Consider the following 71210-nt stretch of genomic DNA (forward strand, 5'->3'; position numbering starts at 1 on the left):
AATCTTTTTTTTAATTTTTAACGTCGTATTTTAGGCGGCAAAGAAATAGAAATACCTCTCCGGCGTAGCCGATTCACGCAGGATACGCTCAACACTCAACTAAAAACGGCGTCGCGTACGTTATGTCAGGATATCGTGGCGCGACTCATCCCATTCGTTAAATATTGGCTAAACCAAAATGGTGTGCGCACAATCTTTTCGAATAGATCCAACATCGGCGACATACGGTGTGTTGCCTGGGCTGTATATTTACACGTCTTCGGTCGCCTTTTGCGAGGGGAAGTGATTTTTTAAATCGAAGTTGAACTGATAAAACTGATGCAGGCGCGACACGTAATTTTCGGCTCCTCTGAGACGAAGAGTTCGATCGGAGTTGCAAAAAACATTCTCTAGCACTTCCTAATCATACGCGCCTTTGCGTGGCGATTAATTATATTCGATGTTGGTAGCGCCGTACATCAGCAACCGTTTCATCAAAGCAATAAACATTAACGGTTATAAAATCATGGGTGTAATCGACAGTATCAACATTACGCCCGTCTCACACCGTGTGGATGAAAAGTGTGTGGACGTCCGTTAAAAACCACTCGACCGGGGACGGAAGCATAGAGCACTGCTCATCGTCTTTTGCGCCGGGTTGTCGGGCAAAAACCGGTACGCATAAATGGCCTCTCATATGGCGTGAAGAAAAACGGCGTCGATGACAATGATATTGACCGAACAGAGCGGAAAGCGGATTTGTGTACGATTAATGTGACGCGCATTCTTGCACGTTCTCGCTGATGTCCTGAAGTTTTGACGGGACGCGGACCGATGCATCGCTACATAATTCTAAGCAATTTGAGCTACGTCTTGGCATTGCACAAAGTATAAAATCCACCGCTTAAAGCACATATTAGATAAAAATTCGAGCTTGCTAATGCAGGCGATATTTTTTTTTCCGACTCATTTCATAGCTAGCTCCTCAATTTGGGGCACATGCTGCTATACCGCGATGACGATCAATCGATGTCACGATGTCCTTACCGGCTCCTCTCGTAGACAAGGGTTTCTTCGACGTGATTAACTCCGACTCCTTGAAATCGTACAAGTCCATCACACCCTTTCTACACGTTATGAAAGGGGGTGTGTTGCGACGAGTGCCTACACCCTTCTAACACGATTTCCTGAGCATATTTCAAATTGTGGGTGTCATAGGGGTGCAAGAGGGGTGTATGTGGGGTGTAAGCCTTGCTTACACCCCACATACACCCCACATACGGTGCAGGGTGGGTGTTGGTTAGACAAAACACCCTTTTAACACGATTTTGGGTGTTAAAATATTTACAGTGTACAAATAGTGATAACCTGTTATAAAATAAAGTGTAGAAGTTGTGTACATAATGATGGCATGCTGTTATGTCGTAAAAATAAGTATCAGACGATACTTGACGAAGCAAGATAAATAAAATCCCAGAAAAACGCGACAAAAAAAAAAAAAAAAAAAAGGAATACAACGCCTTCGCCAACGTGCGGAGGGGAGAGATGAGCGACGATTTCAAGTCGCTCCCCACTCTCTTCCGCCGACGATCTTCGGTCGCTAGGGCACGTGCCTCATAGCGAGTTCGTTTAACACGCACTGGCACCGTTCGAGTTCTCTCCCAGAATGCATCGCACTCGCGGAGTGTCGCAAGGAGAACTGGCCTCAAACAAACTTACCAAATGCATGGAGTGCAGAAAACTGACGCTTCCGCCATCTATGCTGTAGAAAGAGCACCGACCTGAAACCGAAACTTCTGCCTTTCTGTTCGACGTGATGGGTGGGAATGCGAGAGTGCAGTCGCTACCAACGTTTATCTAAAACGTTCGTCGCTGTAACCTGTAACTTTTATTTGCGATGACTTCAAGCAACTCGGGTGTCGCATAGATATTTACAGACGGCGTAAATTTCCGCAACCAGCTGACCACGAACCAGCTAGGGTTTATGTGGAGGCAGCCTAGAAAGCGACCAGCCAAGTCGGAGTCACATTGCAAAACTGTTTTAATTCTCGAGCAGAAAGAGAGAGACAGAAAAGAGAAGAAAAGAAACGAACAAACCAACAGACAGACAGAGCGCGCGCAGCACAGCGCGCGCTCTTGGCGCGTGCCGTTCGGCAGCGGTGCAGGTGTAAGGGGGCCGCTGCCACAGATGCCAGCAAAGAAGGAACAAACAAAAGAGGGAATAATTTAGATCGTACAACTAAACATAACATTTTCCCCTCCCTTCTTTTTTTTTTTTTTTTTAAGAGTGTAGGAACAAGACGATGACAAAACATTATGCACGCATTTACAACAGCAAAAATCAAGAGCATGATAAGCACAGTTTAAAAGAAGCACACAAATAGTTCACTCTACGTCGAAAACACAAAAGGAAATAGTTCACTCATTTCATCGAGTACCAAGGTCTCCATACCGCACTGGTGGTCGACGGTTCCGCCCCGAGCGCCTTAGAAGCACCTGCTTAGGACACTGAGCAGTTGAAGTTCCCATTCCTGGAGGCGTGTCCGGGGCAGGTCTGCACTCAGGCGTCCGCGATCGAGGCAGCTGCTGCATGGCCGAACTTGACTCTTGAGGTTGCCAAATATGATGCCTGTGGTACGCGTCACCTGGAGTAGCAGTGTGGCTCGCGGGCTGGCCACTTTGAACGGCAGCCGGTGTCCCCTGCTGATCACTTCCTAGACTGGGATCGGAAGCAGCTGCGAGTTTAGAGGCATTCCACACTCTACCATCTCCCAGCCGGAATGTCCACCGACCGACCCGCTTCATGATGCGTAGTGGCGGCCCGAAGGCCGGCTCCCCCTTGGCTACCTTTCCTGGTTTCTTCACTCTAACCCAGTCGCCTACCCTGAATCTGGGGCTCTTCGCCGCTCGACGCCGGTCGGTGTACTCCTTCGTGTACTGCTGCCTCTGCTGCACTCGATGTCGCAGCCGTTGCAGCTCCTCGATGGGATTTTGCAAGAACTGCGCCGACGACAGTCCGAGGATGTTAAGGCGGGTGCGAGGCTTCCGTCCATGCAGCAGGAGAGCAGGAGAAAGTCCAGTCGTGGCATGGGGCGTGCAGCGATATATCATCAGGTAGTCTACAAGGGATGACCGGATGCTGCTCGGCTCAAGGGTGGCGCACTGGAGAAAACCCTTCAGGGTGCGGTTGAAACGTTCAACCTGCCCGTTGGACTGGGGGTAGTAGACAGAAACCAGCTGATGCTTTATACCTCGCGCTTTAAGGAACGTCTCAAATTCGCCTGAAACGAACTGTGGCCCATTGTCGCTCACAACGCTGTCAGGGTACCCCTCTCTGGCAAGGGCACTGGCTGGAGAGGGGTCGGTGACGTCTTGGCACTCTTGTCTGAGGTGTTACAGATTTTGCAGGTGCAGACTGCACTACGCACTTCTGCGTTCATGCGGGGCCACCAATAGAGCTCACGAAGGCGTACTTGCGTCTTGACAATGCCGTTGTGGCCCTCGTGTGCTCTGGCGACAAGAGCGCATCGCATAGCCGTGGGGATGACGAATTGCTCTCCGCGCAGCAGGAGACCGTCGTTGACGGAGAGCGCATCCTTCAGGTCGTAGAAGATGGCCGCATCAGCGGAGAGAGCGCTCACTGGAGGCCACTTAGAGGTCACATATCCCATGACAGTGGTGAGCAGAGCGTCATTCGCTGTCTCCTCTTGCAACTGTTGCTTCGTGATGCACTCTTCGTCTAAAGCGACAAAGGAGATGATCTTGTCGTCGAACTCCATCCCCTCTTCTTCCTGTGACATCGGCAAGCGGGACAGGGCATCTGCTACTTGGTTTTCGGCACCTCGCTGGAACTCCACCGTGAAGTTGTACTTCAGGCGATGTGACCAACGGGTGATCCGTAGCGGGCGACGTCCTGCTCCTCCGGTGGACAGCAAAGACACGAGTGCTTGATGGTCCGTGCGAAGGGTAAAGTGGCGGCCCCATAAGTATATGTGCCATTTTTCGCACGCCCACAAACACGCAAGCGCTTCTTTTTCCCCGACCGAGTATCGCCGCTCTGTCGAAGTAAGCGTCCTTGAGGCGAATGCGACAGGGAAGACGCCGTCACCATGACGCTGCTGCAGCACAGTCCCAATGCCGTATGCCGACGCGTCTGTGGCCACGATGGTGGGCAACGTGGGGTCGAACATTCTTAGTGTCCTGGCAGATGACAGCAGCCTCTTGACTTGGTTGAAGCTTCTGTCCGCCTCATTGTCCCAGACGAACGGAGTGTCTTTTCGCAGGAACCTTCGAAGAGGTTCGACCTCAGACGCTAACCGAGGCACGAAGCGAGAGTAATACTCCACCATCCCCAGAAAAGAACGGAGTTGGGTGATGTCCGTGGGGATAGGGGCAGCGTTGAGTGCATCCACCTTCGTTGGTAGCGGAGCAATCCCTTGAGCGCTGACTTTATGACCCAAAAACGAAAATTCTGGCACATCGAATAGGCACTTGTTGTTGAGTTTCAGTCCAGCATCCGAGATACGCCGCAGCACCTCACGCAGACGGTGTGTGTGCTCCTCCTTGGTCCTGCCAAAAACAACAGCGTCGTCAAGGTAGACCAACACACCTTCGCAGTCGTGAAGCATTTCCGACATCATCTGCTGGAAAGGTGCTGGCGCCGATGCCAGTCCGAAACATACTCTCTTGAACCGGAAGAGACCTTCGTGTGTAATAAATGCGGTTAGGTCCCGGCTATCTTTATGTAGCGGCACTTGGTGGTAAGCAGCCGCTAAGTCAAGCTTGGAAAAATGTTTGGCACCATGTAAAGCATGCAGAAGTTCTTCTATGTGCGGAAGAGGAAAGCTATCAATAACGACAGCTTTGTTGGCTTCCCGCAGGTCCACGCACATTCGAATTGAGCCGTCTTTCTTCTGCACCACCACAATTGGTGATACCCATTCGGAGGAATTAATCCGCTCGATGACCCCAGCCGCTTCCAAGCGTCTGATTTCTTCTGATACTGACTGACGCGCTGCTAGAGGAATACGTCTCATTCGATGACGGACGGGAATGACAGAAGGTCGAATGTTTACCTTGTGGACAACGTCCTTGACACGGCCAAGACCCGGACTGAAAAGGTGCTCGAAGTTGCTCATGGAAGGCGGCAGGTTTGGCTTTGCTGGTTCAGGCACCACTGAAGCTGCAGCCTGTGGTGGAGACGATGCTGAGGCCAGCTGATTTTGCACCCTTGCCGACCACTCATTTCTCAATGCACTTGACGCTTCGTCCTGTGGGGCCGGTGTCAACCTCTCGTCCTCCTCTCTCGGCGGGTCGCCAGAACCCTCTGTATCAGTATAGAAGCACGACCGAGTGGCGCCACTTATCTGGATATCGAGGGCTACAACAGCGTCCATGCCGAGTAAAGAAGTACCACGGTCAGCAATGTAAAAAAGTACTTTCGCCGCACGCTCCCTGAACATTACCGGTGCCTCGAAGGCTCCCAGAATGGTGATGGGTTGCTGAGAAAAGTTCAGGAGCTTCACAGGTGGTGGTACAACTGTCGCCTTGCTCGAGAAATACCGGACGAACATGGCACTATCCACGATGGAGACGGCTGACCCCGTGTCAAGAAAAAACTGCAGCGTCGAGTCAAATACCTGGATGTTTAAGTACAGCTTGGTTTGAGAAGGTCCGGAAATGTGGGACACCTCCCACTGCTCGTCGTCGTCATCGTAGTAGTCGTCGACGATCTGCTCAACTTGATCACGCGGGCGGCGCAGCAGGGATCGGCGAACACTTCTACAAGCACGTGAAAAATGTCCCCGACGATCGCAGTTGTCGCAGTGCTGACCTCTCGCTGGGCAGACGTCATAGCCCCTGCAGTGTTCCTGACCGTAACCGCAGTTGGGACATGTTCTTCTGTAGCCGTAGTTCCGCCTTGGAGATGGTTGCCGCCGCGGTGATTCGAAACGCACCGAACGCCGAAACGCCGATCGTCCAGGGCTCTGTTGACGACTGCCACGGTCGAAAGCACCATCGCCGCTACGGCCGCAGGTTACGCAGCTCTGCTGGCTAGGCGAGCGCGAAGCGCGTGCGTTCACTGACCGGGCTGAAGCAGCTGAAGAACGCACCGTCGGAGATCGCACAGGTGACTCACGGCGCGACCGCCACGGCTCGTGCAAAGATGACTACGGCTGTGTTCCAAAATTTACTCGATCCGACTCCGGAGTAAAAGTTTCGTACCGTGGCGTTCCAAAACTTACTCGAGCTTACTCGATGACGTCAGAACTCGCGTTCCAGAAGCGGGTTGTTTACTCCGGAGTAATTACTCACGCTACCCTCCTGGATCGGGGGGTAAAGTCGGATCAAATCGAGTAAATACGTCACGTGATCTGTTCGTCGTCTGCTTTCTGCGCCGACAGCCGCCAAAGCTCGCTTGCTCCGTTGGTTTTGGTGGCGGACGTTCGAAATGACAAAGAATTAGGTGCAGCATGTGTGGTTATTGCGATTTGCCGTTGTCAACGCAGGAATTGACTGCATTACATCCAGACCGTCCACCTTCCCCGGGAACGTGTACTTGTTATTATCTGAGTGCGAGCGTAAACAGGAGCTTCTCCGCATCCTCGTCCTCGGCGTTGGGGGATGCCGTAATCTCACGTTCAAGGCCGAAAATGTTTGAACTCGTTATATGATAATGTAATATTTTGTTTCCTCCAGAGTGTGTGTAATGAGAGGATAACGTTTGTAAAGCAGTGAAGGCTTCGAAAATTTTACTGTAATCACATTCGCGTCAGAGCGAACGTGAGTTTCATATTCTGGAGAAAGCACCCTCGGGCTGGGCCGCTACACCGTGTGGAATATATTTCTGCAAAACATAATCGGTGCAAATTACAATGCGTGGAATATATGCGTTTAGGGCACCGTGACTAGAATTGCAGCGATCGCGCTGATTAAGAAAAACACATTTTTTTATGTCTAGCTGTAAGGAGTAAGTAATTTTGATCTCAATATACAGCTCAAAACGAAGGTGAGTAAAAGGAGCTGGTGGATCCACCTCAAAATACACCGGGTGGTCATTAACATTACCGTTCTTCGGGTGCTTTCTCCATGATCAAAAGGATCGTCTGCTATTTTCTGCCATCGCTGCTGTGTTTTCTTTTTGCCGTCGCCCAAGACGAAGCCAATCTGCGTAGTATCCAGGTGATTATCCTGGCCATTCCAAAATCGAGTCGTCGATCGTTTACTCGCGATGTCACGTGGTATTACCCGCTGACGCAGGAGGCAGGTTACTCGGGTAAGATTTGGAACATAGCCATCATCGGCTGAGGTTGACTCGTTGCGCGCCCTGTGACGTGGCAGGTCACGTGCTCCTGCGATGCCGTCGACGGCGCAGCTGGCGCAGTTGCCGATGCCCATTCTCGAACTTCCCGGCGTGAGCGTTCCAAATTAAGGACAGTCTGTAAGGCCACGCTGAACGGCAGCGCGGCGTCAAGTACCAGGCGTTCTTGAATCTTTGCGGAAGCAGCACTCACCATGAACTGTCGGCGGATGACGGCCTCGGTGTCGGCACCGAAGTTCGCCGGCACGGCCAATGCTCGGAGTGCTGAGAGAAAGTCGCGCAGAGATTCTCCTTCTTGCTGTTTTCTCATGTGAAACCGGAGTTGTTGCAGGGTCTCGTTGACCGGCTGCAAAAATTCAGCCTCGAGGACCGTGAGAGTCTCTCTATACACGTCGCGAGACGCTTGCCGGGCTTGCTGACCGTCTCCCGCCGGTGACGTTGCTGGCGCCGGTCCAACGGGAGCTGGTCGAGAGTCATAGATGCGCTGGCCTTCGACTCCCAGGCAGTTGAGCAGCTTAGCTTGGCGTCGTTCGGCGGAATATTCCTGAGCGCCAGTAGCCAATATGTATCGCTCGAACATTCGTAGCCACGATTTCCACGGTATCGGTGGCGTACCGGCCTTGTCCAGGAAGTTTGGTGGTGGCCGGTCACAGTCAGCCATGCTTGCGGCTAAGATGTCGGCTCAGGAATCGAGGAGGACGTTCGAAATGGAACGCACGGTCATTGACAACCAGCAACCGAGGTTCTCTGGTGAGCCCGGAATTCGTCGGAAGCAGGAGTCGTCGCGACGCCAGGACCCCGCCGACGTGAGCTTATGCCGAACGACGCACGTTTCCTCTGGGAGTGAGAGTGCCCAGGTTCAGCACCCTCGTCGCCAAAACTGTGGAGGCAGCCTAGAAAGCGACCAGCCAAGTCGGAGTCACATTGCAAAACTGTTTTAATTCTCGAGCAGAAAGAGAGAGAGAGAAAAGAGAAGAAAAGAAACGAACAAACCAACAGACAGACAGAGCGCGCGCAGCACAGCGCGCGCTCTTGGCGCGTGCCGTTCGGCAGCGGTGCAGGTGTAAGGGGGCCGCTGCCACAGATGCCAGCAAAGAAGGAACAAACAAAAGAGGAAAGAATTTAGATCGTACAACTAAACATAACAGTTTACACTGGAGAAAACTGATTATGCTGTTCGCGCAGAAGGTTGATCCGTTTAAGCATGGTATTATGCGTGAACCACTGAAAGGGTCTGTTGGAATATCCAGCAACACGTTTCGTGGGGCTTTCGATTTCGATCGTTATACATTTTAGCCTTGGTGAGGGCGTCGAGAACTTAGGTTGGGAACGAGAGCTTCCTCAAACAAAATACGACTGAGCGAGATAGCTGAGGTAGGTAAATGTTAAACATGATGATGTTGCCCAAGCCTCGGGTAAAGTCACTGTGTTTAGCTTTCTCGGGTGCTTATTGGGCAGTCATAGGTTTCTGCTGGCGGATCTTTATCGACAAATGTTACTTTTTTCACCCGCACACGAATGGTGCATGATAAAGATCTCGGGGGCCGCTGATGCGTTTGTCCTGAGCATTTCTTTACACACTGGTATATTTCAGTGTCTGTACGGCAACAGAGCTACTAAAAACTTGCAAATAAAGCACGGGTTGTCAATTGCTTCCTTCATGAAATAGCAGACGCTCACAATCCAAGCTCGCGTTTGATTACATTGCCGGCGGGTCACGATTTCTATCGTAAAATTTACTTTTTTTTCCGCTCGTGCCTGCACGAAACGAGCTATTTTTCCGAGAGGGCGCACCTCAAACTGTCGTCTTATATGCCTCTGAGTTGCCCATATATGATGGGGACATTAGACAACAGAGCAGCACCTTTTCTCCACTCAACTCCTTTACAGCGTTCGCTCTGCTAAATTGCAGTGGAGGACTTTGTGGGAGCTTATTCTGTTATTCTTGCAAGTAAGCTTCATTAAACGAAAGTTCTTTTTTTAATTTTATTTATTTTAACGTTGGTGACTGTGATAGGGTGGGTTCATGTTATAAATTCTGAAGCACCTTGCACCAAGCATTTTTTTATCTTTTAAATTCATCGTAAAAACGGCAAAACATATGTAACGAGATACATAAATCTTGCGAAGTTTCCCGATACAAACGATACAGTGTAAATGTATTTCGCTACTGAGATACAAATATATTTTTCAAGTGTATCTCGATATAGGGAGTATTCACTAGACGCCATATTTGTGGGTGCTGTTTAGAGCGCATGCTCAAAACGAGCTCACATCAATAGGCTGCTAAGACCGGCACTCTTGATGGTGCGGAATGCACGTTGCAGAAGAACGGTGGAAGCTCGCCATCAGCACGCGCTCAGCATTCGCGCACACAGCTATGGCCGCCAGTGAATACTCCCTATTGGCGACGTGCGCGACCGAAAGCGTCGCTGTGGTCGGCCTTCCACGATTGGCCCAAAAGCTGACTATGACGTCGGAAAGGGTACACTATCGACGGAAATAAGAAGAATGAAAGAACTTTAATTTCGACGGTGTTGGCAGTGTTCCTTTGAGAGCGCAATGATTTCAGGCTTCCACCATGCTATTTACAAACACCATCGAACTTGTTGTTCGCAAGGTAATGACGTCACAAGGGGGAACCATAGGAGGGCGCCAACAAAACATCTCGCCGCTAATAGACATACATGCAGATACTCGAAAGCTACTCGAAAGTATCTCTATAAGATACTATCGCGATAGTCCCGAGCCCTGCATTGCACGAGCGCGCGTGCTTGGCAGGGACGCTGAGAGGTCGAAGCTCGCTTGTAGCATCGGCTGCCGCCTGGACTTTAGCTGAAACGCATTAAAACAAGCAACGCACTACTATGGTAGTTAGAAAGGGATGTGTGACGGGCGCCAAACGCCCGCAATGACAAACAGGGGCGCAAGGCGCGATTAAAATTTCGGAGACCGCTGACTCTCCTGCTGGCTGCAGCGCCCAAAATTTTCATTGCGGAATTCTGGCGCACGACCCGGTTAACAGGGGAAACGTGCTTAATTCATGTAGTTGACAAAAAACAAACAGTCATACGCGTTTTGATATTAACGGAACAGCGGTTGGCTTCCAACATTTCAAGAAAGAACAGCAGCTGGACTTTCTATATTGCGGAAACTTGAGTCAAAAATAGAGAAGCATTTGACCTTTCAACACACTCACTTCTGGCAGCGCGTGTGTTGTTGTGATAAAAAAAAAGTGGTTATGAAACCCTTCGCCGCCGCGAGGGGCGTTGAGGTTCGCAGGCGAGCAGAGCCGTATTTGTAGAGTTACTGGTAAGACTATGGCGAAAATAAGGGCACGTCATGGGCCGAAATCCGGTCAATGACCTTAGGCGCGATGATTGATAGTTATTGTGACCAACCACTAGCCTCAAACATTCCCGTACCGGAGGCAAGGATCTTAACAAATACCCTCCAATCACAATGTCTAGGTAAGGATGCATTCAAAGTTTTTCATTTCAGCACACTAGAATTAAAATTTGCGACTATTTTTAAGTAAAAGGGCGACGCGCTTGACGCTGACGTCGAGGCTCATTCAGAACGCAGTCATACTTTCTTTTGACTGCACTCACGGCCGCGGCCGCGGCCGCGGCCACGACCAAGTGGCCAGTAATAACTGCAGCTTCGGTTTCGTGGGAGCTTTGAACCAAACCACGAACGGGCACACCGTATTCGCGGGGTTGCCCCATGTTTCAGGAAACTTTTCTCGTCAATGTTACTTTCCCTGGCTTAGTAAACGCATTCAGCACCTTGAAACTTCCCTTTTCCACCAATCTCTTACATTTATACATCCATGTACATTTAGCCTCATCCAGGAACAAAAAATACCTGCGTCGCGCTACTCAAATCCTTCAAGGCCATCCCATCATTCTTCCTTCACAAGCTCATCACGGGAAAGGGGGGGGGGGGGGGGGGGGGAGATATGCGGCACTGGCGGCGCCGCCGCTTTTTCCGCTCCAGCCCGGCTTCCGCCGGCTCCTCCCATTGACCAGACACTCTCTATACACGGCTCTGCAAACGAGTCGTTTTCATAGCAACTCTGTGCAGCCCTTCGCTCCCGCCAGTCACACTTCCCCTTCCAGCCACCGTAGCACCTCACATTCACACAGGCATTACAGAGGCTGGAATACTGACTAGTGTTCAGAGCGCCGGCGGAGAGGAGCAACGTTTTCTGATGACAGAAGCGGTGGCGCTGCGGACAGCAGTCCTATCAGGAAGACGACCGAGCAGCGCCGCGGAAGGCGTGCGATGCGCACAGAGTCCGCGGCCGAGGAGCCAAAAAGCGCGCGTGCGCTCTTTTAAGCGCTTTCAGGCGTGTAGAATTAATGCGGGAATAATGAGGGAAAAAAGAAAGGAGGAGTCACCACAAACTGATTTACGATTAAAACTCCTGCCGCAAAGGGGAACACAACGAACGCGCTACGCTGACGACTACGACGTCGAGATTTGATTTCACGTTACGGGGAGGGTGTTTTCCAGGCATAGAACTACTGCTAGCAAAATAACGCCGAAGAAAACATGCTGGCTTTGCAATATGGTTGCGATTCTCTTTCCAAAGATAGCTCCTTCAAGTTGAAACATAGTGCATGTTGTGCAGAGGGATGTGATCAAAATTTACAAAAATATATTTATAGAAAGAAATAACATCCTGTGCAATGGAACATCGTATCTTTATTAAACAATTACACACATGACACACAGTAAGATGTCCAATAAATTGCTGGGAATACAGAACTCACATGAAACGACCAATACACATCTTGCAAATGACTAAAATGTAGGAACACGAAAATTACTAGAAAGCCCATAACATTCAAGAAATAATATGCAAATTATTAAGAAAATCTTGTTAAATCACTAGACATGCAGCAACAATAATAACAAAGGTAATGCAAATTATTCTGCATTTCTTGTAAAATTCCTAGGAATACATACTAAACGTTGAACAGATGACAAAAATATCTTGCATACCAGGCAAAATGACGAAGAATCCACAAAAAGTGCCCGACACTAAATATAAAACTTATTCATTTTGAATACCTTGCAAAATGACTAAGGTTATGGATAACTTCAGCAAGCACCTTAAAACACCACTGCGAAGTTCATATGCAAAGTGTTTCAACCAAGAGTGAAATATTTTAGACGGAGAGCGCTAGAAATAAAGAAATTATATCTTCAAAATAATGTTATCGACTGCGGCAGAAAAGAACATACCAATAGTTAACTAATTAACTGAACTGTGTTAAACAACGCTTAAAACACTGTAATAAGGGTATCGGTTCAAGTTAGAAAGTTCAAGGTGGTTGTATTTCAAGAGTTCTATTTCGTAGAATTGTCCTAACCAGCCTGTGTTTCGAGATACCCCTCTCCAAACCTTCCACACAATACAGCTAAATTGTATGCAATACGTAAAGATCGGTTGTGGCACCAATATCCCTGTGTTGTATCCTGTTTAGCCGGATTCTGCAGAAAGTTTAGAGATGAATACACCAGAACACAGGCTGGTTAGGTTACCTCTACAAAAAGAAACATTCTTGAAATTCGGCCACCTTGAATTTTTCAACATAAACACCTACCCTAACTAAAGTATGTAAAAAGTCAATTATTGCATTTTAGTTCATTAGTCCTTGTATTGGGCTCATTTACCTCCCCATGGTCGATAAAGCCATTCCAAAGGAATAATTTTTTTTAATATCCAGTGTGCTTTGCTTAAAAACATATTTTCACTGTTGGTTGGAGCACCCTGTATTTACTCCAGCCTCCTCTTCTTGAGGAGCTTCTGCCTTTCCCTTCGGGATCCTCTCTCTTTGTTGACCGACTTTTGTATAAAAGTGTAATCTAGTCAGCACATAGAACTTCAATAAATTCGCAGTGGTCAACTTAGTGTGCTCGACACAGCCAATGCGGTCAAATGAAAGGTTCTGTAAAAAAGATAAAAAATCTACGACACTGGAACAGTGCAACTCGTTGTGGCTGAAAAAAACAGTGAAAGCATTTTCCAACGCAGTCACAAAGTTTGACAAGGCTTCAGTAGGGTAAAGAAGACCACCATGGTCAAAAGCTTTTGTGAAGCACGAGTTAGGATTTTGCTCAGCCTGCAGCGGGAGCACAGTGAGTTCTGCAGCACACTCGGAGCACGGATTTTTTTTATCATTTTACGTGCAACATAACCAGCATTGAAATAGATCAGCCTACTGTCACTTCTTTCACTCACTAAGCTAGAGTGCTTCCCTATTGATGCTGTTTCTTTTGATGGGGCAGTGCTGGGAGGACACTGAGTGTCATGCCCTGTGGCTGTGATTATCGTGTCAGCACCTTTCCAGTTGCCGCCATCTAGGAGTTCATCCACAAGACTTGAAATGTGCGTCTCACCTTGCCTGGGGCCTCAGCGGACTTAAGGAGGGCAGTTAGCAGCTCTGGGGAAGAGTTCCCTGACTTTAGGGGCTTTGCCAAGTTGTAAAAACTTAGGCAGTTAACGATCAGCAAAAACTGCTCTGGCGTAGGATGGTCATTGCACCCATATGATTGTCTCACGAGAGAAAAAAAATTCTCCATTTTTTCCTGACTTAAGTTTGCAGTGAGAAGGTAGTCATACCCCAGCACAGACGTTAAATAGTCCAGAAGGGAAAGCGTACTGCTTATCGTCACACGCAGGCCCAAGGCTGTGCTTGCACTAATGAAGCCACCGTTGTGCTTGCTGGCATACATTTCCCACTCATTAAGGTAGATGAGAAAATCTGCTAAGAATGCAGCACGCGACTTCTGTGGTTTCAACGCTTTGGATGGGATTCGAGCCGTCATAACGAATATAAGCCTCTTCATCAGTCTCACAAAGTTCTCTGTTGGTGTGATGGATCTAAATCCCATCCTATTCTTGTAAAAAAACAGGCCCTTGAGACTCTCACTGAAAAGCTTGAAGGCCAGGTTAACCTTCATCCTTTCGAAAGGATTAGGATGCAAGTGTGCTTTCGTTATGGTGGGCATAACCTTAAGTCTCACGTTTGCTTTATCACATTTCCACGCCTCCTCAACATTCTCGATGCGGACATGACCATCAGGAGTCTGCACACCAGTTGACACTACAGTGTTGCGGATGCATTTGATAAGATGTGGGAAGTCGGAAAGAAAGTGTAAACTTCTCCTTCTGTCGACGGGATGATGCACCTTGCAGCAGATCTCCTTTGCGGATGCTGAAAGAAGCATATGTATGAGTTTACACTCATTACAAAAAAGTATGAAGAGATAGAGCACTACTCCTGTCAGATTAAAGCATACATACGTTTTATGTCAAAGGATTTCCACATACTTCGATTGCAGGAAGCTCCGTCGCAGGTAACGAAGTCGACGAAAAGGCCAGCCTGCTCGGCGAGGAGAGTAGCCTCTAGAAGGATCTTTGAGAGGGTGCCTGCCTTCACATTGCTCCGAGAAGCGAATGTTCCAAGGACTTCAGTCCAGTCGCCTACAGAAGCAGTGAATATGCGTGCATAATAACAATTAGGCTTGAATTAAAAATGGTATTAATCAAAATAATGTTATAGGCCGATCAATATCGTTACCGACTGGGACATCAGCCCAGGTCAGTATCGAAATAATATTTTTGAAGCGCCCTACTTAAAAAAAAATATTAATTCAAAGAAAGGATTGTATAAAACAAAAGAGGTAAATCCTACCTCCTTCAGAGCTGAAAAATAATTATACAAATGAATGGTCACCATGAAAGGGCTGGAACATCACGACCAGGCCATGGTCGCACGTCGTTGTTTTCTGGTCCCCAGGAGTAAATGAGCCGAGGTCAACGAAACCTTCCAGTGCTCCCGATGACTTGACGCTCACATGCTCCGACAACTTCATTTCGTCAAACACAATACCTCCGTGAACACTAAATTCATCCATTTCTTTTGTCTTCTGTGACAAAGCAGAAAACACGTTTGGATTGAAACCAAATCCATTTTTTAAGCCACGTATATAGGTCTGCAGGCAAGATTTGGAAGGCAACGCGAGAATGTTCTGCTTTCGGATGTGTTCATAGAGTTTTGGGCTTCTCATTCGCATGAGGATACATTCTAGGATCCAAGACTTGTCGTACTTCATCCCTTGATGTGATTTCCTTGAAGCTGCATCGAAACAGCAAGTGACAGCAGCTCGTTGTTTTGGTGGCAAGCCCGCCAACCGCTCTTGGATGATTGTTGAGGGCAGAGAATCATTTTGAGCCTGAAGCTGTTCCATCGTCTTCCTTGTTACTAGCAGCTTCTTTTTCGCCTTGAACAGAGCGTGTCTTCTTCTCGATTGCTTCTTGGTGGAGCTAGACGTCTTCTTCCTTTTCCTTGACATCTGGTTTTGGATAAGCTTTTTAAGCTACCTGCAACGTAAGCACGGCTGCTCATCCTGTGGACGGCCAGTGCAGTCCTTCGAAAAGTATTTGTTGCCAAAGGTCACATAGTTTTTCCCCACAAGTGGCTTGAGTGTTGCTCCAGGGCACATGGCTGAGTTTTCTGCACTCATTAGCTGAGCTTCAGCTTCAGCAGAGGTGTGCACCTCGATGTCGATGATCTTCACAGCGCGGAAGTACACGGAGCAGCGCGCTGTATTTTCACCTCTGAAGGAACAGAACGTAACCAACTTTGTAGTCTTCACATGAGTGTTGCTTCCTGGTTCACACCATGCGTAGTGTACCGACGACGGGTCCTCTTCGAATACAATCTTCGACCAGTAGGAGGTTGGCAAATGCAGGTTGCTGTAGAACTGGGATGTACCAGACCGCTGCGTCGCTGTTGAGCTTCTCTCTTCGTCCTGAATATGTACGGATTCGTGCTTAAACGTCTTCTCGATGTATTGTTCTTCAAAGTGTTTCGCACACACCACACACGTACTGTCGAGGGTTCTGTCCGCACGCTTCATGTTCCGGGACCATGCCTCCAAGCGCTCGGCGTCTTTCGGGGCACGGAACAGCGGCACTTTCTCTTTGCAAGACTGGTAACCGCTGTTACAGTTCGGCACAAAGCAAGATTTGGCCCTTTTAGACGGCATTGCACGCCAATCTACAGCTTAAAAGAAACAAACAAACCGGCTCCGCTCCCCGCGTTCGTCGAAGCTCGGCCGCACAGAAAAACAACCAGCGGCACGGTCAGTCAACACGGTGTTGCCGGCGGCGGTAATAGGACTCCTGGATCGAGCGCCCCTAGCGCCTTCACCCGCTTGCGTCGCCTCCGCGCCCATAGAAAATGCCTCCGCTCACAACACTAGTCAGTATTCCAGCCTCTGTACAGGCATCTTCCACCTATGATAGCTGCTCTCTACGGCACGCTGGCCCTTCATTGTAATGTTTCGGAACTCTAGCTCGTTCCCAGACAACGTTACTGATGCCACACTTATAGACGCTTTACAGCAGCTGTGCATGGGCGCCGCCATAAATGACCTTCAGTTTTTGTTCCCTCTTATTCCGTTCGCTTCACTTCATCATTACTACAGCAGGAAAGGTTATTGCCATTTTAGATGCTACTGTGTTCTTGTGCCCAGCATAGGCCCTTGTGAAGACCCGTCAACGCCCGCTTCAGTAGCTCGGCATCTCGGTATAAGACAAGAGAAGGGCGGCTATGGCGGCTCAATCTGGCGCGTGTGTAAAGCGTCTATACAGTTTCTCCCCCACTGTGCATGTGAAATGCCTACAGCACTTCGCGTGACACCTCGTCCTTGTGTCGTCCCAAAATGGGGGTAGAACTACGCCGCATTCACAATGGGGACTCAACCGCATTCGCAAAGCGGTAGCAAACGCGGTTGCTTAAATGTACGATGCAAATTCACGCGCAGTTGATGATGAAAACGAGCGGATCCGCTTCGCAGTTGCAATTCGAACGCCAGTATGATTGCAGCCTAAACGACGGTTCGCACGGACAGCCTTTACAGGGGTGTCAGTGCCGTCGTCTAGGAACGAGCTGGAGTTCCTAAAATTTATTATGAAGTGTCAGCGCGTGACGTAGTGAGCAGCTATCGTATGTGGAATATACGCGTGTGAGTGTGTGGTGCGTTCCTTGTTATTTTTATTGTTTTTATAAGTAAAAAGCGAGCTAGATTTTTTGAAAATATTAATGAAGGGCCATCCCTATTGAAAAAAAAGAACCAACAAGAAAATCAAGCTGGCCAAGCTGGTTCGAGCTGGTCTACGTGGTAATCAAGCTGGTTCGAGCTGGTCAAGCTGGTTCAAGCTGGTTCGAGCTGGCACTGCTGCTGGGCAAGCTGGTACTTGATCTGGTTCGAGGTGATACTGAAGCTGGTTCAAGCTTGTCAAGCTGGTTCGAGCTGGTCAAGCTGGTTCAAGCTGGTTCGAGCTGGCACTGCAGCTGGGCAACCTCGTACTTGAGCTGGTTCGAGTTAGTACTGAAGCTGGTTTAAGCTTGTCATCTTTTTCGAGCTGGTGCTGAAGCTGGCCCAAGCTGGCTCGAGCTCGCCAAGCTGGTCTTGCATGGAGCGCGCACGCCAAGGTCGGCTAGAGGTGGTCGAGCTGGCATTGCTGGGAGCGCGCGCGCCAAGGTTGGCTTGGGCTGGGGCGAGGCCACGTCCTGTTATTTGTCCTTTCGTTTTTGGTAGACGAGCGGGCGCTTCAGGCGCGCTGCGAGTTTCCTTTGTGTGCGAGAAAAGAGAGAAAGAGTGGTAGGAACGGAGAATTTGAAACACGCTTGGCTATCTTGGCCAGATTTTCAAAGGGACGGCAGTGTGCGCGTTGTTTGGAGACTACTTAAAAGGTGGTGCAAGTGAAGCGGAATTTGAGGAGACAGCGAGCGGCAGTCCGTTCAGCGCGGGAAGAAGTCGGACGCCCCTATAAAGGCGTCATTTTATGTCTTCGAGCATGTGTGAGTTCGAGATTAACAGTGGTGCCGAGGAGTATTGCCAATGCCATCCAAGCCACACAGAGTTCCTCGCCTCTGCCGACTATGGAAGAGGCCGCTTCGCCCCCATTACTGGCGGGGCCCACGTTCGCTTTTCTCATCCGTGTAGTATTTTATTGCTATTACCTGTTTTTGTCGTTTTCTAATATTTTTCGTGATAAGAGATAAGCAATTTAGTTTTAATAACGCTGTTTTGCGCGGAGAACCACTGTCTGCGTCGGTTACTACTGTGTCAACGCCGAGGATGTGTAGCATCTGAGCTCATGGAAGCAGGCCGCGAGCACGAAAATAATAAATTGAATGCCACTTAAGCTGGCTTTTCTGAAGAGTTTGGCTTGTTTTTCTTGTGTATCAATTTAAACTGCTCAAACTGGTGGGTAAGTTTACCGGCTTAACCAGCATGCCAAACTCGGCATGCTGGTGCAATAACGCAGCTTGAAGCTGGAACCAGATCTACCAGCATTACCAGTATGACCATATCAACCAGCATGTCAAACAGGGCATGCTGGAGCAATAACCAAGCTTAAAGCTGGGACCAGCTTAAGGTGTTTTTTTTTTCAATAGGGCGTTTTTTTTTTCAATAGTCCTCGTCTTCTGCGCTCTTTTTGTTCACCAAGCATAACGAATTACCAACTAGCTCAACTTTCAACTCTAAAACAACCTGTAGATTAACTCGTCGTCTGCTTCAGAGACGCTTAGAGGTCACTGGCTGCAGCTTTACGTGCGGTGGAGGCTTCCATAAATGGCAATAAATACATCCAAACACAAGACATTGTTGGCCCACCTACCGCGCTTGCCGCAGACGTAAACATGTTCCTTCATCTGCTGAACGCAGACGATCGGAGTGCCCTTGCAACTAATGTTGACATCGGTGTGTGTTTACAACATACTACAGAAAAAATACATTGTGCGAGGCGTTACAAATGTTTCTATGTACAGTCAATGAAAACAAATAACACGTTTTGCATGACGAAAATAATCCCCGGAGAAGAGGAGCGACAAAAAACATTCTTTTTTTTTTTTTTTTTGTCGCGCACCAGTCACTTAGTTGTTTTTGGAGATTTGTGTTTGTCCTTTGTCCCCCTTGCTCCCATTTTCCAGGGATTATTTTCGTAATTCTTCTCCAGCTCGCTTCTACCTTTGCATCAATTGCATTATCCTCATGTTTTGCATCGCGTGTCATATGATCACGGTCAAAGCGCAGACTGTATTATTCATAAATATTTTCAGCCATGTCATTCGCCGAACTCTCTCGCAGGTTGACGTGATTGGCAATGGGCAACCTGCAAGGCTGTTTGGTTTGGCGCTATCTAGCGACCGAAGCGAGAAACATTGGTTATGCCTGGGAGTGGCGGCGGCAATGTTCAAAGATATGAGCTACTACGCTGGTGGCTCCGCATAGCCTAGTGCAGTGGTTCTCACCTGGGGGTCCGCGGACCCTTTGGGGTTCGCGAAGGCATTCTAGGGGTCCGCGAGGCCCTGCCTCATCAGTCAAATCCCACAATAAAAGCTGTATTTTTTTTCAGATCGAGAAGAACTGTTACAATTTTCGGGTGAATTTTCTTGCGTGGATGTCAATGAGAGAAGTCAATTTCACGCTATCCCTTAGCTAAATCTATTTATTAAATCATCATATTTAACCTATACCTTTTCCTTTCCCTCACCACGAACGGAATCCTCCTTCATATCCGCCGATCCACAAGGGGTCCGCGAAACATCGATGATTGAGAACCGCTGGCCTAGCGTATGAAGCAAGAAAGACTGATTAGGCCAGGAACCCGTGATCGCATAACATGCCGGTAAGGCGGAAGCTACGGCTCTGGCGGGCCAATCGGAACGTGACTACGTATCACAGGAGTGCTCTTTTACTGCGAAGAATTATCAGGCATTTCGCTGCATCATGCTCCAATATGTGTGCGTTGCGCTCGTATACGTAGTGCATATCGAAGCCATCGGCACGCAATGTGGGGCCTTATCGTTCACCTTTTGCCAAATTACAACGAGGCAGGGTATAACTGCGGGCTCTCACTCTGCTGGCGCCACCAACTGATCTACTGTTGCCGGCTGGTTTTTCCAGTGCCATCTTCAGCTTTTCTTTAGCTTTGATTTATTCATACAACTACTTCGGGTTTGTACACACTGTGATTACAATATTTAAAATACCTACCATCCAGCAAATGTGCTAAACTTTTTCAATACAGCTAGAAACCAAACACATGATCGTGACTTTGTAGCTCAGCTCACTAGGAAAGTTCCGAGTTCAATAGTCTCGAAAGAAATCCTTTTAATGCGGTATGTTTTGCTTTCGTGGCGATTTTCACAGCAGAATTACAAGAAAATGCTTCTGTCTTAAAGATGTAAGACGAAAGAATCCTCCATTGAAAGAATACAAATTAGTGCCAATATGTATTAAAACGTCATAAGAGCAGAGCTACGTTTCCAGTGGAAATGAATTGACGACAAGAGGTAGTTATCGGTGTTGTACGGAACGGCGTTCCTGGAACGCGTTCCTTTTAGGAGGAACGAAGGAACGCCGCCGTTCCATTTTGCATCGGTGGAACTGGAACGAGAACTCGTTACATTTCTACGGGAACGGAAGAAGGAACGCTGTTCATTTTTTTTTTGTGCAGTGGGATAATTGATATTTTATTTTCAAGAGGGACGTTCTAAAAGTTTAAAAAAAACTATCTTTACAAAGAACAGGATCTCGTTAACGTTTTGATTACTTATCTTCGGGTTTATTGTGTGTGGCCCTCGTTTGGCAACAGTTCGGTTCAGGAGAGCTAGGGGACAGAAATTCCTTTTTCAGTGCCCGAGACCTGGCATCGAACACACCCTTCTATCCCGAACATCGGTTAGTTAAATAATACACAAAATTAACCCTTAAGACCCATTCACACTCTTACGACCTCTTAAAACTGGGTTCCTTAAAGGGATACCACAACGAAATTTCGGCGCTTATTTTATGGTCTATATGTGTTCAAAGGAGCAGTATCACATCGAACACACCAATATCTTGTTAAAAAAGTCACTAAAAGTAATTTTAAAATGAATTAAACGATTAGCAAAGAGCACCTTGTGGATGTCGCTAACGCCTCGCTTGTAGTGCCCGTCTAGGAACCTTGGCGGCTGGTGACGGAGGTTGTCTCATCTCCGGCCACTACGAGAGAAGAGGGGCAGGAGGAACTCCCCTCTTCCCGAGAATGCCTTTCGTGTGTCGCAGAAGTCGCTATTGTCCCCCTCCAAGATTACAGAAGATTGACCCGTCACTCAAAATTCGTACAAAAGCAGCCGCTTCGGTGGCTGGAACGACTAAGCCATCCTCTCGACGTCAGCCTCGCCGTAGCTTTGCTCGTGTTGAGACGACCTACGTCACGATTGCGTTGGATGTCACGTGGTCTCCGCTGGGCCTTCTCCGAGCGCTTGCCAGAGTAGGCCGTTTACAACGAAAAATACAGCCACCAGGCTCAAAATACAAACGTGCGATTGTCATTTACGGATATTGTGGATCATAATCAACCTATTCTTGAACACGACGGGAATATTTCGAATTTCGTTGAAGTATCCCTTTAAAACCTCTTACAACGAGAGGAAATACAGGCGCCATCTATTGGGTAGCAGTGTAAACTTCGTTGACCGGCATATTTTTTATTTCTCCCGCGCATTATCCTTTCTTTCTTGGCTCGAAAAACTTTTGTCAGCGTTATAAATGAGCCTTTCTTATAGGTATTACGCACATTTGACCTCGTGAATACCGCGAAACCTTCGCTCTTGTGAAATGAAGTTTCAGGGTCACCGCATAGATGGCGCCAGCGTGCAAGTGTGTTCTCTCGTCCTAAGAAAGTTTAAGAGCTTTTAACAAGTCTCGGTCTCTCTAGTTCATATTCGGTCGCAAGAGTGTGAACAAGCCTTTATTGCTTCCCCCCTTGTCCCTCGCCTTCAAACTGCACAACAAATCCAACCTTCACGAAGAAGAACCTGTTGTTTACAAGACTCACCTTCCAAAAGCAGTACCCTATTCTTCACTTGCTCGTCTTGCGGACAGCGACATAGAGAAGCAAATGTTTTTGAGGCAGAACAAGAAACTTTGTTAAATTGAAAGGTGTGAGGTTTTTGTAAAACGCTCGTGCAATATAGGGTAACGCTGCATTTAACTCGTCTGAATCGCCCACCGTAAACATGAACGTGGTTAAAAACTGAGATTTTCAATGGTGAACATATCAACAAATGAAGCCCTGTTTCCGCTTGTTTTCTTCTTCTGGTGCTCCGCCATCACAGTATTGAAATTCGAATGTTTCCTTTTAATAGAATATATTTTTTAAAAAAACTCTCCTTGAGCTAACTAAATATGGTAATTCACAAAATACAAATGTAATGTATATGTAACAATACGTTCCATATTTTTTTTATCTGTAAGTTCATTTTTCACATACGGAGCTTTTAACGGGAACGCGTTCCAAAATTAGAAAGAACGGGTAACGATATTTCGTTCTTTTTTTTTTTTGAGGAACGTGTACAACGCTGCTGGGTGCCCACTGCCGGACATAGTTGTCTTGCCGTGTTTAAATTTACTGGACTTACGTACAGCTAACTATGGATATTTATGGCGCATACAGCGCTCGAGTCAAAAGAACGTGAGCTCCGCCACGGGACACTTGCGGGCCGGATCCTAGAGTCGCGGGCCGCATGTTTGAGACCACTGGTCGGTACCCTCCAAAACAAAATCTGCGTCTTCGCATACGTGCACAACATGCCGATAGCCATTCACTGCGAATAACGGAATAATCAGTGAGCGTCAAAGTCTAAAATACGACCGGACTGGGAAAAAAAATTATCTGAGCAGAAACAATAAGCACGATGTTTCACTTTGCTCATTGTCTTATTCTTAGAGAACCCAAGCAATGCCATGAGACGTCAAGCTAAAACCCCCACCAAAGAAAAATATTTGGTAAACGTTTCGCTCCCTACGTTGAAACACAAACTTTCCCGGATTTTTTTGCCATCAATCCTGGAATTTATTCTCCTCCTCAGCAAATGCCGTCACCGGAACTTACAGATCGGCCTTCTTTCCACATTGCATAGGGCGGGAGAAGCGTTGTAGAGACTGGGCGACTGCGCGCTGAAGAGCGCGTCTCCTGCGACATCGCAGATTGTTTCTTCATGATTTTTTTTTTTTTTTTTGTATACCTTGCGTGAATGGCGGTCATACCTGACTTTGAGGATCCGGAAAAAATTTTACAAAGGCTCAGCACCAGAGCAAGGCCGCACAACTCACTTTGAGAACACAAGCATGATGGTTAAATAATGTTTGGACTGATTTCCGCTAAATGGACCGCATGCCAAGTAGAAACACGAAGAACAATTTTTTTTTCTTTTTATTCAAGTTTTTTTTTTTCTCTAGATTGTAGCACAATAATATTTTAAAAAACAAGCAATATATTTTTGCTCCATCACATATTCGGCGAAATGGGAGCGAAGCGGCTGGTGATTGACAGTGGGTTAGGTTTACAGCTGTCGCGCCGAAGACGTGGGCTCCGAGCTCGATCGGCGTTACCAATGAACCTGGACTGCGGCGTTGTTGAACTCAACGCGCGCCGGCGCAGAACGATGTTCGTCGTCCATTTCGCTGCAATGAGAAGAGTCCGGCGAAACGTGTAAAGAGTCCAGCGCGGTGATGTGATCAAAGCAGCGATTCATGGCAGAGAGGAACACCACGATCGGTTCGAAAAAGAAGAAAATAATGAAGATAACAAGTGCAAATGCGCATTTTTTTTTCTCAAAAGCTTTACCAATGCCCGCGGAAAAAAAAAGATTACGCTATTGCATTTGTTTTTTTACGGGCCTGACGCACTCGCGTTTAGCAACAATCCTCTCGCAGATGGTTTGTGTACTAGCATTGTAGCTAGCCTTTCAAGTTGATCTAGGTTTAACATTGAAGGTGGCGGACGATCGCTAACTTACACAGTGTACGCGTTCGAAATTGTAGCGAACTCCTAATTAACATTCCCTGCTTCAACCTTTTTTTTTTTTTTTCGCATATTGCTTACATTGTTTACACTTGGCATTTGTTGTTTCGAGCGGGAGCGGCTTCCGGTTCGCACGAACCGCAAATGTTCATACGCAGTGCATGCATGAGGTGGTCCTAAATTCTGCTGAACTCTGCCTTTAGTTTTCCATTGAGCTTCAAATATTTGTCGCATGTCGTATGACAGCGTGTGTAGAAGCCAATCTATAGTTTTTTAACATTTTGTCAGTTTACATGAGCACAGCAGAATACACATTTTAAGAACCACTAATAGTTCCACCTTTCTTTTTTTAACACAATATTATTTCGAAGATGAAAACACATATCCCCTTCATGCGCTGGTAAAACCCACTGCGATCACCTCAATCCCAGCTAGTGTACACGCTCCGCCAAAGAGCGAAGAGCAACCTACTAAAAAAAAAAAAAAACGAGTAATATTTTCTTTTAATTGCTGGCACAGCTGAAAGTCAGTCCGCGGTTACTTCCGTACCATCGAAAAAAGAAGCTCTTTGTAGAAGCATGTAATACTGCACAGATTAAAAAAAAAAAACACCTGGTGGTGTGTTGCTTCGTTGACGCTCACAGCTGCAGGAAACGCGGTTGAACCCAAGCTCCGAGCAACTCCTGCGGGTCGACCTCTGACAGAACAGATGGAAGGCAACGTTGTATGCGGGTAGCATTTGAATGTCAGGGTGCGAAACTTTACTCCGGAGCGAGATCGAGGATCGCGACCCCCGGAAGGTGCAGGCGCGGCCAAGACGCCGCAGGCGGCGGGACTATGCGGCGTAACTCGGAAGCTCTCGTCAATGGCGCTGCCAATCAGCGGCCAACACGGCTCTCGCTGCCAAGGCGCAGCGACGCGCCTCGTCCACGGTCGGCTCCCTGGCTCACTCCCGGCGCTTTCAGAGTCGCACGAGGTGGCAGGAAGACGATTAGGCGGACACACTCAGGAAAGTCTCTTGTCGGTGACTCTATAAAACAAAACTCGTAGATAACAAAAATTATGAAACAAAAGTTGTTGTAATTGCAGTTCACACTTTTCCACGACAGGCTAAACATCATTTATATTTTTAACTACAATACCCTTTAGTCAAACGCACTAAAGTAAATTCGCAAATGTTCAAGATGTAATTTTTATATTCAAATTTCTTTAAATTAATTACATCCCAAAAATCATTTCGAGCTGAGTGTTTTAAAAATAGAGCGCAAAACAGAAAACTTGATTAGTCTAAGAAAAGAAAATAAGTCGAATGAAATGAAGATGCAAAGCAAGCAGTATCGTCATCGTTACGACGACAAGGCAAAACTTTGGACCTTTTGCTAAATTACATAAGCACCAAGGAGCATACTACGAGTGTAGTTACATGCGATTCACGTGCTGGCGCCTGCAACAGCAACTGTTCTGAAGCAAATGCCTAAAACAAATAGCATCTTGCACGCGCGTTCGTGAACGCTTTATTTGGCCATTTACATCGAGTCTTTTATACGGGAAAGGCGAGCGCGAGTTGCGCGTGTACATACATTCCCAGCATTCTCCTTTTTGGTGCTTGGGTAATTTAGCAATATGTCTATTGATATGGTGGCCAGAAGGGAAGGTGTGCCGGGAGGCAGCGAAGGGCTGCATAGAGTTGCGATGAAAACGACTCGTCTGCAGACTTCAGCACCCTGCAGTGGCGAAGATTTTAATTGCAACACACACGCTGCCCGCAGTGCGTGTTGAACGGTTACATAGCTTCTTTATATTTTGACTCAGGTTTCTGTAACTACGTTAATCACGCACGTTTCACCCATTAAATAAGTCATACGCCTTAATTCCGCGATGAAAATTCCGCGAACAAATTTTTTGGTGTCCGCTAGGGGCGCTGCAGCCAGTAGACGAGTAAAGCGCTCGGCGAATTTTTTACACAAGTACCGCCAAGCTGGTACATGATATGACGCATTTGAGATTTAGAACGCCGATAGCTTTCTATGGAAGGCAGAGCATCTGTGGCTTTCGAGACGAAAGATGTGAACCAAACAAACCTGCTGAAAGACCGCATGACTTGGCTTTCAACATTGTTTCAAAAAGTTGTAATTCCGACAGAGCAGATGTACCCTCTGACGTCCAGACTTGAGAACCACTTGGACCCCAAGTCATATCTGGACTACCTGTTTGAGACGTATACGTTGAAAACAAGAAGTCCGACGGGTTGACTGTCGCTGATCAAGCTGTGATGCTAGAAAGGTCCATAACATTTATAAGTACACTATTAAATCAAATCAAACAAGGACGTCCCGACAGCTTCGAAGTTTTCGAGAAGACATTTATTTATTTATTTGAAAATACTGTCAGCCCTCTCTTGAGGGCTATTACAGGGAGAGTATCCATCGTTGTGATGACACATAAAAAACGCAAGCAGAAGAAATTGACAATTTAGCGGCACCATGACAGAACAGCACACGACAAAACAGCACGCGACAAAACAGCACGGTCAAAACAGCACGCGACAAAACAGCACAGCGTCAAAACGGCAAAGCGACAAAAGAGCACCTGCCAAAACAGCACGGCGGTAAAACAGCACAGCGTCAGAACAGCACAGCGTCAAAATAGAACATTGACAATACAGCTAGGGTTTGGCGTATTCGGTTTTTATTATTTTGAAACTGGGCGTACATTTTTCGGTTTTTATTACAAGCAGAAGTTTTCGGTTGATTGCTGAGAATATTTGTAGACGCATAAACTTTTCAGTTCTTTTCGGTTTATTGACGAAAACCGGTATACTGACGAAAATGCAATATTTAAAGGCGTTTGTTTAAGATGAATAGTAAGTAAACCAGGTACTGGATTTCTTATTTGTTGATGTCTGTGGCAGCCGACGCGACCTGTTCTGCAAGACGCTATGGGGCCCTATCGTGATCTGACATCATCGTCATGAGCTCGTATTTGTACGCAGGACCAACACGAGCTTTACTAACACTTCGGTCGGAGAGACAAATATCAAAAATCCAAAAAATTTCCAAGCATTGTACTCAGTGCGTTGTTCCCCCATTTTCACGACTGCGAGAGGTAGTTAATTCGCGCAGATCAAGAAACGACAATAATGCTAGCGTATTTATGCCCTCCTCTAGTAAACGGAAGCTAGGGGTGTTAAAAAATGTGCGGCATTTACGGATGCCCTTTAATTTCATTGTACAGTCCACGATTAAACTCTCTTCTTTGAAGAAAGAATGCGGCACACAAATCCCTATCAGGTGAAAAACCCAGATTTCGTCCTGAAGACCATTGCGTCGGTTTAACTTTTGTAGAAAGTTAAACCGATCTTGGACACAAGCTGAAAACTGCGAAAGGAAGTGGTCATACGTTCAGTAATGAGGCACATTTCTCCACCCACCCCTCCAAACGCCCTCGAAAATACTGACCTTTTTCAGTTAAAACCGAATTTGCAAAAAAATATATCGTCGTACTTTTACCGGTTTTATCAGTTTAAGACGAAAACGCTGAACCCTAAATAGAGCGTATGGAGTTAAAAAAAATTCACGTCTCAAAGTAGGCACTGTAAAAGAATGGAGAGTCTAGGCCAATTCCTCCAAGGTCAACTCGTCGACGGCCAATATGTCGAATCCGTTCTCATGGGAGCAAGTTGGGAGTGGGGAGTATACTCGATGCGCACATGAAGGCTCCGTGGGCAGTACCGAAGCCCCCGCTGGTGCGTATTATGGCTATTTCTCGAGCAGTTCAGCTAACGTTGACGCGCAAGTTTGCTGGTGATGTCGTCTACAATAAATGAATCAATCGCACGGCAACATGTTGTTGTTAGTTGTTAAAAGAAAAAAAAAAGAAGTGTGTGTGTCAACGGTGTGCTTAGCGTTAGCCCATGCTGTGCGGCAACAGCATTAAGGCTATGGCATGTTTCTGCTTCCCTGGTTTCCACTCGACCGAGGCCTTCGTCGGCAATAATCTGTGAATTCAACTCAAAACAACTTCTCGCCTGCAAGCTGCAGCTGCGTGTTTCCGGAAATTTTGTTCACGACGAATGAACCCCACAGAATCCGTGCTCATGGTACATCATGAACTCGCTCGACATTAAGTTGCCTCATCTTCCCGGTTCTATCAATGCATCTGTAGTCAAAGCATCTCCCGCGTTTTGGGGGGGACGTTTGACATTTAGGTGGTAATTACGAAACGACAAGTATCTTACCGGACCGCCGAAAACCGGACGGTTCATAACTTGAACTTATGGATTTCTTTTTCCCAATAACTTTTTCTCCTTCGCTGGGTCTAAAAAAAAAAAAAAAGACCTGACAACGCGGCCGACATCGAGGCGAAGATATCACCTCTAACTACCCAATCTCTTCAAAGATCAGCGCAGTTAAGTTGTAGTAACTACTGCTAACTTCGTTTGTTTTTAGCAATCACACAGCAGCACCAGTCGGGACACTGACTTAGCAATGAAATAGGCAATAAATTCCTTTATAACCTAGCGACAATAAACGAAAGGGTTAAGGAGGTTCGAAAATATTCGCGCAGAGGGAGGTGAAGCATGCGCTCGAAGTTGCTACATACGTGCTGTTTTGTCGCTGTGCTGTCTTGACGCCGTGCTGTTTTGGCATGTGCTCTTCTGTCGCTTTGCCTTTTTGACGCTGTGCTGTTTTGTCGCGTGCTATTTTGACGCCTGCTGTTTTGTCGCCGTGCTGTTTTGACGCTGTGCTGTTTTGACGCGTGCTGTTTTGACCGTGCTGTTTTGTCGCGTGCTGTTTTGTCGTGTGCTGTTCTGTCGCGTTCCCCAATTTAGCAGGCACTGCTGTTCGAACAAGCAATGTCAACAATGCACAACCTGGGCCCTCTAAACAAATAAACGAATTGAACAAATTAACCCGCATAATTATTACAAATTGCACACTTAAAGGGCATCACTTTAAGCTCTCATTATGTTAACAGCTTTGCAACGGAGTCTTTTATCGGTCCACAACATTTTGGCCGTTCTGAAGGAGCCATTGATTCCTCTGCTGGAAGCAATGGTAGTGCCACCTGAAGAGATAGAAAAAATCAAAGCCAGTGGAGCAAAATCGCGCTCATTAACTGGGAACAATTATCGTCAACACCGTCATTCTGGTGTGAAGTTCATTCCTATAAGGACACCTGGGGCGAAAACCCGTTTGCCAAGTTGGCCGCATTTTCCATGTCGATGCTGGTGCTACTCTACTCAGATGCCGAAGTGGATAGGACGCTTAGTCATCTTAACTATAGCTTAAAAATAGTAAAATTCAAACTGAGGAACAAGCTCAAGCCTGGAACAACAAACGCCAGCGTCGTCGTACGTGCAGGGGTGAAGCGACGCAAGAAAAGTTATTAGTGCGAAAGCATTAGCTGTCCCATGGAGCGAACCTACGTCATCAGCTTTGAAGCCGTGCCAGACAGCTCCTTCCCTTGTCTCTATGTCGTCTGTGACCGAAATCTGAGGCACAGGCTCCCATTGGCTGGCGCGCGTCATCAACGAACGAGGGCCCATTGGCTTTCGTGCGGCGGTACGGCGGTGCGGGCCGGCGCAACGCCTCCTAGAAAGCTTTCAAAGCCTGTGCGTCACGTGACATGACGCCACGTCCCGGAGGCCTGCACGGGCGCTAATTGCATACGAGTGCTGCGTCAGCGTTCGCGTGGGACTCGTTTCCTGTCATAGTCCCACGCGAAGGCTGACGCGTCACTCGAATCCAATCAGCGCCCGTGCAGGCCTCCGGGACGCGACTTCATGTCACGTGACGCACAGGCTTGAAAGCTGTCTAGGAGGTGTTGGCCGGAGAGAGGCGTCTAGTGCGTCGGAACTCCCCCCCCCCCCCCCCCCCCCCACACACACACACACATACACACAATACGAAAAGGAAGGCGGGCGTCCGCGCGCGATGAAGAGGAGCAGACGAACGACATTCATGCTTTCTCATTCACAACTCATAAGTGCTGAGGTGTCCACGGATTTTTTTTTTTATTACGAACTTCTAATGGCGGTTATAGGTGCAATCGGGGATTCAGCAATGTATGCTTAACCAAGTAACCTTCGTAGTCTCTCAATAAGTACCAGCGGTCCTGTGGAGATAATGTTAGACAACAGCGATGACAAAGACATCCTCGACGTGTCTTTTTCTAACCTGTAAAATTCCTTCTTTTTCTATCAGTGCGAACATTCATAAATTGTAGCCTAATCTGCGATGAGATTGACGACAACCACAGCACTTAAGCGTTTCGTATTTAGCCTTTACCCTCATTCAAACACTCTTTACGTGTTATCTCAGCTGTCACAGTTTGGGGCAGCTTTTAAGAACAAAAACGGTTTATATCATACAGAATGTCACTGTATTTCTTTAATAAAAGAGATTTTATTAGAAAATTTGGCGGATACGTTTTAAAATTTAGCGGGATATCGCGGCTTTTTTATTTCCTTTTATTAGATTTCTGACGCCCAGCGATGGCAACACTGGTGATGACGCTTCAGGAATCAAAGTAAGGCCTGTAAAGCTATACTGCGTTGACGCTACTCTCCGTTGGAGCCAATCGAGCAGTGGCAAAAGTGAATCATCACGTCGCTCGTTGCTTTTGTTTAATGAAATACCAAGCTAACGCCAAAAGGCGAGAAAGTAAAAAGAAGGGAACTCGGCTGACAACCGCTTCTCCGTTTTTTATTCTGTTTGGCATACTTGGAAGAAGACGGCTATACCCGAACCCGTCTACTTGATTCCCATATCTACTTCATAACTTCCTCCTTTATCACTATTTCTTCGAGGGTTTTGTTTTTGTGTACGTATATTGCCCTTGCCGTATCCACAAAAGTCAAGCGCGGTCGTTGCCATTTTGCGGATTTTTTCTGCTTACTCTATCAGCTGTTATTCATTACATGTGTTTTCAAATGCGAACGCATTATATAAATCCGCCTTATATCTCCCACGTATGTCGGGTTATACGCCATAGATACAACAGCATGATTCTGCTAGTTCTCTTGGCAGTATTTTCCTCCGCTCACTCTGGTGCAGTACCCAGAGACGGTAATCCAGAACCCGCTACGAACAAGGACGCCTCGAAGGTATGTGATGGATGTCCGAGCGCCAGAAGACGACTGCTATAGCTCACCCCGAGACTTTTGTACAGCGCCGCTAGAGGAATGAATGGAATGACGTGGCTTTTGAAAGTGATTTCCGCGCACAAGTGCTTCCAAAACAATGGTTTGGGAAGCACTGAACACCTGAGGACGTGACAACAGGCGATTTGGTTTATAATATTTTATCACCTTTTGAATTCCCTCGTGTGTGATTGGGAAGTTGGATTGGAGACCACTACTGCGCGAGTCATCCGCGTTTTATGCTATAATCAGATTAGCAATATTTACGTGTAAGTCTTCGGGTTGACTGGTCCCTCTAAGCTTGCGAACTCGATGTAATTTGCAAAAAGACAGGTGCTAGATCTATTTATAGAAAATGTAGACTTTTTTGTTCTACATCTTCGCATATGGCTTAATAGCAATTTGTAGTTGACGGGGGATGATCACCAGATACGTTTAGTTAATAGGTCAATTAGTGAACGGTACTCTTGAAACCGTCCTCATTAACGTTCTCTACTCTCCACATCATCTCTTTCGTCTAACAGTCTTTCTACCGAGCTTGTCAATGTCTCCAAGAATCTAAAAAAAGCTACATTTAATAGGTTTCAAAGCATGAAATGCTGTATAAAAGAACCCTAGTTTCAAAAAGTCGCCTGCCCGTCCGTTCATCTCTCAGTTAGTCCGTTCATCCACATCTACTACCGATTGAGAAAAACTTATTTCAGTATAGGTAGTACCGTATCCGTATTTTGGGTCACTTTCTTGTTGTTTTTACAGACGTACCTTAAGGCCCGTTCACACCGGCGATGCGATCTAGTCACGGGATAACTTTCATCGCAAAAGCGACCATCGCGGGTGAAAGGCGACGCGATTTGAGCAGTCGTTTGCTGACCCGACGTTTTGCGATGCGATCTGGTCGCAGAGCGGCTAAGCCAATCAACGGCGTTCGGAGCGAGAGTTGTCGAGAAACGACTCGCCAACGAAGGCGTTGGACTCGCTCATCGCGCACGCCAGTGTGAGTCTGTGTGACCAGTGCGATGCGATCTAGTCGCATCGCGCAACTGCTTACATCGCCGGTGTGAAAGCGCCTTTGAAAATACTCCGCTACATAAAATACGAATCTATCTTAGTATCTGTGTAGAAGCTAAGTACATGTCTCTCAATATTTGTTTCCTCGAATACGTTTTTGAGTATCTCTACCCAGCCCTACTCACAATATATGGTGGAAGTGCGGGGTGTTTGTTTCTCTACGGTGTGACAGGCTAAGCATCGAGGAATGGACGGTTTATTCTTCGACGTTTCGGCCGGAGTCCGGCCTTCGTTGGGCAGAGCTTTGACAGATGAACGCGGGTGGTGTTTATACAATGCTACGGCATGAACGCGGGTGGTATTTATACAATGCTACGGTCGAGTCTCGACCGTAGCATTGTATAAATACCACCCGCGTTCATCTGTAAAAGTTCTTCTTGACGAAGGCCGGACTCCGGCCGAAACGTCGAAGAATAAACCGTCCGTTGTTGCTGTTTTCACCGAGGGTTTTCTCCTCAGTTATACCCACGCCTTCGTCCCCCCGCCACCATGCCCGTTATATACACACACACACAGACACACACACACACACACACACACACATATATATGTGTGTGTGTGTATATATATATACATATGTATATATATATATATATATATGTATATTTATTAACCTTATTGAAAATTTGTGACCGCAACTATTTTTAATGCAATATGATTTCATGTGCGGTTTTGGGGTTTTGCCGATACCTGGGCAGTTGTCTTGTTCTTAGCTCTGTTTTTTTTTTTTTTTTAATTGTCAGTTAGGTTTAATATCGGGTTACTTATATGAATCTTCTCATATGCTAAGAGATACTCAATCTTAGCACTCTCAGCTCTGGGGGGTAGGCATGTCAATATTTGAGCGAGTCTCCTAAAATGTTGATTTAGCGTCGGTGTTGATTTTTTTTTTCTTTTTTCCAGTTGTTTGATAGACCCCAAACGTTTTACCTCCTGTATCGCTCCGAAAAAAGTGACACGAAACTGGGAGGTGAATCAAAGTGTTTTCAAATGAAGTATTACGAAGCACGCCGAGGGAAGAAAGAGTTCTTGACCATGCTACTTTTTAGGGATAACTCGACGGGTCAAATGTATGTACATCTCTCCTACGTCGATTCTGCAGGGAAATAGCAACGTTTGCTTTGTTAATATTGTTTTGCTTTATTTCGTCTCGTGCATTTGACTGTACTATTGAAACGCGCTTCACGAAGTTTCCCATAGATTTTTACCCATCTCACTGATATGTAAAACGCTAGATAAACACTCCTCTAAAGTTGTTCCGGCTTCCGGGTTTATTTATATAATTCAAGGGAAGTTTAATTGGATGCGCTGAGTTCAGCGGTCGTTTGCCTAGAGCTAAAAGTGTGCGTACTTTGTTTTGTACACAGTCAGGCGCCCCTTTATTGAGAGCACTTCACTTCAAAGCCCCTAACTTTTTCCACTTTAGCAGAGCGAACGTTGGAGAGGAGGAAATTTCCGATCATGGCAAGCAGAGACTATTTGGGAGCAGGCTTGTCTTTCTATTTTAAACTCGCAGTCACACTGCTTATCATCATCATCATCATCATGATGATACAAAAGTTGTCTGCAGACATGATAGAAAGATCTGCAGACAAGCCTCAAGCATCTTCGAAGAATGTTTGCTGCATACATCCGTATGCCTCGAGCATGTAAGCATTGCGGACAGTTTTTGTATGACCAGCGTACCAGGACCTTTATATATAAAAAAGATACATTCCTCAAACAATGTCTGCTGACTTTCTTTTAGTACGATGCGTCAGCAGTATAGCCGCGGCTCAAACTCGCAACATACTGAAGGAAGTATTCAGTGGCGGCCATAGTTAAGTCCGTTAATTGCTGCCGAACGCGAGCTGACGATGAGATTCCACAACACTTCCGCAACCTGCACTGCACGCACCGAGATTGCATAACATAAATGGGGGGCTATTTCTGAACACGCTCTGTGAACCCGCGTTTTAAATATGGCGCCAAGTGAATAGTGACGATATACTTGCTTTCAAAACACTATTACTTTGGAGGGGCCGTGAAAAGGGTTCCTCGAGGGACCTGAAGCGGTCGTTCCCTGTTCCGGACCGACTTCGTCGTCGTCGGAAGTAAAGCCAAGAGAGCGCGACCCAGGCAGTGCTCCGCCCAGGCAGTGCTCCGCAAGCAGATCAATAGGGACGCAATATGCGGCATGACTGGTCTCCCTCGGCATACCCCTACCTGGCACTTGTACGAGTATGCGCAAATAAACACTATTGAACAACTTGTCAATCGACGAAGAAAATTTCGCAATCTGAAACATACCATCACTCCTTTGCACGAGGAACCTCCCCGCTGCTCTCCGTACGTTGGGGCTCCACCACCACCATGGTACTACACTACAATTACTACCAACAAGCCTGCTACCGTCCGCACGCATCCGTCCGGCTCCGCGCCACCACGAGTAGAGCAGGTCGCGGCCCCGAGCTCGGATGAGTTGGCGATAGATGTCTACACCGACGGAGCAAAGTGCCGTCATGGCATCGCTACCGCAGTGCGTTGTCCATCTCAACCTTCCATTGACACATCGGCGTTCTACGCCACAGAGTTGGACGATCCGCTTATCGCAGAGTTATACGCAATTCGAGACGCCATACAAGCACTAACGCGGATGCCCGATGTCACTCGAGTACGCGTTCACACGGATTGTGCCTTTGCCATCCAACATCTCAAGTCAACGCGATCTTTGCTACATATCTGCCATGAGATTCATGCCCTAAATCGTACATCTGCTAAAGAAGTCCGGATTCTCTGGACCCCTGGGCACCAGCACGGTACTCACCAGGACAAAGCCCACCAAATCGCTCGAGCCCTGATTGAACATCCCCCCCCCCCCCCCTGATCCCGCCCCCATTCCAAATGAGCCGGAGGCCTCACTCGTCATGGGCAAGGCTCGCATAATTGTCGCTACGCGTGCACTCATTCCCGCGTGCCCACATCCCCTCCCGGCGGGCCTGCCGCGGCGGGAGGAGGTCCTCCTCACAAGGATCCAGACGGACTCCGCAGTCACCCCAGCAGCCTTGGCCTCCTGGGGCCAAGGCTGCTGGGCCTTTACCAGCCCGGCGCGCCCCTACTGCTCTGCCAGGGCGTCCGCAGTTGGACTCCAACACATTTTCTGGAATTGCCCAAATCTTCAGCACCGCCTCCTTCCCCTGACTCAGGCACGAGACCTCAACCTGGCCTCCCCTGAGGACTAATACAAATGGACCGGAGTGAACGCGCGTGCCGGAGCCTTTTTGGGCTTTATACGGGATGCACAAATATCGCACCCAATCTAAAAAATCAAGCTATGCTTGTTGCACGAAAAAAAAAAAAAAAAAAAAAAAAAAAAAAAAGATTTGCTCGCGCAGTCTGTTTCGAGCCTGCGCCATGTTCGCCACGGATCGCAGCCATATTTCGCGTTTCTCGGTCCCTGACCGTTGTACGTATTGTAAATAACTGTAATTAAACATTTCTCATGCATGTGGACACCTCCTCACTGGAATCACGGTTGTGAATCTGTTACGGGTGGAAAATCCCGGCTAGGTCACCTCGTGTGGTGGTAGCCTGACGACGCGGTGATTATCACCATACGTGTTCGTGTTGTGACTTCACGCGCACGTCACTTTGCGATGTCATTTTATAGTACTAACTGCAGGACCACATGCATAAACCCCCCGAGCACGGGAGTAACACTGTCCCCCCCCCTCCCCCCCCCCCCCCCCCCCGAAAAATCACACGATTTTTTTCACTGCAAAATTAAATTACATATGACCGAACACTCATTTTCCCCCAGAATGCAGCGTTCGGTGTCCAAACAAGATGCCAAATGCTCAAAACCAATCGTTATCTCATTTAAAAGTTATGTGAATTTCTTAGCTGTTTTATGGGAAAAGTGCGGCCTACGGAGCTCTCTAATGCATGGAGATGAAAGGGGCCAGTTACTAAAAACTGGCCCGATTTTCCCATTAATGTTTCTAAAATATATATATGTATATATATATATATATATATATATATATATATATATATATATATATATATATATATATATATATATATATATATATATAAGTCAGAGATCCGTACTTGCGGAGTTGCTATGCTAGGAGTTTATTGTATGTATTACGACAGTTCCGCCGAGAGGCTCGGCTTCGTCAGGGGATAGCATACATGTGATGTGATGGCATACAGTGGACATGTATGCCATCTCCTGACGAAGCCGAGCCTCTCGGCGAAACCCTCGTAATACATACAATAAACTCCTAGCATAGCAACTCCGCAGGTACGGATCTCTGACTTATTACATTCTCCCTGTCCATTGTTATCAAACTACTCTGCCTCACCTATATATATATATATATATATATAACGAAGTGAAAACCTCGCGGTGAGAAAGAACAAACAGCGGAAGTTTAATCGACAGTTTTGCCGAGCGACTCGGCTTTGTCAGGAGACGACTTCTGACGAAGCCGAGTCTCTCGTCGAAACTGTCGATTAGACTTCCGCTATTTGTTGTTTCTCACCGTGAGTTTTTCACTTCATTATATATACGCCTTCGGCCCCTTTGCTCCTGTGCCACCATGCCCACTATGTATATATACAACAATAGACCGATCTCACTAAGACTTCGGCGCATGCGTGACGCCGCCATAACTTCAGTTCACAGGGGGCAGACAGCGGTGCACGAGAGGGCTCGTGACGTCTCGTTCTCTGCTCGCGCAGAGTTCCAGCGAGGTTTCCGAACGTGCTGAAAGACTGAAGTTCTCTCGATTCATTGCGGCAGCGGTGGCGTAGTCAAAATGGCTGATAATAACGGTCAATTGGTGAAACAAAAAAGTAAAAGCAAAAATGTGCATAAAAATAGATAAATACAAATAACGGTTCGAAATAAATATAAATATCGGCACGACTGCAGTGTATAAGACTTGGTTGAAACATCCCAAGAAATCAACAGGCCTTGATCGGCTTTTACGGGAGATTGTGTTTTAAGATGTGCTTTAAAAAGCTGCGATTTGTAAATTTTAATCTGGTTATGGTCTTTCTAGCTCATACACTTTCTGGAGCTTCTAGAGGTCAAACTTAAAATGAATATTACAGAGATTAATCAATTTAATATACAAAATATGTAATCACAAAAGTTCACTAGTAGTCAAAGATTTATTTTCAATTGGTTAAATAAGAGATCAATTAAACAAACAAGTCCACTCTATCTTTTAAAGTTGTGTTTTCATCCTGATCGCTCCAATATAACATATTATTTCTGTCTTTGCTCCAGGGATGTCTACTCTATCGTGATCGTCCTGGAGAAATCGAACGAAAGTCTCGAATACTATGACAGATTGGTAGCACAAAACCATATCGCCACAAGTAAGCCCACAATACACATCGCAAGCTTCCATGTTGATAGTTAAATATTCCTGGATCTAACTGAGGGCAAAACAAATTAATTAATTAATTAATAATTCAATAATATAATATCAGATCTAAAAGAAATAAGAATTCAAAAACTTGGAGCACGCTTAAGCTCCGCCTATAAGAGCGGAACGCGATGGCGTCATCGGGTTCTGTACTCATCGCCTTCTTACTATAGCTTGCCATGCCCTTCCAGCCAGTAAGCAGGAAGTGCGGCAAAAATAGCCTAATCGCAGTAAAATAAAAGGATTACATGGTTTAGTCAGTAGCGTGTCTGGCTCGCAACTGAATAGCCCGGGGGGGGGGGGGGGGGGGGGGGTTCAAATCCCGCCTAAAATTTTTCAAATATTTCTTTAAGGTAAATGAATTACTTTAGAAAGTGAAATGATTTTAGACATGCGGATACCTTTAATGTGCATTATATGTCATGTTTTTAATCACTCTCATTCCACGCGTGATGTCACGTTTGACGTGAGCATTGGGGGTTGCTTGAAATTCCCGCGCGAGGTCAAAATCCAATCAGGATTTTCTTGCCACGCCACCGATATCAGCTTTTCTGCGACACGAGCTTCTTAACGTTGATGCGTTAAAACAAAGACTATTTCTGGAATGAGGGTGAGCCTGAGACGAGGCTTTTTTTAGTTTCTAAGGCCTGCATATAAAATCAAACATACTGTGATTGTAGCGTTTTCGACTGAACTTCACTTTTTATTCAAGTTAACTTCTAATGTAATTCTTGTTTAACAATAAATTTCAGGTTACGAAGCTTATGATCTGCTTTTTACTGACTATAAAACCTGTTTCACATTAAGGAGGATCAGTGACGACCGTAAGCTCTAACCTTCCTACTTTCTCAAATATTTTTATTTTAATTGCAAAAAAAAAAAAAAAAAAGCCCTGAAAAGGAGGTTTAAAATTTTCTGAGGGCTAGCAATAAAAAATAAGCGAACATAACTGAACCACACGCCCTTCTTATAATAAACCCGATGCTCTTTTATATAGTTTGCCTTTATCTTTTACATTATTTCACGCAATAGTCAAGTTTTAAGACTCGCGTACAGTTCCGGAGCATATGCAGCTTTTATTTATTTATTTGAAATACTATCGGTCCTACACAGGACCTAGACAGGAGTGGATATGCACAACACAAAAAAAAATAAAAAATACACGCACTCAAAATGCACAGATCAATAACACGTATACAACGAAACGATGAAATGACAACTCTAGGTACTGCTGTCGGAAATCTCTGAAACAAGGGAACTAAACTTTTCTCGAGTTTCAGCGGTCACGACATGTGCCGGTAGCTTCTTCTACTCTCGCGCTGGGTGCAAAAAGAACGAATACCTAAAACGGTCCTTGGAAAACTTTATCTCTTCCACATACCGAACATGCTTGTTGCGGGTTGTACGCGACATGCTCTCATTAATATACTGTTGCTTATTTACTAAAACCAGGTTATTCATTATGTTATAAAAACGGTCAAGCCGCTTCTGCTTCCTCCTCACTTGAAGGAGGGGTAGATTTCCTTTTTTATAAAGAGGTAACAGAGTCCAGCCGTCTGTAGCGAGAGAAAACAAAACGTAACGCACGCCGTTGAACTTGCTCGCAACGTCACCGACTGCTCTTACCACTGCAGCTGCCACCAATGTAGCGTATTTCGGAGGAAGACAAAAGGTGATGGCGCTCCCGTACTTCCGTTGCCAAGCGTGATGGTGATTGTACACTCCTTAGCCATGTCAACTTTGATTGTGTGTTGGTGGTTGTATGGCGCCTCGTCACGACGCCAACATGAACTAATCGCAATGCGCCTGCATTCTTGGATTTAGCAGTTACAGCTATGTAGCTTTCCGATATAATGCTTTCGGGTGTCATTATGATCCCCGATTTACATTTGCGCATTTCAAGTACCCTTGTGAAAGACAGCATATAGTCAATATAAAGGTGCAAACCAAGATGAGACACAATTTTATTATGCGACAACATAAATCTGCGCCTTAGTGATTTACGTAAAACGCGAGGTTTTCGTATTAATTATGGCCCTTAAGGGGGGTCGCATGTGATCGCATTTTTGTCCGTTATACTCGAGCGCTGTCAGTATCGGGTACTATAAAAGATACCCTGAGTCCGACGGCGCCCGGGTTTATATCGTAACATTTTACAAGTCGTATTAATTTGACCCATGTTTCTGACGGTGTACCAAGTACGTGGACGCCAACACCTTTTTTAGCAGCACCCAACTGATTGTATCTGTGTTTCGACAACGAGCCGCTAGTCTGCCTTTAGGTGCAACTTCTTGTTACCCCCGTTCCAGCGAGGGTAATTGACACAGTACAGTACAGGGTTGGGCAGTATCGCGATACAAATGTATCGCGACAGTATTTCAGAAATACATTTCGTATCTGTATTTCTGTATCGCGATACATTTTTTGCACCAGTATCTGTATTCCTGTATCGAAATACATTTTGAATGTTCCTTTGTATCGCGATACAATCAAGATGAAGTGTATTTCGTTACATTTCTTGAGAGATACTCCCCCCCCCCCCCCCCCGGCCCGCCCCGAAACAAAAAAAAAAAACAAAAAAAAAACAAGTTCGAACGCATTTTTTTTTTTTTTTTTACTTCTAAGGGCACCAGAGTCAAGGAGATGCTGGGGTATTGTTACTATGCTGACCAATTCGTTCCTTTTCATTCTGCAAACTATTTTTCTATTAGTCCTCTTCTCTTTTCTGAGAAGTGTTGCGTAGTGGGAAACTCGAACCAGGTGGCGTGCCAGGAGTGGAGTCAGAGCATCTTCTGCCGCAGGTCTTTAGGTAGGGATTTCTTGAGTCATTGTTTCCTGGCATCCAATGCCGGCTGCTAACCGTCTCTCTCGCCTTAGCGTACAGAGTACACCCTGCCGGCAAAGCTGAGTCACATTCCGTTGCAGCACGAGCCAGGCTGTGACTGACTTGAAATAGTAGGAAGACTCATGCTGTGAACTTCAACACATATCCGAATGCATTTGCCGCTGCGCCCGTAATACTGCACGGCTCAAGGGTACGTCATCAGCCCACGTGGACGTGACCGGCTGCTCTGGTGATCCGAAACCCAGAAGGAGGCCAGAAGTGGCATCGCTGTGCCATCCCAAACTACGTACTCCCGCGACTAGTCTCGAGACCGCCGTTTCTTGGACAGCTCGCACCTGTGCCGGCAATATCAGCTCGTAATCCACGAGGATTAAGAGCTGACATTGCAGTCCTCAAGTTTTGCTAGGCAAAACTTGAGGACTGCAATCCGTGCGTCGGTGGCGGAGGGTCGGTAGTAAGGACCTTCAGGACAGGGACGCTACCGTATCGTTTTTTCAACTGTAAAACAGAAGATAAGACATGTATTCCAAGATTCTTCAGGTGGTCCACTATTCTCAAAAATTCCAAATGACACTGCATGCACGCATGCACGATCTTCAGCTGGGTAGCCTACAACGAAAGTGCGCATTGTCCTTTTATACAGTAGCGTGGTAAAGTTTTATGTTCAAGGCCACACCTACAGATAAAGAATTCTAGTTCATTCCGCCGTGACATAATGTGATCAATGTTGACAGGATTCCCTCGTCAGACAGACAGGATGTCATGGAAGGGACCGCGGTCAGCAATTGTTGGAACGTTTTTTTGGGCCCATTGAAGACTCCTTGTTGTCCGAAACCACTACCTTCAAGGCAAAGTGCCAAGCCTACCGGAACGTAATTTCGGGATCGAAAACATCCACTTCAAACTTCAAGCTTCATCTCAGTTGGCGTCTCCAAAAATTTGAAAAATGTATTTCAGTATCAGTATTTCTGTATTTGTATTTCTGCCCTCCCTAAAATGTATTCCTGTATTTGTATTTCCAAATACTTTTTGTCTCTTTTTAAAATGTATTTCTGATACGTATCGCGATACATTTTTACAGATGTATCTTAGTATCAGTATTTTAGCTACTATTTCAATGTATCCCAGTATTTGTATTTCCAAATACATTTTTGAGTATTTCTGCCCAACCCTGGTACAGTACGACCGCCAATCGGGTGTTTTAAACGTAGTACCCTGTAGTACCTAGGTATACTCAACTAATCAATAGCGATTACTACATTAAAGGCCCGCTTATATCGTTTGCGTACTTTGTGTGGTGTTACGGGAGCTTGTGAATCCGCTTACGTCCAAAGTCACCGCGGAAATTCGTGCTTCATGTGAAGCCTGGAAACAGATTCAAGGAGTATCTTTGCACACGTCATCCGAAACGCGGACGTCACGGTGGTCCATAACGAACGTAAGAAAGCGTGCACGTAAGCGAACTCTCCAAAATAAATAAGCTACGCCTGTAGAGTACGGACTCTTCGTTCCCCAAATTTCTTGCGGGCACCGCCATCTTGGCCTTTCGTGCTGAGCGGGCGATGGTTACGATCCGAAGCTGTGACTTCCTGAGTTTTGAATGCGGGGCTTGGGCGATATTGTTTAGCTCTGCCAGCGGACTGCGTGTAAATTTCTGAAGGAGAAAAAAAAATGTTACTCGCGCTTCCAGATGGCACTTCAAGTAATTGGCAAGATTAGTTTTGAGCACCAAGATGCCTGACATGTCGTCACTCCGAAGCGTAGCTCATTTAGGGGCTCTAGGCGTCCCAATCGAAAATTGCGAGGCTGGTATTGGAACTCACAACATCCGAGCCTACATCTCGAGCGTTCGCTCGGCGTGCTGTGCTTGAACACACGTGGTCGCCACCGTCACTGGTGGTGGCCAGCGTAATGTTACCTTTGCTGTGACTTCCCAAAACTATTGTTCGTAACGCACTCCTGACTTCGATGGTGTGGAAACAATGCGGTATAATTAGTGGCAAAGTTCAACATTAACCGATAGTTTGAAGGGACCTCTCAGAATTCAATCAAGTCACAATTCCCCTTTTTTAGAGCAGTGTCTGATTCAGAGATATTCGGATAATTAGTGATAAAACGCAAACGTTAATTAAAAAAAATTGTTTCAGTGTACCAGGTGTGGATGATTGATAGACAGAACCCTACAGCCATAAACCCAGGATGCGAGTCTGCCTACCAAGGCTCTGTCAATGAATTTGGTTGCGCTGTACCAAAACCAAAATATGAAATCTTCGATGCAGACATATGCCAGTAGAAATTCGGTATTTTTACGTGCTTTTATGTTCAAGACCTCACGGACTGACAATAAACTTTGAATTACGGAAGAAATGAACTGTCGGCAAGCTCCGCGCATTCGTGAAGTCTCACGCTAATAAAATACAAGGTGTGCGATTCCTTTGCGTCGTAATTTGTGACCCTAAATAAAAAATAAAAAGAGACATTTAAAAGAACTTTGTTTTCTAGCTTATATTATTCTGGGAAAATAAAAGTTAAATGAAGCTAAAAGTGCACAAACATTTTTTTTTTTTTAAATTACGTAAGCTCATTGGTAAAGTACATAATCTCAGGAGAGCCATTGAACATTTTTGAACCGTGACAGCGCATTGTGCAATATATGGTTGAATAAAACCTAATGTAAGTGGCTAAACTTCCTTTGTACAAATTGTTTACATGTTGGGTAAATATGTGAAGACCATAAAAGTTCTCCCATGTTAATTTTTAAATCACTTGCTTGCAATGTGAACGTGTACACGTATCCCAAGCAGCACCAGAAAGTGAGTTTCGATCGGCCGGCGGTTGGCCAGTGTCTGGACAGCTTGGCCACTTTAAGCGCTTGGCCACCGGAGACATAAACAAGGCCGGCAAGAGTCCGGCCACAAACTAGCTGTTTTTAGCTTGTCCGCCGGAGACATAAGCACTGCCGGCAAGCGCCTGGCCAGAAGTGCTCATTTTCAGCTTGGACGCTGGAGACATAAACACGGCCGGCAAGTGTTTGGCCAGCAGTGGTGATTTTCAGCTTGGCCGCCGGGGACATAAACACGGTCGGCAAGTGTTTGGCCAGCAGTGGTGATTTTGAGCTTGGCCGCCGGGGACATAAACACGCCCGGCAAGTGTTTGGCCACAAGTGCTGATTTTCAGCTTGGCCGCCGGAGACATAAACACGGCCGGCAAGTGTTTGGCCAGTAGTGCTGATTTTCAGCTTGGCCGCCGGAAACATAAACACGGCCGGCGAGTGTTTGGCCAGCAGTGCTGATTTTCAGCTTGGCCGCCGGAGACATAAACACGGCCGGCAAGTGTTTGGCCAGCAGTGCTGATTTTCAGCTTGGCCGCCGTGGACATAAACATGGCCGGCGAGTGTTTGGCCAGAAGTGCTGATTCTCAGCTTGGCCGCCGTGGACATAAACATGGCCGACAAGTGTTCTGCCAAAAGTGCTGATTTTCAGTTTCGCCGCAGGGACACCCATAATCTAAACTTTCATCGCGTTGACGAAACTTTGGCATAACGACGGGCAGCGAGAGAAGCATCACGAGCGAGTGGTTGGCAGAATATTAGTGCGTGCATCGCGCGAACACTGTTAGCGCAAGCAAACGATCACCGTTTTATTCAGTTTTTTTTTCGTTAGACTTGAAAGGATATTGTCTTAACTAGCACTGTCGTGTGATATGTTCATTTGGAACATTATACTAGAAGTGGGAAAATATTGTGCCCGTCGTTGTTCTATGAAAATAAAATACGAAAGCAGCGCCGACGTCATCTTCGCGCTAACTATACCGCTCTGTCGCCACGCGGCACTCTTAGCGCGAATGCCACATCCGCGATTTTTCGGTTACTGCTCCACATATTTACTTCCCAACTGCACTCGAAGAAAAAAAAGTTGTAGTCGGGTGCATCAGGCGCAGATGCTCCCCTTTCCTGGAAGACGCACCCTCCGTTACCCAGCCAGTGTACCTGTATACCGACCATAAGCCCCCTTTTCTACCTTAAAAATCAATGCACTCAGCTTAGTGAACCGCCATGCTAGTCATGCACCCCGATCAGCTTGTGCTTGAGTCGGATAAGATTGGATATTTCAGACTTTGTGTTTTGGAAGAGCCTAAACAAGACGTCTCTCATATATTGATCAAACTTAAGCTAGTCTCAGTAATGTTTTAATTAGGTGCTAGGATACTGATTTCCTGAGCCAAGGAAAGCTAACAGCTTCGGTTAAAACCGCAAAGGAAACGTTCAAAATCGAGCCACACGTAAAAGAAAAAGAAATGAACATCTAGACCTAGATGTACAGAACGCTGGTTTTGTTGTTAACAACGTGGTTGTTGGCGGGTGGTGAGCAGCGCCGTGACGCTATTGACGCTATCGTGGTGATTAGAGAGTTTTCGTAGATCGTTTTCGCCGTCCCGCAAGGCCCTCCGCAATCCGCTACGATAGCGGGAACTCCACAGTCAAGGCTATCGGCGCGCAGGCGCAGTAGCAACTTCGTTGCGGAACGCTTAGCGGAGGGGGCGACGCGGTCTACGAAAACCCCCTATTGACGCCAGTGATGCTCGGCCGTACTACACAGTAAAAGTTTTTACACCTTTACGGGTGTAAAATGGGTGTTGTAGCAACTTACACCCTCGGCTACACCTTTTTAACACCCTAAAACTAGGAATACAACCTCATAATTTTACCGAAAAAGGTGCTGTTTCGTGTTACACCCTACATTTAGTGAAGAATGTGAGAAGGGTGTAGAAGAGGGTGCTAAATAAATAATGTGAAATGGTTTTGGAAAGCTTATATATGGCTCTGTACATAATGTACAGGTAAGATTTCTGCTTGAAAAGCAACAGTTGTTAGCAGTCTAGTTTCTTATAATGTCAGTTGTAATTCATGCAAATAGCTGATAATTAAGTGCCTCTTTTGCATACAATTTTTATGTTTGCAAACAAAATTTTATATATGAGTTCATATTTAATTTTCTTACAAATCATTCCATGCTCAGAAATCGGAAAGTAGGGTGAAATGCTCTATACTAGCATTTTTTTTACAAATATTGATTGATGGAAGTGTACAGTAAGAAAATCAGTTAGTCTCGAGTTTATATCTGGCAACATGAAATTAAAATATTGTGAAAATGTTTGACAAATATTCATGACATGCTGCTAGAACCTGCCTCATCACCATGTCAACCCGAGTAAAATATTCATTTGAGAATATGGTGACATGCACAAAAACTCACACAGATAAAGAGGCAAATCCCATAACAAACCAGTCCGAGACATCCCATAAAAAATGGCCTATGGTCGTCTATGGGAAATTCAATGGGAGGCCATCACCCCCTGTAGCTTTGCATGGTCGGCCTTAAAAATTTATAGATACAGCTACAGCCAGCTGTAGAAAAGTTTAGGGCCCTGTGTCTAAAGTCTCAGGGCTATGTTTCAATAACAACAAAAACAATAATAATAATAATAATAATAATAATCAATAAGTTAGTGTTTTAACAGTGTCCAGGGACATCCAATTGTTCTTCTTGCGGGCGCAATGCAATAGAACGAACAAACAGACGCTTGCGCGCTCGCAGTCGCACAGATACACGCGCGCACGCACGTACACACGCATGCACACGCGCAAACCCACGCCCGCGCGCAGACGCACACGCACGCACAACCAGAAACGCACACGCGCATGCACGCGGACGCATCCACACGCGTGCGCACAAACACACGCACGCGCATGCACACACGCACACGCAAACAATTACGACAAAGGAAACGTTGCTTGAGTTAGTTTCGGTTTCGGTTTACTCAAAAAAGAAACAACCTAAAGTTTAAATAAAACCTAAGATTTACTTACTTTTTGTAATGTTTTACATTATTATTTTAGTGAAATTCTTATTGTTACTAATATAATTTATTTTGCTTAGTATCGTTCTAAAAAAAATAACAATAAATAAAAATAAAAAGAGACTCTTGAAGACTGCGCAAGACCATCGCTATCGCAATCAGCTTCCGTTGGGCTCGTTTGAATGGTCGTTGAAGTTCCAGAAGCTTCGGAAATCTCCTCTTTTTACGTTTTAGCCGTTTTAGTAGATATTTTAAATATCTTCCTTACGAATACCGTGTTCAAGAATAACAATCGATGACTGAGAGCTGGGAGACGCTGCGTCTTGGCAACGCCCGTAAGTTCAGAATGAACTTACGGATTGATGATCGCAATGGCGGGACGCACACATGTTTTTGCGTATCTCCGTCTTTTTCTATGCCTGGTGGCATTAGTGAGCCTTCGCAGGAGTGGCCTTCCGTCGTCAACAGCGTCGACAGAGCGTGGAAATCGGGTGGCCCATTTGTGGACAATAACAGCTTCTCCAAGCACCGCTACCTGTAAAGGCGAACTGTTGTGGTGGGCAGGCGTTAGGCCTAACGGCCGGCCTTTATCCGCTGGCTCAATCCGCCGTCAACCGCATCTCATCTGGCTCCTCCTCATCGCCGGTGACGTGCCCCCCAACCCTGGTCCGCGGCCCACCTGCCCTCGCTGCTCCCGGTCGGTGTATGACAACGTGGCCGCACTTCAGTCTGACGGTTGTGACTTCTGGCTACACCGAAAATGTGAGGACGTATCCTTTGCGTCGTATCGCCGCCTCTCCTCATCATCGTCAGAGTGGCTCTGTGCTGCATGCCAACTTCCGCCCTTCGCCGACGACTTGTTCCCGTCCGAGCAGAGCCGAGTCGTGAACTCCAACACCAGCTCCTCCGAACAACCGGCAGTGCAGGCTTCCCCCGTGACCATCGCTTCCCCACCGCTTCCCTCTCCTCCGTCGGCGGCCAAGAACACCAACCTGGGAATATGGTTTTCGAACGTGCGCTCGCTGAAAAACAAACTGCTTGACTTCCGCACTCTTCTCCTATCCTACCCGGACACAGTATTTGCAGTTTGTGAAACTTGGCTTGACCGCTCAATACCTGACGGGCTTCTTGTGGATGTGGAAAGTTTTACTATCTTCAGGAAGGACCGAGCCACGAATGGAGGAGGTGTGCTGGTGGCGGTACACTCTCAGAAAAAAAGGAGCCAAATGAGCAAAAAAGGGTTCTTTTCGCTAAACAAGAACCGATTTCGGGGAAGATCCTTTAGAAGCGTGCTTTCTCAACCAAAAGCACCCCTCGCAAAGTAAAAAAAGAAATGCAGAGCTAGTTTCCGGCCTGGAGAGAGCGAAAAGGGTTCTTGTTGCAGCCAGGAAAGAGATAAAGCGATCTTTGAAAAAAGGAGGTCACTTAAGTCTTCTACCGGATAGAGGGACACAATGACCAGGCTCGAAAGGCTTTGCACGCGAGAAATTGGGTGCGCCATTCTGTGGAAACAAAGCTGCCCGTGCGAGCTGTCAAGTCCTTGAAAGCTTAGAGAGGTGGAATGTCGTAGTTATTTACCAAGTCGCGTTGTGTTATTTACCAAACCGAGATAATCTTCGCCTCGGACCACAGATGAAACAGGCTTCGATGCCTTTGACTCCCGGGCCACCTGCTTCAGCGGTTTGAACACTGGCGTTCGTTTGCAAGCCTAACTGCTCGCCGTGTTTTATTTAGTAAGAAATGTTGGTATAAAGCTACTCTTAGGTACTCATTTGTATAAACCAAACGGGTCATTGAATTAAAGTTTATTTGAAGAAATCTGTACCTCCGGAAATCGATTGTGTAGTTTAATTCCCCCCAACCCCCAAAAAATGCATACAAATTTTCAAAGGTGCAAAACTTCGATGAATGAGCAACACACACACAAAAGTGCATGTTGCGATGAATGAGTGATACGGTGATTAAGCGGCGTCGTGTTTTTTTAGTAACAAAAGCTATTTTTTAACTTGCTTTCGTGTTTAAACAATATATACGTATAACTGCGCGTATGAATGAAAAAAAAAATAGAACAGAGGAACGATTTTTGTTTTTTTTTGTTTTAGTATAGAATGCAGTTGTCCTAGCTTGTGGTCATGAGTCATGACACCACCCGTCTCCCAATGCGGCGCCTCTGATTGTTTCGCGGCACGCGTCGAGCCGCAAAAATAGAGTTGGGACCCATCCGCGAGGGGCATCAAAAATCCTGCTGCGCGGAAGGTTCAAGTGATGTGTTGCAGTCATCTTTATCTTCAAAAATAAATCAGTCTGTAAATGGTGGTTTTTCGATTTCAAGGAGCAGTTATGTCTAGAAGGATACCCCGAAATAATCCCATAGGCATATTCTATAAGGGCGTTTTGAGTGAAGCAAAACTAAACTTCGATATGCTGTGCGTTCAAATTTATGTGCAGTGTAAGAAATGAGTGCTCCGTCCGCCGTTGAACCCCGCTCGCTACTTTGAGGTCGCCCACCAAGAGTTAGGAGAATGGGATGGCATGAGGAAAAAAAAAAAAACACACAGAAACGTGGTCGTTGCTGTTCTCGTAGTTTTCGCGAGCAATATGGCATGATAGGATGCAGAACAAATGGCCTCGGACGAAATGGCCCTGGACGAAACGGCCCCGGACAAAATGGTCCCAAGTGCAATCCCGGAGAGAATGGTCCCAAGTGATTTTTAGACACTCATCTGTTAATAAGGTGCTACTCTGAAGTTCTGTTAAGTACATTCAATGCTCTTATAATGCAACTTTTGTAGAGACTATAAAAAAAAAAAGAAGCTCAATATAGACGCGACAATGTTGGAGAAACACACACACAGGGCAGGCACCTGTCTCGTGTGTGTTTTTCTTCGACTTTGTACCGTTTATTTTGCATTCTTTTTCATTATGCCGATCAACCAACTAGCCCAACAATCTATTTTACTGCTTGATACAACTCTTTCCGATCTCCCGCTCGAAGCTTTAAAATGATGCCGTACAGTTACATTTTGTGAACTTAATGTTTTACTTTAAAGGAGTTCCCTCTTCTAGCTCTGTTGAAAAGAGCTACAAGAAGACGTTTTGAGTGAAGCCAAACGTTACACACATTTACAACTAGTTTCTTTGTGTAATGAAATGTTTATTTCACAAAAAAATGTATTGCATTATACGAATATTTATCTTTTTATATGTTGGGATTGTACCAATTAAAGCTAATAAAAATAAGGAGCAAGAAAAAATACGAAAAAAATTTATTTGAACCATTTTGTCCGAGTTTTCTATTCGAACAATTTTGTCCGGGGCCATTTTTCCGGTTTTTGGGCTGGTTCTATGTTTTCGATTCCCATTTCTAGTGTAAAAGAGATAAGCGCCGCCTGCACGCCCAGCATTTGCGTGACGTGGCGCTTAACTGAGCTAATATTTGTTCAGAAATGGCAATCGACGGTTCGGAGGTGGCTCCGATTGGAAGAAAAATTCTTTGTCAGCAACATCAATTCGCTCTCTCTGATTGATTTATTATCACTTCTCCTTCGAGTTCCAAAATAGGCTCGATTATCATTCAATCTTGTTTCCAGGCCCTCTATTTTGATAAATTCCTATAAAAAAACACGTCACTGACCGGACACTGAATCACCGAATCTAGGTGCGTTGTCGTACTGCCGGCACAAAAGTCGCTCAGCCACCAAATAGGCCAACACGCGTTGCTCAACACAGTGTGTTGATTGTTTCCGTTGCCGGAAGGTGTCACGCCGAATCGAGAATTTCGCTCTTGTTTATTTTGTGTTTATTTTTGGCAAGAGAGTGAACTGCCAACAATTTTACCGGCGGCTGACGGACATGCTTGGTGACGTGATCGCCGTGTTTCCTGGCAGACAAGGACGGAAAAGCGATGACATTTGCATATTATCTTCGCCAGCGAACCATGGTTCAGGCAGCTCAACGGCACCCCAGAAGATAAGCCGTAATGTGTTCAAAAGCGACGTTTCGGGGGCTAATCTGCTCACCACTAGGCTGACAGTTCGTTGGGAACGTCATGCTCGTTTGACCAGTGAACCTTCTGCCTTGCACCATGTGATCACAACCCCAGAGAAAGGTGTCAGGTGATAAAAACCAGGCGATTGGTCCGGCAAGCACGTAGCTTCCACCGCGCTGTCAGCTTAGCGGTGAACAGGAATGGGTCGCTGAAGGTCACTAGAGCCAACAGGATCTAGTTTCGTTGCTCGAGGGAGTGCCACACTCGCTCGTACGAGTGGCGGATCGGAACAATGTTTGACCTCCTCTCCCTTTGGGTTTGAAGCTCTAGAAGAAAGTACCTTCCTCCCTTTCCTCTTAGCCATCACTTGCAACATGTCAGCGGACGTGAGCACATGGACGATTGGAGACGTCTGCTGGTGGCTTTTTGAAAACGAACTGCAATCGGCCTGTTCATCATTTCAAGGTAAAACTTCTTCTAATCAGGCAATATTTATAATTTATCTTGAAAATTGCTATAAGTACAGTAGTGCTCAAAATGGCCGGAAATTGTTTGATGCATAGGCAGAATAAGTAGGACAGGGGGCGGCTTCTTATTAATTAAGCTACTTGTCGTTTGAAATTTGTTTTTATGCTATTTTAACTTGGAGTTGTCCAAACAAGCACGTTGCAAAAAAAAACAACATTATTTTACAGTCTTGTATGTTGAACTACACAAGAAAAAAAACGTTTTTTAAGCGAACACTGATTTCATTACTACAATACTGACTATATATAATATGACAAAATGCTGAGTTCAAGCTTTCCGCCAGAAAGATCTCAAGAACAGAACTTCGAATTTACAGCGCGAATGAAATGAGCAATGATATCTCTTCGTAAATGTAAAAACGTATGTTACCGGGCTTTAATTAGCTAATGTATCCATATTTATGGCCCCAATAAACGTGAGCGAATAGCTGCTGTAAACGTTTTTGTTTTTTGACCGGCCAGGGACATGGCACTCTGAGAGCCAATCACTGCAATTTACGGCACCGCTCAACTAATGAGGATGCCGAACATTTGGTTAGACCCAAAGATGCTGTCTGCGACATCAGGGAATGCAAAACGTCCCGCTTGCTTTGCTTAATGTAACAGCGCAGATTGCATTTCTTGGTCTAAACGTATGTTCCGCGTCGTCATTCGCTGAGAGGACTTCGCAGGTTGCAACGATTGGCTCTCGGAGTGTTGTGCGGAAATCGACAGGCGCGAACTTTTTGTGCATTTTGTGTTTGCACAAATGTGGATGTATGTTTGATAAAAATAACTGTTATACTTGGCCCTATATTCAGTGCTGCAACTATTATGTAAATAGCTTACATGCGTAAACGGCGCATCAACGTAACAAATTGTTTTTGTTTTAGGGATTCGTTGATACTCACAAATGTGAAGACGCCGTGAGTGCTCGCCGTCATGTTTTGCTCATGAACGAAGAGATAACTAAAGCGCCCCTGAACGTCGACTTGATACAAGACCGCATGATGCGGACGTTTCAGTCTTGCCAAGAATGGATCCTCAGCGATGCTGGAGCCCTCACAGTCCTTGAGGAATTTCCGGCAATGACGATTCCCGGAATGGTAACTCAATATTATCTTCTTTATATTTAGTCTTAAAGTTTCGAGATTTTTACAGGTCATCAGGACTTCAAAAGTTTCTTACTACCCGTTTTATCGCCTGTGAATGAGATAAGGGCTTTTGATACGTGCTAAATTAAATAATTTTACCTCGTAATAAGGCTAGGCAATCAATTAGTTAACATTCCGATTAATTAACTATTGTTTTACTCTGAATCAAGTGAGTTTAACAGGCATATTGGTTGGATTTAGAGTTACGAAAAGTCTTATAAACAAAAAAGTAAAAAGAATATTCATTTAATTCTTTTTTTGTGTTTATAACACAATTGTCTCTCATGGCTACTTAAGTGTTTTATATGATTATTATCTAGAGTGGTTTTGAAGTTTAAATAATAACGTACAAATATTTTATTTTAAATGTTTTTCATGCTTTTCTTGTGTATGAGCACAACGGCAAGTTGATATTTGAACTTGTTATTGTACAAATATGTACATATATTTTATTTTAAATGTTAGCCATGCCTTACTTCTGTATGAGGCACAATGACAATTTGTTATGTACTAAGCCTTATAAGACGTAGTAAAAACTTGTCAAAGAAAAAATCGGTTGTTCTAGGCCTTTTCTGGACACAATATCTTTCCTCGAGATCAGCGCGACCTATAAATTGATTAACTAGTCAATATAAAAGAAAACGTAAATCGAAATTATTTTAATTGACGCCAGGCCCTACTCCACTATAGTGACAGTAAGTGGTCATTTAGTTTATATATATATATATAATATATATATATATATATATATATATGTGTGTGTGTGTGTGTGTGTGTGTGTGTGTGTGTGTGTGTGTGTGTGTGTGTGTGTGTGTGTGTGTGTGTGTGTGTAAACAATCCGTGTGTACAAATTCATAGCGCATAAATGTACTTTTGTAAACCAACAACACTGTCCATTCGTTGTTTATTTTTCAGTTACTACAAGACGTTAAACTGCCGTTCGGCAAAGACATCCGGAGGACATGGGAGCCAAGATTGAGGCATTTACAGCTTCTACACAGGTGCTCCTCAAAGGAAAAGAACGTCACTCTGAACCTCGATGAGCTGCTTGAAGGTATACTTTAGTTGGTGTTTTTGTAATCTATCACAAGTTTCAGACTGCGACGACGCAGAGGTTTACCTTCGTCCACCATAAATATGCTGTGTTAACTTACTACCTCATTACGAAATGATGACCGCTTATCGGGGCCATTCGTTTAAGACAGGGTTAACTTATACTCAGAAACAACTTTCTGTGGCGTTTCTGAAGTGAAGAGTGCGTGTGCATAGCCTTCATTGGCGCTTAAGATGCGCGGGCGTTTTTAACTTCGACAACATTGCCAAAAAAGTTGCCCAAGTCACCCCCGAGTATAGTGCATTGTCACAGATGGTAATGCAAACTTGTCAGGGTTATATCTTCAATATACGAGCTAGTAATATAAAACATATCATTGCTTTATTTTCTAAAAATAATATAGAGGAAATATAAGCGACTAAAGTCAATGACAGGTTAAGAAAAATCTAAAAGAAGAAAGCCGATGGACGCTTGAAATGGAGAGAAGGTTTCTCCTCTCCCCTACAAGCTTCTGTCCGCTTCCTCCTCTCCAGCTCGTAGATTTTTTCTTAACCTGTTACTGACTGTAGGGCAAGAAGGATTAAATATGGGTAGAACCAACGTTTCTTGAAACATGCTTAAAATTCCTGTGCATCTACTTCCCGCAGAACACTCGAGAAGCCAATCACACCAATCCACGAAGAGAGCTCGGCGAATAAAAAGGCCAAAGCATGTTTAGACATATGAATGAAGCGAGAGATGTCACTGAGCATGGCGGTTCACGTACTGACTTCATGCTCAGTGTCACGTTACAGACTTCATTTTTAAGTCAAACATATTTTCAGCTTCTCCATTGGCCGAGTTTTCTTCGTAGATTGCATTGATCGGCCCCTCGAGTGGACGCACGGGCATTTTTAAAAGCAGAGAAAATTCGGTGGCACGTTGGGCATTGTTTTACGTGTGTACTGCACATATATTGTAATTCATTGACTTCCGATCTTCTTCCTTTACTACTTCTTGGATGGAAAGGGAACGCTTGATGCTGCGTACCATTTTTCGCTTTTACACATTGTTGTAGCGAAGGGGGCTTCGAAGGGGACGCTTCGTCATCCGCTGGTCGCGCTCTCTAGATCGCACTGATTGACCCACTAAATGTTTTGAGGGAAATCATATCTGCGGGTATGTTTTAGAGCGTAAGGCTAAACGAGAAATAAAATGCTTAGTGAAACCTATACAATTATAATTGATCTGAAAGCGCGGCGAATGAGCAACTCGCAGCATAATAATACAGAGGAAAATACATGTGTTCATATTCTTGCTTTCTTGTAGTAGGAAGTCCGGACACTGATGCCACTCATCCATCTCCAGGAAAATGAATTTGACATCTTTTTGGACGGTATCCTGACAGTGAGCGACATCAGAACGACAGTAGAAGCTGTGTGCACATTGCTGGCAGTGATACCCGTCTCGTCTTGCAGCTGTTTCGAATTTTGTTAGCTTTTTTACTGCGAACAGAAGAATCAATTTTTGCTACTCCAATAAAGTATATGATTGGACATGATGTTTACTGTTCTGCCTGTCACCTAGTTAATTACGTACAGGAATGAAGTGTGTTGACTCTGGCCAGACTGATGTTTGTCAACCTGTCGAAAAGGCCCAGTGCTAGCGATTAATGAACAATCTTAAGACACTTTGGTTGGTAGAAAAAATGCACCTTGTGGAGCAAGAAATACAAAATACGATTTACTAAAAACTAACTAGGAATGTAAAAAATTCATTTCTCATAAAAGAGGGTTAGAAGTACAAAATATGGTTTACTAAAATAACGCCAACATAATCTAAAGAACTTGGGATTTATTGAAAGAACCAAGGAGGGTTCCAAATAGAACATGAAATAGGGTTCATAAAGAAAAACCAAAGAAGGATCCGTAAAGAACCTCGAAATAAGGTTCATTAAGAGCACGAAAAAGGGTTCTGGAAAGAACCCAAATGGGGTTCATTAAGAAGAACCAATAAAGGATACGAAAAGAACCCTGAAATAGGGTTTATTTAGAGCACCAGAAACGGTTCTAGAAAGAACCTGAAATAGGGTTCATTAAGAGCACCAGAAAGGGTTCTAGAAAGAACCCGAAATGGGGTTCATCAAGAGCACCAAAAAGGGTTCGGGAAAGAACCCGAAATAGGGTTGATTAGGAAGAACCAAAAAAGGATCCTAGAAGAACCCCTAAATAGGGTTCGTTAAATAGAACCCAGAAGCGTTCTGAAAAGAACCAAAAATAGGGTTCATTAAGAAGAACCAATAAACGATCCGAAAAGAACCCCGAAATAGGGTTCATTAGAAAGAACCCTTTTTGTGGGTTCTTTTCTGCACCTTTAAGGGTGCCGCCCATTGGACAAGCGAAAGAACCCTAAAAGGTGCTAGTTGGCACGCTTTTTTTTTAGAGTGTACCCTGCCACATGACCTGCCGGAAACGCCAGGACCTGGAGCATGAGCACCTTGAGGCTGTATTCGTCGAGGTGAATCACCACCAAGGAAAAGTGCTGATCTGCTGTGTTTACTGCTCCCCAACCTCACAGTCTACATCCTACGATCTCCTCGGCAACTCCCTCAGGCGGGCTGGAATGGGCAATTACCTGAACATTTGTGTGCTGGGAGATTTCAACGCGCATATCGACTGGACGGATCCATCTGCACCCATCCCATCGGCCCCCAGTGATGATATGCTACTTGATATCATGGAGACCGGCGGGTTCCTTCAAGTTTGTTCGGAGCCCTCCTATATTTCACACTCTGGGAAAACGTCCTTCCTAGACCTGGCCTTCATTACCAATCCAGCACTTGTATCGAGCTGTTCCCTTGAGTCCAGTCTCCCTGGCTCCGACCACCACGCAATTTATCTCGAGAGCCTACTCAAGCCGCCAAAATCTGGTCCGCACGCGAAGCGAATCCAGCACTTCTTGAAGACTGACGGAACGCACCTTCAAAACCTGCTGCACCTTGCACCCTGGTCCCTGGTGACTGATGAACCTTGTATTCACGATGCCTACGACCTCTGGTTAGATCTCTTTTCGGCCATAGAAGCAGAATGTGTTCCCACAAGGATGACGACTGGCCGGCAGCGACCATGGATCACTCAAGATATCATTCGGCTCTCCCGTAAGAAACGCCAGTTATTCAAGAAAGCACGTAGGACAAAAAATCCACTCCACCTCAGCACAGCGCAGCAAGCACAGAAAAGTCTGAAAAAACTAATCTACTCTGCACACAGGGCCTATATGGAGTCGATTGCAGAGAAAGCCATCCATTTCCCAAAGCTTTTTTGGGCCCATGTAAACAATCAAAGAAAATCATCCTCCCGTCCTGAATTCTTAGTTAACGGAAGCCAGGTAATAAAACCCGGGGCTATAGCGGAACTTTTCAGTGACCACTTCTCATCGGCTTGGACCGACCCTGGCAACCCCTCACTTCTACCCTCCAACACGCCTCGTTGTAGTTCACCACTTGCATCGTTCGATGTGCGGGAAGAAGACGTTGCAGAAGCACTGCAGCGTATAAACCCATCTCAGAAGGCTGGACCTGATGGCGTGCACCCAGCTTTCCTGAGGATGTGCTCCAACAAACTCAGCCCGATCCTGGCAAAACTTTTCACAAACTCTCTTCGTGCCGGCTCTGTCCCCCGACAATGGAAGACTGCACAAGTCACCCCGATACACAAGGGAAGCGGGCTGTCCAAGTCACTCGTGTCCTCGTACCGGCCAATATCAACTACATCCATCGTATGCAGAACAATGGAGAGAATAGTTAACCGACATTTACTGGAACACATTGAGCGACACCAGCTGCTTTCCTCGCACCAACATGGTTTCCGCCCCGGCCGGAGCTGTGAGCTAGCTCTCGCCACCGCGGTTCACACCATCAGTAGTTCCTTAGATGGACGTACACCATGCGAGCTCGTCCAACTCGACTTCAAGCAGGCCTTCGATAAAGTTGACCACTCCATCCTATTGCAGAGACTCTCCGACATTGGATTATCCGGCAACCTGTTGGACTGGGTAACGTCCTTCCTGCTCGGTCGTACCCAGCACGTAGTCTTCGGCGGGCAGAGGTCTAACACCGCAGAGGTCGTGTCAGGGATTCCTCAGGGTAGCGTCCTAGGCCCTACCCTCTTTAACATCTTTATTGATGACATCACCCGGGTCTTAGGTTGTACGCCCCTTCTTTATGCCGACGACCTCACCCTCATGCAGCCAATCCGTCGCCCCCTCGATCACCAACTACTCCAAGCGGACCTGGACAATGTTGTCGCCTGGTCGAGAAAAAACAGACTTCCACTGAACTTTGCCAAGTGCACTGTGATGCAGATATCCTCATCCAGGCAGCAGCGTTCCGCACTCCCCTGCTACAACCTCGACGGAGTGAACATTTCCAGAACGACCAGCACCAAGTTGTTAGGTGTCAAACTGGACTGTCGACTCAGTTTCGGCACTCACATTGCCGAAGTGATCTCCCGAGCTCGAAGGATGCTGGGTTTTGTTACCTGTGTCTCAAGAGGGGCCGGGTCAAGAACACTGAGGCACCTCTACACCGCACTGGTGCTGCCGCACCTTGAGTACTGTGCCGCAGTCTGGGACCCCCCTCAGGCCACCTTATCCGCTTCTCTTGAAAGTGTGCAAAGACGTGCCGCGTACACTATCTTGCGGTGGCAGACCCCTCATGTCCCCCGGTACCGGGACATAGCTACGGATGATCTGCTGGCACGTGTGGGTTGGAACTCTCTGGCCCTGCGCAGGAAAATCTCCTCGGTCCGGCTTTTGGCAACCTGCCTCCTGCCAGAGGCTCCCGAGGTTCCTCTTGCTCGGCAGCTGCGGCTGAACCGGAACGGTGGCCTTCAACCACTCTTTGCCCGCACTGACCGGCACCGGAATACCTTCGTCATCAGGGCAGTAAATCTGTGGCGGTCCCTGCCATCAGAGCTGACAGCGGGCCTGATCGAGAAAGAAGATATAAGACCCATCTGCAGGGGGGCAATACCGCACTTGCGGTCCTAAGCAGCACGCAGCCGAGTGTTGTTTTGTTTGCTGTTTTTTTTTTTTTTTTGTCGCTCATGTAACTGCGGCACCACAGACCTCCTGGTATGGGCTCCTCGCCTTTTGTGGTGTCGCAACTCTTTCCGAGTTGAATAAATATTATTATTATTATTATTATTAGAACCGCCCATGCACGACTCGTGCAAACGACGGTTAGCAACTTTCTTTTGTTTCTGCGAAGTGGGCTGCTGTTTCAAACTTTGTCGTGTACCGTATGCTTGCTAAGCTATGCTTGATTCTAACTATGCTTCTGCCCTGTGTTATTTCGCTATTTGAAAAGAGCGTATCTTCTTCAAAACCTGTGGCTCGCTCCGCAGTGTGAGAAAGATTCCCGCGCGGCGGAACCTTGGGCATGTTCTTTGCGCCGTTGTGCGGCGCTCGTCCGACGACGCTTGTGCGGAGTGTTCAAGTGCCGTCTGACGGCAGTTCAAGCATTCAGTCGCCGTCCCAAAGTGTTAATCACAGGTCATGCTAGTTCTGACATCTTGTCCTAACAGCCGCTCGCCACCGATTTGTTTCATAAAGCGGGAGCGAGAAAAACGTTAGAAGAGCGAGCATGCAGCATGAGTTTTTGCATAAGCTAATGCTTGTGCGTAGAGACGCGCGGTCTCTTCGTCATATTTCCGAGGGTAAAAGCGCTAAAAACAACGGACAAACAATGCCCTGTGTTTGTTTCTTTTACTTGTCTGTTGTTTTTAGAGGTTTCACCCTCGGAAATTAGGTCTCTTCGCGTTTACCGAACCGGCACACTTTTTAAGTTTACGATTGTGTGATGCAAAAAATAAAAGGAGTTTAGATGTCATGTTTTTTAGTAGTGGCGAAAGCCCTTACAAAAATCAGAGCAGCTAGAAAAAACAAAAACATTAAAAAAGGCGGAAAAAATTAAAGGGGCCCTCCGGAGCTTTCTGCGATCGTCTGTTGTTATATTGCATAGTAGGTGCAAGTTAATATGTATACAAAGTTTTAGATTACAAAACCGTTTATTAAGGAGATGGCAGAAGAAATATATCGGGACTATTTTCTTTTGGAAGACGATCCCCCATTCCCTGCCCATCGCTAAAACTTGACCAATGGAAATGCTGCATCTCGCGGTGAATGCGAACGTTATTATTGCAACACTTTTTAAGCTTGTTGTAAATTAGAGTTTGAGAAAAACGTAAACTGATTGTGGTGCGGGAAACATAGTCCGCAATTATCGCTCCAATACCAGCGAACTATGTTTTCTCCCCGCAAGCTTGTTGCTAGTGGGCGATGCGTCGGCGCGTCGGCTCGTCTGCTTCCCGGGGCGTCTGCAGGCGTGCGTTTCCGGGACACATGTTCCTCCTTCCCGTGGATCCCGACTCCGAAGCCAGCTTTGCGATCCTTCCACGTCAACGAGTCAAACTTTTCCTTGTCATCTGTGGAATGCGACTGCGTATTGCAGTAGCAGCGCGACGGTGCGGTGCGACGAACGACGACTGCCGAGCACAAAGTCCGGGTTCCTTGACGACGGTCCGCGCGTGTTCGAGAGATTCCTCCGCGGGTCGGCGGTCGGCCGCGTTGGTGACGCGCAGTGACGCCGGAATCCTTCGCTTGCTATTGGCTGACGCGTAAAGAGATGCCCCTCCCTTTTTCCGGGCTCATCTCAGAAAGGGGGCGTGCCGGGGACTTTGATAGCAATTTTAGTAGGGAAATCTGCCGCGCATGACCGTAATTTTATGATTTTTAGGATCCTTAGGGCATGTAGATTGAGTTACCGCCATAAATAGATCATCGCAGAACGATCCGGAGGGCCCCTTTAACTAATGTCAAACCTGAATATTTGATGGAGTTCAAATACTACCACCGTACCAACTCGCCCGGTTATTCTTTCTGTCAAAGAATAATAGCCAATAGTAATAAACAAATAAATGCGAACTATTAATTGGTTACAAAGACGTAATTGGGGCAGTGCAGCCCTACGCTACTCTACTCTTTTAATGATATCAGGTAATGTGTAAATGTATAGGGCAGTTCATAGCAACCATTTATGCCCGACCCATTATATTGAGTTTTTTCTTTATATAAAAGTTATATGAAAAAAAGTGCTCTTACTAAATTAAGCCGCACCACTGAATGTACAATAGCGTGTAACGTTTATGTATGTTCTCAGCAAAAAAAAAGGATGCATTAAAAAAAGGCCAATCATTTTGTTTCCTCTCTGTTAGAGCTTCTTTCACGTACACGCAAAATGTGGGTGCCTACGTCTAAAAGAGTGGAATTGACATTTCCTGCAGGGCTGGAAGGCCTGACTGAGTTTGGCTAGCAGCTTGAAACCTATGGGAACCTGGGGAACTGAACCACAAGAGTGAGAGTGACACCCGCCTTGCACTTCCTGAACGATAGCACCATGAGGAAGGGGGTGCTTCCCTAAAGTGAATGCAATAGCAGATGGGTCGTTCCAGTGAACCCCTATACAGATAATACCAAGCAGAAAATAATTAATAAATGTGTTATTAAAAACATGGAATGTGAATGGCACGGACAAGAAGGAGGAGATCAACACAGCGCTGTGTTGTGTTCATATCCTCTGTTCCCATATTCTTCATGATTTCTTTTCAATAATTGGCTACTAACTAGTCCAGTCATCACCACTAGTCAATAAAAGTATGCTGCTCTTTATTAGTATGCATTAACACCGTGCTTGCAGTTGAATCCTACGGTCATTTATTAATGGTCAAAAACAAAAAGGGGGGTGCAAGCTAGCTAAACAGGCTAAACACATAATTTATTAAAGACGGGTTCTCTGAAGGACGACACAAACGCAGAGAAGTATCAAACACAGCTGAGTATTAATGGGAAAAAATGAATAGGCGACCCAAAAAAGAAAACGCAGGAGAAGACATGAAGTCAGTCTTTACAATTCCTCTTCTGCTTGCCACCACTTTACAAAGGGAATTCCTTCCTGGGCCTTACAGCGTTTTACTGTTCACAACCCCTGACATACCCAAGGACAGTAAACATAAAAAGCAACCTACTAACATTTGGGTAAATATGGTTGAACAAACAACAGGGAATGCCTTGAGCTTTCAACCTAGGAAATAAAAAATATGCACAACATCAAGATTAAAAAAAAAACAGACGGACGCATCACACCTGTTTCTAACAAAAATATAGGCCAAGAAACTTCTCCCACTCAATGGCAAAACACAGGGAAGGCACTAATAGATTCCTAGGTTTCATCATTGTTAGTGATTCTTTCAGTATACCCTTGTGATCACTCTCTTTAGTCAAAATTGTTTCATCATTAAATTCATTAAATCATCATCACGGTTGTGTTCTTTAAAGGGGTACGGAAACAACAATTTAAATATTCAAGTTTCGTTCGGAAGTGAATCAAGTATGAGGGATAATAACCGTAAATGATAATCGCACGTTTGTATTTTGAACGACTGGCCATATTTTGCGTTCCAAACGGTGCACTCGAGCAAGCGCTCGAAGAGAAGCGTACGGAGAGCGCGATGCGTCATGGGATATCCGGCGCAAACAAAAGCAGAAAGAAAAGATTCCCCGCGTTCGTGGAGTAGCAAGGCAGGAGTGGTTATCAGCTTTGCCCTTGGTGGCGCTGGCAGCGTTGTGGTGGTGTCAATAGCGTCAGCGCGTTACAACCGAGCCGTTCGAAGTACCCGTGGCGTGACGAGCGTGTGGGTGGCCCACGTGGGCTGGCCCAAGGAGCACGTAGCTTCCACAACACTGTCAGCTTAGGGCTGAACGGGGTGGGGAAAGCAACTTTTGTTCGAGTTTTAAGCGACGGGCTAATCTTCTAGGGGGAGAATGGCTGTGTCCGGTTGCGCGAACGGGGGTCCGAGAATGAGGGGAGTCCATCCTTTTCGTCTTCTTGGACCGTTTGGTATAATGCGCGATTTGTGAGTTGAGCCAGATGCGCGTAGGAGACAAGTGATAAGCGAAGCGTGGGTTGCCTGCAATCCTCTGAGACAAACAAAACATGTCACTTGATCTCCAAACAGGAAAGCTTTACATGCTTCGTTTGTGGCAGACCAAAATGTTCACAATGGTTTAGCCGTGCAGTGCGATGCTTGGGGCCACTGCTTGTTCACTTAGAGTTTGAGAAAGGGGGGTGCCGTAGCACTTCCCAATTGCCCACGGGGTTATGATGTGGCTTGCAAGCGCTTATGGTCAAGAGGTCCAACAAGTCAAAAGGTCCAACGAGTCAAGAGGTCCAATAGCCACGTGACAGCCGAGTCAAGAGGTCCAACGAGTCAAAAGGTCCAATTCGAGTCAAGAGGTCCAACCCGTCAGAAGGTCCAATTTGTGTCAAGAGGTCCAACGCGTCAAAAGGTCCAACTAGTCAAGAGGTCCAACGAGTCAAGAGGTCCAACGCGTCAAGTGGTCTATCGAGCCTTATTTTTATCTTCTTTGTTTATAATGATATTGTTATTAATGGACTCCTTGTGACGGTTTCTGACTGTTTGAACTATTTCAATTATTTCTTGACAATACAAGTACTACATAGCCATTGGAGACGAGTAGACAGATACTATTTGCCACAAGGTATATGTATTTCAGTGTTAAATAATGGATAGTGCCTGGTGACATATTTTGAACAAGTAGAACTTAATATCTCTGTTCCAGTATCTCTGTTCTAGGACTCAGTTATGCCATTTCTACGGAAGTGTCTCTTAAATTCCCGAGATATAAACTACAAATGCACCTCAGCCCCCATCTCGCGTTTAGCCTTCCCTTTCATGTATCTCAGTGTTTGTAATCGCAAATACTTCCTTGGTTAACTTTGTCCAGTCCCGGGTTCTCGTATGTTCTATTAAAAATATTATGCACTACTATTTTATGCTTTAGTTTTTATTCACTGTGTTCACCGAATCACTAAAGAGGTAAATAACACAACATAGAAAGAAGTTCAAATATCATTGGAGGGCCTCTTTAAACGAGCCCAGATTATGCCACTTGGCGTCCAATACTGTGTTGCAAATGAATGCGAGTATTGCCTTCTTGAAACGTTGTGACCGGTGCAAGCTATAGCGGGTTAATTTGGGCCGTTGGCTTACTCAAAAGCACGGAGCAGCCACAAAGATTTATGCTAGCTATATGTAACTCCTTTACTGCTCTTTATTTTTGAGAATGCAGTGAAATAAATCATGAAACTGAAAGTTTCATGATTAAGCATTCTTGACACGAATTACCGAACACTTGTCTGTCAATATCATTTATTTTTAGTTAAAATTACGGGATGTGTTAGTCGGTTGAAATTGTAAGATGGTGGGTTAGTTGCTCAATAATATTTAGAAAATTGGATTATAAAGACTGAAGTCGATTGAAGAATTGTTCTTGTCGGAAAGCACGTCGATCTTTGAAGCCGATAGATTTAGTGTGTCCAGCGCTATAGTTAAAATAGGCCACAGCGAATGGAAAAAATTAGTAACTTTACACGCCATCTGCGCCAGGCCAAACTGTCTCCTCGAAGACCAAGGACTTCAAAATATCAATGAAGCTATGTTGACGGGACGTGAACAAATTATATTAATTACTACAAATTTTAAAAATGATGACACAGAAATTAAGAAAAAAAATGTTTATTTATCCTTACGTCAAACGCCGTAATAGTGCTTTAATGTGATGGTAGACGTCGAAATAGCAAATAACTATGGACATATTTTTCGTATGTGACGGAAGATGTGTACAAAATGGTTTTACAATTACTTCAAACCCGGATGTCGAAGTAGTCACTTTTAAAAAAAAAAAAGGCTTCTCAAATCGTGAAATGTTAAGACCTTTCCGGTTGCGTGTTCAATATTCGAGGGGGAGAGCAACACGGGAGATGCAGATTTACGACTTTGTGGTCAGGGGTAGAAGAGCAAAGTCACACAGGTCCCCGACAAACGGATGTTGCTATAAGCTTGACAGTTTATAACAACAATGATTTCTGGTGTTTACAAATCCAGTGCCCAGCATGCGATCCCCACAGCCCAGCGCGCGCGTATCTGTCGCTTTAGAAACCAATCAAATCACGGGTTATACGCACGAGCACTGATTACATCACCGGCCAGAAACGATTCATCAAAGCCGTGTTCGTGACATCCAACCCTGCCGTGTGGAAGTCTTCACAGCTCACCTTTTTGCTCTTTTTCCGACATTTTTCTTCTCCGCCTTTATTGTCAGCATCTCTGTTGTCTGCTTTTTTAATGCGTGAGCATTACCTGGCTCAGTCAGCGAAAAAGCCGTCGGCAAAATCCGTCGTCCAAATCCGTGACTTGTCCAACACAATCCAACTTAGAAAAAACTCTGGTTGCGTGATATCTTTGGTCACGTGATCTCCCTGGTCACGTGATTTCTCTGATCACGTGACCTATTTGGTCATGTGACCAAATAAAAAAAGAAATCTGTAATTACTTTAACCAAAAAAAAAAACTCGGGTCACGTGACCTCCCTGGTTACGTGAGTACGAAACCATTCCTTGCCTGCACACTAAACTTTTTTACACCCCTTAGGGGTGTAAAGCACTTGTCCCAGGACGAGCACCCTTTGAGGGTGCAAACGAGCACCCCTGTACCAAAGCACCCTATAGGGGTGTGAAGTGTATAGGGTGCTAGGTGCAATGCACCCCAATCCAAGGGTGCTGATGCTGATTTTAATGGGTGCTCGAGGATGATTCATTCTAATCGAAATAGACTTTTGCAAAACAAAACTTATCTTATTTACACAGATGATCTCATTACAGATGAGCACTTAGCCAAGCCAACACTTTGTACAGGCAGGCTGGCACTAAAAGTGGACTATTATCTAAAATTAGTTGATTAACTTTTTCAATTACTGGTTCGACAGCTGTTTCGAACTTGAAGACAATCACCTCCTTAAACCAGTCAATTTTTTATAAATCCTGAAATGAGCACACAGGCCAAAAAAAAAGAGAAAATATAATTTCACCAAAGGCAGCGGTAATGTAGCGGTCCAGAAAGTACTGTATCTCACAACCCGTTTTGTGTGCAAGAATCTTTCTCAATCGTTTTTCTAAGGTTACTGCTCATTTCACGAAAAATAAGCTGGTCTAAAGTGACTGCCCCATTTTCACAATATGTGCTGGTGTCATCAAACCAGTCACTAAAAAGCTAATCCATGGATTTTATGCAATAAGTCCACTTTTAGCTGTTATCTTGCCTCTATAAAGTGTCTGCCAGGACCACTATAACTCAACTGTAAAAAGATAATTTGCATAAAACTGAAGTTTTATTTTACAAGAATCTGTTCCAATGAGAATGAATCACCCTGTATCTCAGCACCTGTCAAACTGGGTTCAGTATACCAGGTATGGCAACCAGAAAACCACGAAGTATGCAGACCAGATAGGTGATGAAATAAGGAGATGCAAAAGTACAGTGCCAGCATAGGACCTCGTTACAGAAACTGGATTCATTATTTGATATGTGTGCAATGCATCGGCACACATGCTACTTGAAGCAGCTGTGCCTAGATGCACTGTCCGATAATGAAGGCAAGATGTGCATGGCAGAAAAGGTAATATTTCAATGTGAAGCTTAACTTATGTGCAAACGGAAGTTACAGGAAAATCTTGCGTGATTTAAGTTTTAGTTCCCACAAAATTTGGAAGGAAAATAAAAAAATATCCCAGAATTTGTTTCATGGCTAAAGCTTCTGAATTTATTAATTTCTCGATGGTCTTAATACTCGTATACTAGAAAAGATCAGTGGGAGATATTCTCAAACATCATATTAAAGAAGGAGTCTGCCACCAATCTCAATGTGTCATTAAAAGTGTCCAATTGTCAAACTGCCAACACAGAAGTGTGATATGCATCACATGCATGATCAGCACTTGCTCATGCAAACTATGCAATGTGAGAAAGTGTATGGTACAAACATAAACAACAAGGAGCTTAGCTTGTTCAATCCCGATACTTGGTCCTTGCATCCCGCTCTGGCTCGTCGGTCATTTGCCTTGCATATGAGGTGGTTACGAGTTGTCATACTTGGTATGCCGTAGTACCGTTACACTTTCGCCCAAGGCATGGCGAGTAGCATCAGCTGCACACAAACAGCATGTGATTAGGCTGCAAGTAAATAAAAGTTGTTATAAAATGAGAAACAAAACACTGAAAGGAAAACTATATTAATAACTATTTATTGAGCTATTATGCGACCACAAACAAATAATGAGGTATGTCCTCCACACACATCAAAATACAATACTTGAGGCATTCCGTCAAATATCACAGCATATATAGGCCTAGATGCTAGTAAAAATCGAGAAACAATTGGGGGGTTTGAGTCAATAAAAGCCAAATTAAATGAATACTCATTTATTGAACTATTATGTGAGCTCAACAAAATAACCACCTATGTCCTCCATACAAATAACCAAATATATTTTCTTTAAATATCACAGCATAGGCTTAAGATGCTAGTAAAAATAAGAAAAAAAACAAAAATCAATACAGATTACCTCAGTACATCACAATGGTTCTTGATAAAAATGACTATAACAGAAGAACAATCTAGATGCCTTCCGTTTCGAGTGTATACTTTTTGTTCCATTGCACATGCGACTTTCATTCAGGACCCAAAAGTTGCATAAAAATCAAGCTACACTTCTTTTAGTTTAGGACTTAAAACATTAAAACAAGCTACCATATTTTCCAGACTATAGTACAAAATCCGTTGTATAATGCGCAAGGGTAAATTTCGGCTAAAAAGAAAAAGTATTTTCTTAGATAGTCTGCACTCGGTGTATAGTCCTCGGGGGAAACTTCAGGCTGGAGAACTCCACAAAAGGGATATCTGCGAATGAATGTCAGGGGGCTTTCTGTGATCCGCTCGTCAGCCAATCGCAGAGCTCCTCAAGATTAAGCTTGACCTGAGTTGGTTGCTTGCAGGCTCCCAAGCAAACATGTCAGATGCGAGGTGTCGAAAGCCTGGGAAACAGACTGACAGTAGGAGCTTGTCTTGATTACTTTATCCCAGCGTAAAATATCTAAAACACGGCAATCTGGTCTAACCAGTTTTGTAATAATGAACAATCTTGAAACAAAAATTGTAGAGTCCACACCTGTAGATAGACTGTACGGTGTAAAATATAAACTTTTAGACATGTATAGTTTGTGCACTATAGTCTGGAAAGTATGGTACATTTATTTTAGTTTAGAGTTAGAAAGTTAAAAGTTAAATGGGTGCTGGTACTGAAATTTGACTTCACAAAACAAGGCACCAGAAGCACACAGTGGGATGCTACAGACCCCAAAACACCACTCATGCAGCAGTATCTCAACTGGATGGGCATATTTTCGAAAAAGAGAAGAGGAGAATACAGATGTCGCAAGCTTTGTTCAATCATGCTCATATTTTCCAAAAAGTACTGCCATCCATTAGAGATACCGTCATATGAGTTATGTTCTAAAGTTTGCAGCATCCCACCTAGTGCTCCTGCCTGGTTTCGTGCCATCCAAATCTCGGTTCAGCATCCCTTTGGTACTAGAACGGTTGTTTGTCGGCCTCATTGATTTTACGCTCTTGCAACCTTGTTCAGGAATTTCATCACAACTGGCCTTCGAGTAGTGCTGCTGGGGCCGACAAACAACCGTTCTAGAAGAGCAACTGTGTTTGCTGCCTTTTTCAAGTACTTATATTAAAAAGCCAGTAAGCCACCATGAAGGCAGTGATGTCGTCCTCTGCATTCTTCACGGACAAAAACCGCTGCTTATCGACAGCGAGGTACAAAAAGTCAGCCCCCTCGGCGTCATTGCCAGAGTACACGACGCACGGCATTGCCGGGATGTCTTGCTCCTGTGTTAGCAAACAAAATCAATGCAATGTAAGGCAGGCACCATGCGTGATAGTCTTCTCTAAATCATCACAGTTAATACATTACTATCTACCAGCGAGCTAGTCCACTGTTATTTGCTATAGTCACTTGATCTATGTTAAATATGTAATACCCCCACCCCCTGCAGGCCTGATTACACTTGTACAGAATGCAACTTAGACAAGTGGCAGTAAATCATGCTTTCCCAGCACTGCAAAATATGCAAGATCGTCAGTGCAACAGGGACACCTGCATTATCTCTGCGATTAGTAAAATTTCGGCAATGCTAGCCAGAAGTCTGGTTCCACATAGCGACGTAAACGTTGCTTTGGCTTGCTCATTGCAAAAAAGCCAGAATCAGTCAACAGGAGCCCACATTCTCCTTGTGTGATCTCCTGATCTGCAATTACTTCACCTCCCATGTACATTTTGGCCAAAAGATTTTGCTTTAGATGGTTAGAAATCTTGTGGAAACTACTTTTGGCCATGATATTTCCAACCATCAGTGTGTCAGGAAAGACAGCCACTGGATCTTTTGTACCTTTCTAGAAGAGTGTGCCGTGCAGTGATTAGAAAGCTTGTTTGTCGAAGTTGTAGTCAAACATGTGAAGCAGTGCCATCAGCATCATATTGGCTCCCCTGAGACCATGCGACTTCTAAACATCACCTCCAACTGCATAACTTTGCTAAACTATGATCTAGATGAAGGCTAAACTAGATACAAGCATGGAACATGGCTCTATCTGTTGTGCAAGAAAGGTGCTAGTTTGTAATGTACTGCATGCTTGGCTGCCATTAAAAAAAAAGAAAATGGAAAACTTTAATAAGATGGATACATTCACAATTGCATATGGGTGATTCCACGTCAGTTCATGCAATGGTGGTCCGGGTCATAATTTTGATATTTTTGTTAAAAATATATATGAAAGCCATGTTCTTGGGAGGAACATTCCGCTATATATGAACGCCGTAACGTTTTGTTTCGCTGAGATATAAAATAGAGAAGCTCGAGGCGTGGAAATCGAGAAGATTTCACTATGCTACTTTGCACAGTCGTCATTTTCTCATCGAAGCTTTCACATTACCATAACTTTTTTAATAAATTTCACGAGAGATATACAACACATACCCAAAAAAGTAAAAATATCAATAACATATTTCTATGCAAACAAAAAAGTCAAACATGGCATAAAAACACGTTTTAGAGACATATTCACAATTTTTTTTGCAAATAAACTATCCTCTATAATACTTCACGAAACATATCAAAATGCGCGCCTTTGAATTATCCTTACGAATGTATAAAGATAATATGGGCCCATCCTTAATTGTCTTCTTGTTATTAACGCGGAAATGCGGCTGATTTCACAAAATGTGTCAAGATTGGGCGTCTATATTTAAAAAAACTCCATCTTTTATTTTTTTTAAACTCCCCTTGGCAGTTTGCAGTGACATGAACTAACCTGTGATGGCAAAACATTGAGTAACATATGACCTCCGAACGGGAAAAGCTGCGACAAACCTTCACTCGGAACGAGCCGACGTCTCGTTATAGCGGCTTTGCCGCATAACGTCCTCTTGATGGAAGCGTCAAAAGCTGGAAAGCGGGACTCTGTCGTAGAGAGCGGAAAGTCGTGCTGTTCCGAGCATTGCTTTATCGTTGTGTGACTATACCCCCCCCCCCTTCCCCCGCCCTGCCCTCTTCTTCCCGCCCCTTAACATGAGCAAGAAACGCCTGCGAACGTCACTGCTTGCGGTAGTTAGTAATCGTAAGCACATCACATTGCCTTGAAACCCAAAGCTGTGAAGAGTCAGTTACGGCAAAATAAGGCGAGAGTAGTTGTAAGGAAAAATATGCATGTCAGTTGGTCAGGAAACATTTCAATCTAAACCCAGAGACGAGGAAAAACAAAAATAACGGACAGTGCGAAACGAACTCTCAAACGCAGCTGAACTTATTCACAACAAGAACGACAATAAATGCATGTCCACGCGGAAAGAAATAAAATAGGGAAGATCAAGACATGCGACCGCAAAGACTTGACCGAACCTAACCAGACAAACTAAATCACTCCAAGGTTAAGGACAGCAACGGGAACGGGCACCTCTCCCAAGGACCTGAACAGATGGGTTGCACCATGCTATGCGAACCGACCAAGACCGAACCCCTAACCCTCTCTTCTATTTTGCTGCCGTCACCCCCTTCCCCAGCACGCACGCACGCACGCACGCACGCAAGCGCGCACACTCACACACACACACACACACACACTACACAAACTACACTCCAACACCGAAAACCCCAAAAACATTACAATATAAAAAACTTTTAGAAAAGAAAAAAAAAAAGAAAAAAAGACGGCTGACTATGAACACCAGCTTAACCATGCGCGACGCACCGATTCTATCTACAATGGAAGACAGAAGTTGATAACCACAAGGACATATTCTTTCCGAACTCTGACCGGATATTCGGAGCCGGGAGAGAGGAATTCAGAACCCCTCAAATAGGCGTTTGCGAGGACGTTTGAAGTTCTGTCATTTACGAAGCGAGTAAGAGTCTCGTGTCAAATCGAACAGCCATGGCCCAACGATTCAGAACCGTGCGATTGTTCTGTGTGGACTATCTACGGAGACACAAGAAGAAAGTGTATAGCGATAAGCACCTCGTATCGGTAGGGAGACTCAACAAAGTGCGGTTGGAAAAGCTACTGGCTCCACGGACAGTGAACGAATCTGACCTTTTATGCCAACATTGCTACAAATACCTCCAGAATGAGATTGCTTCTCTTCACAACGTGAGTACATCAGACTCTTCTTTCCGGGACTCTGATGAAGTTCTGGCTGAAGTGAGTCAAGAATTGTGTGCTGCAAGTCCGTCGGTAACTCCATTGAAACCACGTAAAACCATTAAGAAAAAAAGGCGCGAAGCGTATTTGAAGAAAAAACAAGCTCAAGTGAGTTCTTTCATTAGAAGAAAGCTGTCAGGCGTTTATGGCATGAAAACCGGCGAAGACAGTTGTGAGCACTGCGCGGAGTGGTTTGATGCGTTCCGCGAAGCGCTGAAGGCATGCAGTTCCCACCAGGAACGCAAGCTATTGTACAC

The 71210-nt window shown here is 45.4% G+C and overlaps 4 protein-coding genes and 2 pseudogenes across 4 annotated transcripts; 3 read left to right on the forward strand and 3 right to left on the reverse strand.

Annotated features, from left to right (window-relative positions):
- Positions 1-5220: 5220 nt before the first annotated feature.
- Positions 5221-7988, reverse strand: LOC120839573. Its single transcript, XM_040209884.3, has 3 exons — positions 7275-7988; positions 5393-6149; positions 5221-5249 (listed from the first exon to the last, which is right to left on the reverse strand). The coding sequence occupies exons 1-3, from the start codon at positions 7959-7961 to the stop codon at positions 5221-5223; spliced, it is 1473 nt and encodes a 490-aa protein (XP_040065818.1). The 5' UTR covers positions 7962-7988.
- Positions 7989-12841: 4853 nt separating this feature from the next.
- Positions 12842-14542, reverse strand: LOC120839574 (annotated as a pseudogene).
- Positions 14543-14598: 56 nt separating this feature from the next.
- Positions 14599-15670, reverse strand: LOC120839575. Its single transcript, XM_040209885.1, has 2 exons — positions 15052-15670; positions 14599-14798 (listed from the first exon to the last, which is right to left on the reverse strand). Exons 1-2 carry the CDS (start codon positions 15668-15670, stop codon positions 14599-14601), a joined length of 819 nt encoding a protein of 272 aa, XP_040065819.1.
- A 10141-nt stretch (positions 15671-25811) lies between these two features.
- Positions 25812-29594, forward strand: LOC120839577 (annotated as a pseudogene).
- Positions 29595-31194: 1600 nt separating this feature from the next.
- Positions 31195-42961, forward strand: LOC8031369. Its single transcript, XM_040209889.1, has 5 exons — positions 31195-31296; positions 33304-33470; positions 37682-37773; positions 38576-38647; positions 42816-42961. The coding sequence occupies exons 1-5, from the start codon at positions 31195-31197 to the stop codon at positions 42959-42961; spliced, it is 579 nt and encodes a 192-aa protein (XP_040065823.1).
- A 3937-nt stretch (positions 42962-46898) lies between these two features.
- LOC120839578 lies at positions 46899-57014 on the forward strand. Its single transcript, XM_040209886.1, has 3 exons — positions 46899-47723; positions 55651-56595; positions 56835-57014. The coding sequence occupies exons 1-3, from the start codon at positions 46899-46901 to the stop codon at positions 57012-57014; spliced, it is 1950 nt and encodes a 649-aa protein (XP_040065820.1).
- Positions 57015-71210: the final 14196 nt, after the last annotated feature.

The sequence above is a fragment of the Ixodes scapularis genome, unplaced genomic scaffold (assembly GCF_016920785.2).
Source record: "Ixodes scapularis isolate PalLabHiFi unplaced genomic scaffold, ASM1692078v2 PGA_scaffold40__2_contigs__length_1045541, whole genome shotgun sequence".
In the NCBI taxonomy this organism is placed as follows: Eukaryota; Metazoa; Arthropoda; class Arachnida; order Ixodida; family Ixodidae; genus Ixodes; species Ixodes scapularis.

Coding starts and splice junctions, on each gene's coding strand:
- LOC120839573 (XM_040209884.3), bottom strand. CDS start 7,961: ATGGCTGACTGTGACCGGCCACCACCAAACTTCCTGGACAAGGCCGGT. Junction 6,150..7,274: donor GTCAACCTCAGCCGATGATG/GCTATGTTCCAA, acceptor ACACAGCCGTAG/TCATCTTTGCACGAGCCGTG. Junction 5,250..5,392: donor TTTTTACATTGCTGACCGTG/GTACTTCTTTAC, acceptor CCGGCCCCACAG/GACGAAGCGTCAAGTGCATT.
- LOC120839575 (XM_040209885.1), bottom strand. CDS start 15,670: ATGTCAAGGAAAAGGAAGAAGACGTCTAGCTCCACCAAGAAGCAATCG. Junction 14,799..15,051: donor GATGTTCCAGCCCTTTCATG/GTGACCATTCAT, acceptor CTGCTTCTGTAG/GCGACTGGACTGAAGTCCTT.
- LOC8031369 (XM_040209889.1), top strand. CDS start 31,195: ATGATTCTGCTAGTTCTCTTGGCAGTATTTTCCTCCGCTCACTCTGGT. Junction 33,471..37,681: donor GATAACTCGACGGGTCAAAT/GTATGTACATCT, acceptor TCTTTGCTCCAG/GGATGTCTACTCTATCGTGA. Junction 37,774..38,575: donor ACAAAACCATATCGCCACAA/GTAAGCCCACAA, acceptor AATAAATTTCAG/GTTACGAAGCTTATGATCTG.
- LOC120839578 (XM_040209886.1), top strand. CDS start 46,899: ATGGCGGGACGCACACATGTTTTTGCGTATCTCCGTCTTTTTCTATGC. Junction 47,724..55,650: donor ATGGAGGAGGTGTGCTGGTG/GCGGTACACTCT, acceptor CTTTTTTTTTAG/AGTGTACCCTGCCACATGAC. Junction 56,596..56,834: donor TCTTAGTTAACGGAAGCCAG/GTAATAAAACCC, acceptor CAACAAACTCAG/CCCGATCCTGGCAAAACTTT.